At 43.4% G+C, this 71,730-nt stretch overlaps 2 protein-coding genes and 6 long non-coding RNA genes across 14 annotated transcripts; 2 read left to right on the forward strand and 6 right to left on the reverse strand.

The window, feature by feature from the left end:
• The first annotated feature begins 14,303 nt into the window (after window positions 1-14,303).
• On the forward strand, window positions 14,304-17,767 carry LOC124675227. Its single transcript, XM_047211295.1, has 7 exons — window positions 14,304-14,543; window positions 14,792-14,833; window positions 14,944-15,066; window positions 15,406-15,635; window positions 16,097-16,133; window positions 17,262-17,319; window positions 17,423-17,767. Exons 1-7 carry the CDS (start codon window positions 14,403-14,405, stop codon window positions 17,500-17,502), a joined length of 711 nt encoding a protein of 236 aa, XP_047067251.1. The 5' UTR covers window positions 14,304-14,402; the 3' UTR covers window positions 17,503-17,767.
• A 5,494-nt stretch (window positions 17,768-23,261) lies between these two features.
• On the reverse strand, window positions 23,262-23,730 carry LOC124674053. The gene is made up of 3 exons (XR_006992930.1): window positions 23,695-23,730; window positions 23,435-23,518; window positions 23,262-23,339 (listed from the first exon to the last, which is right to left on the reverse strand). It is a non-coding gene; the product is annotated as an uncharacterized LOC124674053 (long non-coding RNA).
• A 453-nt stretch (window positions 23,731-24,183) lies between these two features.
• LOC124670508 lies at window positions 24,184-25,657 on the reverse strand. 2 transcript variants are annotated; one of them, XR_006992542.1, is made up of 3 exons: window positions 25,621-25,644; window positions 25,449-25,512; window positions 24,184-24,268 (listed from the first exon to the last, which is right to left on the reverse strand). It is a non-coding gene; the product is annotated as an uncharacterized LOC124670508 (long non-coding RNA). The 2 variants fall into 2 exon arrangements; XR_006992541.1 differs by lacking the exon at window positions 24,184-24,268 and adding an exon at window positions 25,282-25,347 and having other exon boundaries at window positions 25,621-25,657.
• A 994-nt stretch (window positions 25,658-26,651) lies between these two features.
• On the reverse strand, window positions 26,652-28,061 carry LOC124669507. The gene is made up of 3 exons (XR_006992211.1): window positions 27,432-28,061; window positions 26,945-27,022; window positions 26,652-26,788 (listed from the first exon to the last, which is right to left on the reverse strand). It is a non-coding gene; the product is annotated as an uncharacterized LOC124669507 (long non-coding RNA).
• Window positions 28,062-35,207: 7,146 nt separating this feature from the next.
• Window positions 35,208-37,289, reverse strand: LOC124677012. Its single transcript, XR_006993914.1, has 4 exons — window positions 37,251-37,289; window positions 36,292-36,453; window positions 35,787-36,008; window positions 35,208-35,588 (listed from the first exon to the last, which is right to left on the reverse strand). It is a non-coding gene; the product is annotated as an uncharacterized LOC124677012 (long non-coding RNA).
• Window positions 37,290-38,600: 1,311 nt separating this feature from the next.
• On the reverse strand, window positions 38,601-39,682 carry LOC124677011. The gene is made up of 3 exons (XR_006993913.1): window positions 39,418-39,682; window positions 38,914-39,000; window positions 38,601-38,737 (listed from the first exon to the last, which is right to left on the reverse strand). It is a non-coding gene; the product is annotated as an uncharacterized LOC124677011 (long non-coding RNA).
• Window positions 39,683-41,179: 1,497 nt separating this feature from the next.
• On the reverse strand, window positions 41,180-44,107 carry LOC124677010. Of its 6 annotated transcripts, none has more exons than XR_006993912.1 (8): window positions 44,055-44,107; window positions 43,673-43,883; window positions 43,368-43,451; window positions 42,797-42,879; window positions 42,590-42,653; window positions 42,397-42,482; window positions 42,054-42,122; window positions 41,400-41,672 (listed from the first exon to the last, which is right to left on the reverse strand). It is a non-coding gene; the product is annotated as an uncharacterized LOC124677010 (long non-coding RNA). The 6 variants fall into 6 exon arrangements; XR_006993909.1 differs by having other exon boundaries at window positions 43,628-43,883; XR_006993911.1 differs by having other exon boundaries at window positions 43,709-43,883; window positions 44,055-44,100.
• Window positions 44,108-45,545: 1,438 nt separating this feature from the next.
• LOC124676809 (putative xyloglucan glycosyltransferase 10) lies at window positions 45,546-48,340 on the forward strand. The gene is made up of 5 exons (XM_047212837.1): window positions 45,546-46,268; window positions 46,390-46,698; window positions 46,797-47,087; window positions 47,189-47,302; window positions 47,650-48,340. Exons 1-5 carry the CDS (start codon window positions 45,546-45,548, stop codon window positions 48,265-48,267), a joined length of 2,055 nt encoding a protein of 684 aa, XP_047068793.1. The 3' UTR covers window positions 48,268-48,340.
• Window positions 48,341-71,730: the final 23,390 nt, after the last annotated feature.

Genomic DNA, 71,730 nt, shown 5'->3' on the forward strand with positions numbered 1-71,730 from the left:
TGTGGTTACTGAACTGTGCTTACTTTATAATCTACTGCAGAAATTAGCAATGGAAGTAGGAAAAGGCAGGTTTGAAAATCTTGAAGAGTCTGAAAAAGTGGGTTATAGTGGCCAATCTATTTTCCTACTACTATGTTGTAATGGCCAATCTATTATCGGATAGTATTTCGGCCAGAAATTATTTGAGCTCTCTTTGCCATCTTCTCATGAGTTCCAACTCACTGAATAAAAAAAAGACATCGAAGGTAAAGAAATATCCAAATGCACCATGCACTGTGTACTGCTTTTCTGCAAATATATTATTTTGCCATTTTTTAATTAATAAGCCCAATATTTGGTACATTCATTAGATATGACATTGTTAGATTTTCTTGGAATTTTTCTCCAATAAATGAGGGGCTTACATAACAAAAAAGTTATATCATAGTACAAGGAAGACAATTCTTGTGTTAATTCTACTTGAATAATGTGAAACATCGTAATATCCAGTGTTTGCACTGTGGAAGTTATATAGCTTCATACAAGTAGAACCAACTGAATTAGTTAAAGCTAAGGATTACTACCTATTAATGAACCATATTTTATGAAGTCAGCTTTAGTATAAACTGGTCCGTTATTTCTGAATAAACCTGGGCTATTTGTTCAGGTATTCCTTGAGTTGGACGAGACTTTAATTTCAGTGTAGGATTCATTTGGTCTTCCTCCTATTGTACGCACCCAAGATGTTGAAGGACTGCATTACTTTGACATGGATTGCATGTCCAGTTATAAGGTGCCAAACTTCTCTTTCTATTTTAGTCGTGTAATCATTTTCATCACTTTCGATGAAGATTTTTTTTGTGTGAGCTGTAAAGGACGCTGTAGGAAAACAAACGGTGAATCATGTTACTGTCCTTGAGCATCCTGTTCTACACGAGTTCTTGGAGAAAAGTAGTGAATTTGTGGATTTTATTCTCTTCACAGAAGGTTTTGGAAGGTATATTCAGTGCTTCTCCTTTTCTTCATTCATCTGGTCACATGAGAACCCGTAAGTTTTACTTCACGCCCTCACCACGCATGTCCAAATTTCACATCAGGTTATGCAATATTTTTTAGTTGACACAACAGATTCCCGCAATAGATTTAAACTCTGTCTCTATCGTCCATCAACTTTCACTATGAAAGTCATACAGCCATCCCTACGGGATACAAATGGTTCTGTAACAATGTGCTTCTAATGTAATATGAATGACGCTCATGAAAGTCCTCATTCATAGCCGGCATAACCTTTTGAGGTACATGAATAGTGACCATTTAAATGAACAACTACTTTTTAAGTGTCATCAGAAATGAAGGTGTAGATACGTCACACACAGGAGTGCAGTGCAGAAAATACTAGCAGAAAATATTTAGTATTGTGTTTGACATCCTCTCTCTGATTATCCTACACAATGGTAATCAAGTGACCTTACCTAAATTGATACATACTCTCCTTGATGGCCACATAATTTTATTTTAATGATAGCTCTTTGAGGCGTAAGATGAAGGAATCTGGCTGCTCCTGCAGGTTCTATGTTTTTTAATTGACCTTTACGCACTTAAATGTTCTGTCCTCCACAATCTGACATATATGCTTCTTCCTGAATGGATTTTTTATGTGGCCTTGAAAAAATTTAAGAGTATTTCTGCTGAACTTTTAACACTAACTCAAAGGATCACACATTAGATTTATATTTCCATTTGAGGTTCTTTGAAACCATGTTGTCCTCAAATATTGATGTCTCCAGTTGAACATATAACATATATTCGAAGTCAATCTTAGAAGACTAACTTTTTCTTCATTGATGTCTTCTGTGGATAAATATATTTCCGCAGAGGGTCATTCATTCAAAACACAAATCATTGATTTCATAAACAAATAGTAGCAGTAGCTGCGACAATTAGCATATTTTGAGACAACGGCTGCTATATTGTCTTGCATATTGTTTTCAAATTCTAGGGAACATGGTAACTATTGATTTTTTTTCCCTTCATGTAGGCTATAAATCTGCAATAATTAATTATGTTCCATACCTATTGGCATCCATTTTCAAAAAATGCATATCACTGGCATGTAATTCATATATTCCTACAGTAGAAATCCCGATGCTTCTCCCTCCTGATCTCATTCTTGCAGGTTTTTGTATAAAATTAAAATTATGAGACATTGATCTATATGAGATCTTATTCTTAGGCTTATCAACGATGAGTAAAGAAAAAAACGTATTCCCTCCTTATTGTCTATATGAGATCTATAAGTCTGACTACTATTTTCTTGTCGGCAAGAACGCAAGCTTAGGTCCTGCTTCTAGGATAGTTGACATGCTGCCAAATCTAGCATGGTTAGTAAGTGTGTTCCCTATTGTCTATTAATTGATAATTTAGGGAGTAGTGACATCAACCATAACCAATATATATTTCATTAGCAAAAGAACGCTTTCCATGTTCTAATTTACCTCAGGTGTGGATCATGCACTAAATAACCTTTTGTACTAAAGTGTATTTTCCATTTATTCCAAATATTTCCAAAACTTCTAAGATATATTAAGGAAAACTTAGCAACTAATAGATATTATTGTACCATGGTCCTGAGTATAGTTTAGCGAATACATATATGAAATGTGTACTATATTAAAGGGTAAGTCACTTCTATTTTCTCAGAATTTTGGATTTTTTTTGTTGGATTAACGTTGAGCTGACCCGTATCTGTTTTAAGTGTTTTGCTTCCCGCTGGTTATTCTTTGTGTGTCGTTTCGGTGTTGCTTAACACTTTCAGGGAATCTCATTTATTTGATGCGGGTGGATTGGAGGCATCAAATGAAGAGTCTATTATCATCTTATGTGTTGGCATGACAGTTTAGTCATTGCTCAGGTGATGCACTTTCTTTTTCTAATCATGTTTTCTCTGTACAAATTTTTTGATGATAAATTACTTCACTTTTTTACCAATGTTAATTGTTTGTTAGGAGAAGTGCCTAATTTCAAGTCCAATAATTAATAATTTGAATACAAAAGAGTAATGTGTGTACGGGTTAAATTGTGCCAAGTTATCATATTGGCACTTATGGGGTTGGCATCTGATATTTCTTTTTAGTTATCACACTAGCTCTTGGGGCATTCGAGCATTACATATGGTGGTACTGCCTGAAGTCAAATTATGAAATCCCATGTTGTTTGTGCCAGACTTATTTTCTGAAGGTATGATGATATATACATGTCAGAATATCAATACATATCATTTTATCCTCAGTAAGGTGCATTTGTTTTTTTATGACATGATAAGGCCAGGAAAAGAGTTATACATTTACCTTGGCTTTTAGACATTCCTAGATTGGCTAATATGGCTTTTCACTGGGTTGTTTTCCACTAGCGCTTATACTTCTCTATCTCAGAAATTTGTTACACATGAGGAGACAAATTATTGGTCGATAGAGCCATAATGTGACCTGACCATTTTCCTGTTAGGTTGCTCCTAATACCAGCTCCTGAGTGGATTTTGCCAAATATTTTATAATTCAGTACTTTATTTGAAAGACACAACTATAAGCTCATATTACAAGCACCGTGATTAGTTACACACATAAAAAATATTGCATGAAAGTCTTGCCAGATCCTGATATTTATAAGTTAAAAGTATACCGTGAAAATCATTTGAATTTTCAGAACATATGTTCCATTTGTGGTGCATTGGTTTGTTCCATGAAGTAACAGATTTTGTGTCGTTTCTTCTCTCAACTCAAGTTGTTAAATTCTACGAGGTTTGAGGCTCTCGAGCCATGGTATCATCCAAGGAGGACACACAAACATGTTCAAGACGGCTGGTCTCATTCTCTACATAGGTTCTATTGGTATGCCTTTCTGTTCTAATTTCAAACTGTTGATATTTCTATGAATATTTAAGAAGTGTGCTTCTATTTAGTGTATTGCCTGTGCTCATGTTCCTTTTTTAAGTGAGTAATTTCAAGGATGAAAAGAGTGCTAAACCACCAAGTTAGAAGCCGGTTGAACCAGATCTCAATACGAGAATTGTTCTCTTTAGTTTTGCTACTACTCTCTGAAGTTTTGCTATTGTTCTGCACACATGATTCTTTGCTTTAGGCTACAAGTCAAACTGTGTGCTTCTAAGATACTCCCTATGATTCGATTTAATTGACTCAACTTTGTCTAGATACACATGTACCTAGAGCTAATGCTGTATCTAGACAAAGTCGAATCAATTAACTTGGATCGGAGGGAGTACCATAGTTATAGAAAGTTGCGACATTCACCTTTTTTTAAATACCTTTCATAACAGTTGTTGTACTGTTGTTATCTCTTACCAGTGGAATCATGTAACTTCACCAGACTATATTTCTGTGCCTCTCTGATGTTGATGCCTGCTAATTTACTTGGTCTTCAGATCAGTATTTTATGCAAATAATTTTAGTTGATGTTGTATCAGATTTTTTTTTTCAACCATCTTAAAGCCCGTTGTTCAAACAAAAAAACAGATGCATTACTTCTATGAGTTGAGGTGTGATCTTAAAATTATTACAACCATCAAATTACACAGTCGGCGCGGCGTGCCGCCGCGCCCATCCATGCTAGTTATTTAAAGGTAGCACTCAAGCAATTTACTTTGGAATGGCGGAGAAATACCATGTAGTAGGTAGGTATGGTGGACACAAATGACATAGTGGTTGGCTCAAGGATTTTGGATGCATGAGAAGTATTCCCTCTCGATACAAGGCTTAGGCTAGCAAGGTTATTTGAAACAAACACAAGGATGAACCGGTGCAGCAAAACTCACATAAAAGACATATTGTAAACATTATAAGACTCTACACCGTCTTCCTTGTTGTTCAAAACTCAATACTAGAAATTATCTAGACTTTAGAGAGACCAGTTATGCAAACCAAATTTTAGCAAGCTCTATGTATTTCTTCATTAATAGGTGCAAAGTATATGATGCAAGAGCTTAAAAATGAGCACAACAATTGCCAAGTATCAAATTATCCAAGACATTTTAGAGTTACTACATGTAGCATTTTCCAATTCCAACCATATAACAATTTAGCGAAGAAGAAACTTCGCCATGAATACTATGAGTAGAGCCTAAGGACATATTTGTCCATATGCTACAGCGGAGCGTGTCTCTCTCCCACAAAGTGAATGCTAGGATCTATTTTATTCAAACAAAACAAAAAAACAAAAACAAACCGACGCTCCAAGCAAAGTGCATAAGATGTGACGGAATAAAAATATAGTTTCGTGGGAGGAACCCGATAATGTTGTCGATGAAGAAGGGGATGCCTTGGGCATCCCCAAGCTTAGACGCTTGAGTCTTCTTAATATATGCAGGGGTGAACCACCGGGGCATCCCCAAGCTTAGAGCTTTCACTCTCCTTGATCATATTGCATCATACTCCTCTCTTGATGCTTGAAAACTTCCTCCACACCAAACTTGAAACAACTCATTAGAGGGTTAGTGCATAATAAAAATTCACATGTTCAGAGGTGACACAATCATTCTTAACACTTCTGGACATTGCATAAAGCTACTGGACATTAATGTATCAAATAAATTCATCCAACATAGCAAAAGAGGCAATGCGAAATAAAAGGCAGAATCTGTCAAAACAGAACAGTCCGTAAAGATGGATTTTATTAGGCCACCAGACTTGCTCAAATGAAAATTCTCAAATTGAATGAAAGTTGCGTACATATCTGAGGATCATGCACGTAAATTGGCTTAATTTTCTGAGCTACCTACAGGGAGGTAGACCCAGATTCGTGACAGCAAAGAAATCTGTAACTGCGCAGTAATCCAAATCTAGTACTTACTTTACTATCAAAGACTTTACTTGGCACAACAAAACTCAAAACTAAGATAAGGAGAGGTTGCTACAGTAGTAAACAACTTCCAAGACACAAATATAAAACAAAGTACTGTAACAAAATAACACATGGGTTATCTCCCAAGAAGTTCTTTCTTTTTAGCCATTAAGATGGGCTCAGCAGTTTTAATGATGCACTCGCAAGAAATAGTATGTGAAGCAAAAGAGAGCATCAAGAGGCAAATTCAAAACACATTTAAGTCTAACATGCTTCCTATGCATAGGAATCTTGTAAATAAACAAGTTCATGAAGAGCAAAGTAACAAGCATAGGAAGATAAAACAAGTGTAGCTTCAAAAATTTCAGCACATAGAGAGGTGTTTTAGTAACATGAAAATTTCTACAACCATATTTTCCTCTCTCATAATAACTTTCAGTAGCAACATGAGCAAACTCAACAATATAACTATCACATAAAGCATTCTTATCATGAGTCTCATGCATAAAATTATTACTCTCCACATAAGCATGATCAATTTTATTAGTAATAGCGGGAGCAATTTCAACAAAGTAGCTATCATTATTATTCTCATCAAGTGTAGGAGGCATAGTATAATCACAATAAAATTTACTCTCCATAGTAGGTGGCACCAAAAGACAACTATCATTATAATCATAAATAGGAGGCAAAGTATCATCAAAGTAAATTTTCTCCTCAATGCTTGGGGGACTAAAAATATTATGCTCATCAAAGCCAGCTTCCCCAAGCTTAGAATTTTCCATATCATTAGCAACAATGGTGTTCAAAGCGTTCATACTAATATTACTACCAAGCATGCAAATAAGATTCCATAGGTTTTTTAATTTTCGCATCAAACAATCCATGTTTTAAATCAGGAAATAGAATAAGAAGCTCATTGTTGTCCATTATGCCAAACTAGTGTAAACAAGAAACAAAAAGATGCAATTGCAGGATCTAAAGGAAATATCTTCGAGCACAAACACAATGACGCCAGAAAAGTAATGTTACCTGGAACCGGAGTATGAGTGCCTTTTTACCTTTCCTCCCCGAGCAACGGCGCCTGTAAAAGTGCTTGATGTCTACGGGAGCTTCTATTCTTGTAGACAGTGTTGGGCCTCCAAGAGCAGAGGTTTGTAGAACGAGCAACAAGTTTCCCTTAAGTGGATCACCCAAGGTTTATCGAACTCGTGGAGGAAGAGGTCAAAGATATCCCTCTCATGCAACCCCGCAACCACAAAGCAAGAAGTCTCTTGTGTCCCCAACACACCTAATAGGTGCACTAGTTCGGCGAAGAGATAGTGAAATACAGGTGGTATGAATAAGTAGTAGCAACGACACCAGAAAAGTGCTTTGCCCAGGACAGGAAACAAGCAAGTAGTAACGCAGCGAAGTAGTAACGCAAAGAAACAAGAAACAAGCAACGATAGCGTATTTAGGAACAAGGCCTAGGGATTAGACTTTCACTAGTGGACACTCTCAACATTGATCACATAACAGAATAGATAAATGCATACTCTACACTCTTGTTGGATGATGAACACATTGCGTAGGATTACACGAACCCTCAATGCCGGAGTTAACAAGCTCCACAATTCAATGTTCATATTTAAATAACCTTAGAGTGCAAGAAAGATCAACACGACTAAACCAAGTACTAACATAGCATGCACACTCTCACCTTCACGCCACGTAGGAGGAATAGATCATATCAATACTATCATAGCAATAGTTAACTTCACAATCTACAAGAGATCATGATCATAGCATACGCCAAGTACTAACACGGATGCACACACTGTCACCATTACACCGTGCGGAGGAATAAAACTACTTTAATAACACATCACTAGAGTAGCACATAGATAAATTGTGATACAAAACACATTGCAATCATAAAGAGATATAAATAAGCACTTCACTACGCCATTCATAACAAGTGAGTAAGTATTCTGTGAAATATAGCCTAAGAGACCCACACGGTGCACACACTCGTCACCTTTACACACGTGGGACAAGGAGTCTCCGGAGATCACATAAGTAAAACTCACCCGACTAGCATAATGACATCTAGATTACAAGCATCATCATATGAATCTCAATCATGTAAGGCAGCTCATGAGATTATTGTATTGAAGCACATAGGAGAGAGATGAACCACATAGCTACCGGTACAGCCCCGAGCCTCGATGGAGAACTACTCCCCCCTCATGGGAGCAAGCAGCGGTGATGAAGATGGCGGTGGAGATGGCAGCGGTGTCGATGGAGAAGCCTTCCGGGGCACTTCCCCGCTCCGGCAGGGTGCCGGAACGGAGACTCCTGTCCCCCGGATCTTGGCTTCGCGATGGCGGCGGCTCGGAAGGTTTTCCGTATCGTGGTTTTTCGCATCGTGGTTTTCGCGACGGAGGCTTTATATAGGCGAAGAGGCGGCGCAGGAGGGTCGAAGGGGTGGCCACACCATAGGCCGGCGCGGCCGGGGCCCGGGCCGCGCCACCCTATCATCCGGGGGCCCGGTGCCCCCCTCCGGTCCTTCCCGGTGTTCTGGATGCTTCCGGTGAAAATAGGAACCCGGGTCTTGATTTCGTCCGATTCCGAGAATATTTCGTTACTAGGATTTCTGAAACCAAAAACAGCAGAAAACAAAGAATCGGCACTTCGGCATCTTGTTAATAGGTTAGTTCCAGAAAATGCACGAATATGACATAAAGTGTGCATAAAACATGTAGGTATCATCAATAATATGGCATAGAACATAAGAAATTATCGATACGTCGGAGACGTATCACTTGCCAAGATCAATGACAATGCGTACTCGATAGATCTTCCAACTGATGAGTTTGATGTCAGTAATTCTTTCAATGTTGCTGATTTGACACCATATGACGAAGAAGACCTTGGAGCGTCGAGGTCGACGCCTTTTGATGGGGGGGGAGATGATGAGGACATCCCTACTATACTACTACCTCCATCATTGCAAGATGAAGACGATGCTGCTGTAAAGCTCAAGTCCAATGAAGTCATGATTGGACCAATGACACGAGCTCGTGCGAAGCTACTTAAACAACAGGTGAATTTGTTCCTAAGTGATACTTTGATCGATGAGAACTTTATACTGCCTAAGTCCTATTACTTATGTATGATCAGGTATGAGGAGGGATCAAGCATCACACGAGGAGGAGAGGAGCAGCTGGACAAGAAGCTGGACGTGAAGCTGGCCATGAAGCTGGACATGAAGACATTTCATGGAAGCGCGAGGGAGGAGAGGGAGGCGTGCGCGAGGGAAGAAGATCAAGTTCAGGTCGGCGCCAGATCCGGTCTGACCTGCCGCCACGCCGGCGCACCCGGTCCCAGGCCCGGTCAACCGGGTGCCACGCCGGACCAGCCCGGTGCCGACCGGATTTCCCACTTGTGCCAACCGGGCACTATCCAGTAAGCCTGGACGCTCCGCCCGGTTGCCACCCGGTCCCTAGCCCGGTCGACCGGCCCCCAGGCCGGCCGAGTCCGAGTCTGTCTCGACCATATCTATTCTGGGTCGGTTATTTTTTGTATCTTTTCGACCTGAGGTCGTCTTGAACGCCTATATAAGTGCCCAGGAGGCCCCCATAATAGTTTTAGACCACGCTTTAAGATAAACCCTAGTTAATAGTTGTTTTCTACGCAAATTTATTGATACACCACTCTCCAATTCGTTTCGATCTGGAGTTTTATGCTATTAAAAGTTTGTGTGATCTGCTGTTCCATTGGGGATTAGAAGATTGCAATTTACCGCTTCGTGGTCGGCGGCTACGTGCGCAAGTGTGTGGAGTTGCGAATATCTTGCAGGGTTGAGAGTTGTTGCATTGGCGATAGGAATCAATCGAGAGACTTCGTCGGCGTCATACAAGTTATCTTCCACATATCATCGATTCCATCCGCTGTGTTCATCGCGTGTTCATCAGATCAGGAATTGCCGATTAGGAGCAAGCCTAGCGCCAACGAGAGGAGGAGGGCTATGACTATGAGAAGGAGGAACTTCACAAGGATTTTTGATGGCGGAGAAAGCTCGACGGAAGGATAAGTGAGCGGCAAAGTGGGAGGTCCCCAAGGTTGTGAAGTATCGTTCTATCGAGATCAGTGCAGTCAAGGAGTACAAGTGACCTCAATACAAGCTTGATTCGACAATGATGAGCTGGATGCAGTGGAGCTAGAGGCCACTCACGAGGAGCCAAATGACACGATCGATCCATTACCACCTCTTCTATCTGAGAATCGGGTAACTTGTGGCACCAGATGGAGGTACATTCTAGAAATCATCTCTCACTATGACACACTTTTGAAGTGGGAGAAGTAGAGTTAGTCGGGTCATCATGCTTGAGTTTTAATTTATTTTTTTAGTACAAACTTGTTGTTTTAGTTAAATTATCTCTTGTAATGTTTGAATATTTTCTTAAGCTATGTAATAATGTTTAAACTATGTATTCATAATGTTTATGTTTGATTATGCATAGACATGCCATAAATAGGGCTGAACACAATGTTTAAGAGATATTTTTTTTTGATTATTTGTTATGGCAGAACACTTTCCATACTCGAAAAACGTTCATAATTATACTAAAATTAGATTTTGAGTACATGGTTTTTGAGTATCTACTGTAGATTCTATGACAACCGAACATGGAGTCCTACCTCGAGGTAAAGAGAACATCTAGACATATTAGAGCTCGTTTGACTCCCATCATTTGGAGTTGGAATCAATGAATTCATTTGTGATTCCAAGAACCCACTTGTTTGGTTGCCACATAATCGTTATGAAATTCAGTTGACAATTCAATGTATTCCATCCCATGTCTAACCTTAATTCTTTTTGATATCTCTGTCATTTCCATGGATTCAATAAATGAAAAGATATCAAAATGACAAGTGCCAAACGAGATCTTATGGGTTTCTATATTAGATTCTCTTCTCTCATGGATAGGTGCCGAACATGGGTTTCTATAAGATTGTGCTATAGTGGTAGCTGATCTTCATTTATCCCATTTATTTTATCTTTTTTTTGGGGGGGAGGGGGGGGGGGGGGGGGTAAATTACTTTTTTGTGGAATTCACACATATTTTTTTTACCATCAATAGGAAAATGGCACATGCGCTTGCAATGGGAATAAAAGCCAAGAGTTTCCTTCGGACATACCGAGTCCAACTAGGACTCCTCGTGCATTGGTAATGGTTGCAAGAAACGAGGAACTTGTAAATTAATTATTTTCCCCCATATTCTGTTCCTCTTGCGATATAACAACAACAATGGCCATAGAGGGCCGCATCGAAGAGTGAATCCATTTGAGTAGCCCACATTCCAGGTGGTGTTGCACGCCGGTGATGTTGTAACATCCCAAATTTTTGAAGAGAAATAAAAGACTTTGATTATGAGCATGTCATTCAACAAATTAGAATTTGAGAAAAAAAATGCATAAATAAAGAGTAAAACACTAAAATTGCCTAAATTCTCCATGTGTTAAAATCTCTCAATTGTTTCAACAATTTGTTTTAAAATAGGTTGAGATTCCCTAGTTGATTTAGAAGTTCAATAAAAGTTTTAAATTATTTTTAAAGCTTGTTTAAGCTGCTCAGGAATCTTACACTTCAGTTGTAATCTCTACTACTATTAAAAGAGGGAGAGTGGCAGATTCAGACGATCTTGACCATCTGATCATCAGAACCAGCGGCTCAGATTTACCTTAAAACAATTGTTAGACGCCCACCTCTCCCACGTCTAATCAAATTAAACCGCATGCACATAGTGAGACGCACGTCGAAACGCATCCAATTTCGTATCCCCTCCCCAGTATTTTCCCCAGCAATCTGTGGCCGATGCAAGCAAACCGCCGCCCTGCCCGACGCGAGCCTGCCGCCGCCCTGCCAACGTGCGAGCACGGCGCCTCCATGCTCACGCCGCCGCCCTGGCCATGCCACCCAGCCCGACACGAGCCTGCCGCCGCCCTGCCCGCGTGCGAGCACGGCGCCGTCCTGCTATTGCCGCCGTCCAGCCCACGCCTACCTTCCCGACTCGAGCACGTCGCCGCCCTGCAGACCACCCCATTTTATCAGCCCCCTCTGAAGCAAGAAAATCGTGCCCTACCGGCGCCCTCGAGGCTGCCTGCGACACCGCGTTCCCTGCCACCGCCTGCGACGCTGCCGCATCCCGCTACGCCACAGATCTCTACTGCTGCCTGTGATGCCGCAGCTCTCTACACAACCTGCAACATGACGGCGTCGCCGGCCGTGAAAGCCATTGTTCCCAGAGAACGCTGCGGCAGTTTCTTCAGGTTTGCACATGCAGTTTTTGGTTTGCTTCTGTAATCTGTACTTCGGTAGGGTTCAGTTATTACCCGAATTTAGCTCTCATATCTCTTGCAACCTTTGTAATCCCAAGTGTATAGTAATTGCTTGAACTATCTGATTAATTGGATTGGAGTTCATATATGGTCTTTCAACAGTAGTATTAGTTGTGAAAAAACTATAGTGAATATTTCATATGGTACAAAAGATAGTTAATATTTCTAATGTTCTCAGTGTATTATGTTCGAGTGTTTGAGATGAGATTTTTAATTTTTGTCTGATAATTAACGTAACGCAGATAACCGCCATTTATTTCAGGAGATGGAGCTTTACTTTGCTATGGTTCATGGAAATCGTATTTTGTCCATCTGTGGCCTAATTGATATTTTCCATTTGATAGTATTATTTTGTTTTGGCACATGTGGATAAGTGTTATATCGCATTACTGAATAGCAATGTTTTTTGATTCATGATATTGTAGCTCAACTATCCCCATCTTTTAATTTAATTTAAGATTTTCCTTTCATTCATGCACTACACTGAGTTGGAATGTTCTTAAACTATTACTCGCTTACGGAGATGAGTTGGCTGCACCTTCATTTTTTGCGGAAGTTTATTTGCCTGCCAATGCGTATCAGTTGCTCGATAGCGTTCCATTTCCTTTCAAGTAGCTTACAGGGAATGCTGGGATAAGTTGGGAAGAAAGTGTATGTGGAAGTTGCTGGAACATATGATACCTCTGTACCATGGGGTAAAGCAAAGCAGTACAGCTCTTTCAGTTTGCAGGTATGAACTCGATCGTTTACTGATCTATTTGTCGGTTTCATACATATGTCATTTCACATAGTTTCTCCACTTAGCTATTAATCTGATATGCATTTCTGATATAAAACGATCCTTGTAAGTAGTTTACTGTCAACTGCATAACAGGCTGGGAGCTTCATCCAATGATGTTAATTTGTCAGTAGTGTCACATGAAAATTTGAGTGATATATCTTTAGAGCCATCTATCTCTACTACTATTAAAAGAGACAGAGAGGCAGATCCAAAACATCTGGACCGTCTAACCATCTAATCTGCCGGCTCAGATTAGCCCTAAAACAAGTGTTAGACGCTCACGGCCCACGTCTAAATCAACCGCTAGCTTATACAATAAGTCAACAGCTGAACAAAACGCAACACCACAGCCACCTCCGCGCACGCCGCCGCCAAACCGCCGCTCCGCCCGACGCTGTGCACGCCGTGCACGCCGTCGCGCACACCGCCACCGCCGTCTCCAACGCGACCCATCGCCTCCGCTACCAGTGCGAACCGCCGCCTCCAGCTGGACCCGTCACCTCCGCTACCAGCGCCAACCGTCGCCGCCTACCAACGCGGACCCTCGCCGCCTGGCCGTCCCTGCCGCCACCGGCGCGGGCCATCGCCTCCGCCACCGGCGCGTACCCTCTCTGCCCGGCCGTCTACGACGCCTTGCCCTTCGCAAGGACGCCGCCACCACCTGCCAAAGTCTAACTGCTCCTCGAGGCTGCAGTTCTACACCAAATTTGATGGTACCTGAATTGCAAGTTCTGAACCGATCTAATATTGCTACCTGAATTTCATATGGAATAGATTGTAGTACAATCCATTTGGTTTATTACTGTCTTGCTACGTGAGAATCTGGCGAAATGAGTACTGGTTAAGGTTCGGTGTTGAGGATTCATTGAATATTTTCAGTGAAACCATGTTTTTAATTAACGAGGACCTTGAATATTTTCTAACCTGTTCCATGATTTGCTAATATATGCCTTGTATTACACGTGCTTGGCACGTGCACTTTTACTAGTTACAATGGTGAGGAGGAACTGCAAAGATTATTGGATGTGTGTACAATTTTGGAATGCTTACATGCCCATTGGACCCGACATAATTTTGGGCCTCATCTGGTAGAAAATACGACAGCAAAGGCTAAGATGTCTTCGCTATCTTCCCTCCTTCCAGCTTACCGACTACCGAGGCCCAACTACCTCCCTCCACCAGCCCGTAGGCCCTGATCCGCCTCAGCCGGGCACGTCCCCTTCCTCCACCGCGCCTCCCCCTCTCTTCAATCGAGCTGCCGGCCATCGGCAGCCACATCGCCCACCACCGCCACCTCACCGTCGCGCCACACCGCGCGGCGAACTTGTGGTCCGATATCAGAGGAGCCGTCGCCCAACTTTGTGACACAGATCCCCAATTCGCCGCACCCGATTCCATTCCATGGACGGCCGCCGCGAGGGCGAGCTGGAGGCGCACCGGTGGCCCACGTGTCCCAAGGAGGCGCGGGAGAGGGACCCCGCCTCCACACCAGCTGCAATCCTCATCCTCGCCCTCATCGGCGCCACCGTCACCACCGCCGCCGTACGTCTCTCTAACCTGTAACCTCTACCCCTCTCCTTTGCTGCGTGTTTCTTTTAGCTCTAATCCGAGATGCGTCGGTAGTTTGCAGGGTCCGCGGCGATGCTTTACCGTAGACTGTATAGCTAGTTGGGCAGCCTTGAACTGAACTAAATTCATTGAAATGATCATTCACTTGAACTGTTACTCAGTCTGTGTGTTATTTATACCTTTGGGAGTCTAATTGTGTATCTGTGTCTGGGAGGCTGCAGGTTGGTCAACTGCGCCGGACGGCTAGCTGGTTCTACACCCAGGTATATGGAAATGCCCATCTTGTGATTCTGAAATGTTACCATTTTTAATCAAATGATTGTTGTAAGCAGCATTTGGGAGAGATTGTTAAAACCGTTTCCTTTCACTGAAGTCTAGCAGGTCTCAACAACACGTCTACTGGGAAGACGCACCCCGTGGCTCGAACCGGTATGGTGATGCCTGGCGCTATTACCGGAGGACGCGTGAGACAAACGAGGATCAGAGGGAGAGAGTGGTTGGTTCCCTGTTTGCACACATGAGATTAAGAACATGTTTATGGAAACTTACATTTAAACAGAATGTGCTAAAAGTTTAGTTTTTCCAATGTCTCAATGCTTGTTCCTAAGTTTTCTAGATTAGTTTCATACGATCATCATTCGCTTTAGAGATTAATATAATGATTTTATGAACTTGCTCAAGCATTTACTCCATGGAGTTGAGATTGTTGATCTTAAAGAAATATTGGTGAATCAACAACACCATTTACTTGTGTTTAGAGCTACTATGTAAGTCGCTGTATTTATCTACTGATATGTTTCAACTAATCATCAGCCAATGCTAGTGCTTTCTGTAGGAACGCATCAAGCGCATGCAAGATATGTTCAAAAAGGAGAGAAGTAAATGTCGGGATTACAGAACTCGAGATGGCTATAATCCAAGCTATAATCAGCATACTCGAAGGGATGACTGGTATGGGGACACAGAATCATCTTATGCTAATCAAAGAGCAAATTTTAGATCGAGACCCAGAGAAGCTGTGAGTTGCAGCATGTCACATCATTATTCTGTCTTGGGCCTAAGCAGGTATATCACACAAATACTTCATATACTTTCTAGTTGTCCTTGTTGACATCCAAGCTTGTTATGAGCACTTTGATGCATTGGTCCTTTGACATACATATCGTGTGACCAGTAGAAGTCGAACATCGATGTTACATGTAACTATTCACCCTTGTCCTTAGTTTTAGCTTACCAGCTGTTTTGTGATAGTTCTATTTAAATTTGCATTTTATCCATACCAACATGATTGGTGCATGATTATTCTACTCCCTCCGATCCATATTACTTGATGTTAAAATAGATGCATCTACAACTAAAATGTGTCTAGATACATTTATATTAGCATCAAGTAATATGAATCACAGGGAGTATTTAAATTTGCCTTTTTATCCATACCAACATGATTGGTGCATAAAGCTTGTTGCCTGGAATCTAGTTTCTTCATAAGCTGTCCATGACCAAGTTTCTTACCTTTGATTGCACAGGGCAAGATCAGAGCCATTTTCAGATGCTGAAATTAAGGTGTGTCTTCTTGTACCTGGTCATTTATTTGACTTTTGAAATTCTCAGCCAAAATATCATCATGGTGTTCTTATATGTTCTGTAGCTCCAGCCTTGCGTTAATACATGTGAAGACATGAAATATACTAAGGGGGTGTTTGGTTCTCAACCATATTTTGCCAAGCCAAAGTTTGACATGTGTGGCAGCCACAAAGTGTGGCTAAAAAATTGGACGCCACAAAGTGTGGCAAAAGTTGGCAAAAAAATAACTTTATGACATATGGGTCCATGTATAGCAAAGTGTGGCAAAAACCAAACACATCTAAATTACCAAACTTTGGCGTGGCAAAGTTTGGCTAGAAACCAAACATCCCCTAAAATGTTTGCCGTTCTTAAGATTTTTTACCACTTTTCTTCTGCTGCCACAAATTCTGCAACACCTATGCACCAGCCTGTGTTAATATAGGTGAAGACATGAAAGTAACTAAAATGCTTGCCGTTCTTAAGAATTTTTACCACACTTTTAATTATTATCCGCAATTGTGAAGTGATAGAAGTTGGATGAGGGAGCAGGAATGTTGTGAAGTTCAAAAACTGACATTCGCTTGAGTTCATACTCTTATTCGCATCATGGGTCTAATTTAATAGAACAATCATCCATTGCTTAGCAAGGATAGCCCTGTGTAAATATAGGTGAAGACATGAAAGTAACTAAAATGCTTGCCGTTCTTAAGAATTTTTACCACACTTTTAATTATTATCCGCAATTGTGAAGTGATAGAAGTTGGATGAGGGAGCAGGAATGTTGTGAAGTTCAAAAACTGACATTCGCTTGAGTTCATACTCTTATTCGCATCATGGGTCTAAATTAATAGAACAATCATCCATTGCTTAGCAAGGATAGCCAAGCTAGATGATTGAGGCATGACTGTAAAATATGTTTTTGTGTCACTCCTTCCGTTGTGCAACTCTGGAACACCGGCACACCTTTTGTTGCGAAACTCTGGAACATTTAAATTTCAGTGTTCAAAAGTCAACTGAAAATTAAACTCATGCCTGTTTTGCATTGTTCTATGTCCTGCAAGACGGGTAAAGCTTTGAAGGATCCATATATCTGCTTGCTAACTTCCTTCGTGATGTGCATTCCAGAATGCTTTTAGGAGAAAAGCCATGGAGTACCATCCAGACCAAAACCAAAACAACAAAGGTAATACGGTTCCTTCTTTTTGTTCTCTCCTCTCATGGAAAGCTACCATATGTGCACTATGTGTATATATGTGCTCATAATCTGCCCCGTTTGCTTGTGGCAGAGGTTGCTGAGGCAAAATTCAAAGAGGTGATGATTTCTTATGAAGCAATAAAATTAGAAAGGCAAAATGGAAGTTGCTAGCACACTCATGATGTGGAACTGTTGTGTATATTGGTGTTTGACACAAGATAAAGTATGTCCAGAAACCCTCATTTTACCTTCTCAATGGAAGATGTAGCATCAGATTAGCCGTTAGTTACGGATTCTGATCATCTAGCCGCCCAGCTAATTACTGGCCCAAGACATGCGGATGGAACATGTTGATATCGCGATGTCCTTGATAAACCTGGTTGAGAAGTTTTGCTCTCACTGGCTGAAGATAGAATTCCAGTGGTGCGTTACATAATGAGCCAGTTCACTAACTTTTCAGCTGTTAGAGATTTGATTTGTTATAAATAAATATGTTTACACGACCTGTTCTGCTCCTGTTTTAAGCATTTAGAACACGAGCCTCTTTTAAACAAAAGCATGGAAACGCCTGCCTTTCAACCTGGTTTAGTGGAGCCTTCCATGCTCGATCAAACATGAAATCAGAAGAAATGTGGAAGATATATGTTTTCCGCAATTTAGAACAGAACTCATATCCCTCTTCTCTCTCGCCTTTAACTCAATCCAAATCTTACATGATTCACATGACCATTGTAGACTATCTGATGAGTAAATTAGCAATGTCTTTATGTTCCTTATATTTTCTCTAGCCCCTTTGAAGTCCTATGTAACACTGGCAAGCAAAAAAGCGACAACATACCCTCTTGGATGCTCTTGCACCTACCGTAGACACGGCCACTTCATATTTTTGTTCTAAATTTGATCATTAAGTTTACCAACAAAATGTGAAATATATACCACACAAAATATATCACATTGAGTAAATACTTTTCTTGACATAACTTATAGTTTGTTCGTTAAATTATTAGCCAAAGTTAGGCACATCATATGAAGCTTCTGAGTACCATAAAACAACCCTATGCACTGGCATAATTTTGGATATCAAAAAAATAATATAAAAAATAAAACATACTCCCTCAATCCTACGGAAATGAGTAGGCAACAGAACGAATACATGACACATGAATCCCTCAATCCTACGGAAACGAGTTCCAAAAAGGTGTTAGAATGATTGTTGAAATTCCTATGGAATTGAGCTGTAGGAATCAATCCATAGGAAGTTTGGAGGTGCCACTCATTTGATTCTAAGCGCTTCCTTAGAAAAGATGAGTCCCCATTCAAAAAGAAAAGATGAATCGTACGGATTAGAGTGGTCCAAACTTTTTTTTATGAAAATCCCAAATTACAGTAGAAACTACTATGTTCGTAGATCAAGATTTTTCAAGTGAAATTGTAGTTAAAACAAACAGTTCGGCTAGCAGATTTTAGAATTCGCCCTCAGATTTGTGGCTGTTTGATAGTCCAATCCAACGTGAACCATGACGCCCCGCGTGACATGCCAGTATTTTTTTTTTTCTCTAGTAGGTTGGGTTTCATTTGGACATATAATTGTTCACGTCGGTAGAACGAATATTGCAAAATGTTGCGGTGAATGTAGATCTAATGTAGTGTTTTTTTTTTTGCACAGAATTGGGGTCAAAAGACCCCGGTGGAGCATTTGTATTAACACACGTGGCAGGTATATCTTACAGAAAAGCCCCTTAGCATCTACTGCCGTGAAAAACCTAGAATTTGAAGAAGAGGCCTTCCACTTTGCAAAAAGCACCCTGACTAAAATGAAGAAAAATCAATCAAGTCCAAGTGCTCCTCTGCCACCTATCGCCGGCGGACTCAAGGCGTCGCCGCCGAGTCCCGAGCACAGGACACTCGAATACTCTTGTCCGGCGCGAAGATCAGGCCCCTGGTTACCACTTGAGAGTCGGGGATGCACCACTTGACTCCCCCGCGACGTCGAGCTCCAGCAGCCGACCATGAGGGCCTCCGTCATGGAGGTTGCAGATAGGCCACCACTACGGCCAAGTATCACAACGACGGCCGTCGCTGTGTGTTGCGCCCAAGTAGATGCTCTGAAGCAGCAAGAATCTCCCCGCCAGCAAGCAAGCGGAGCTCAGCTACCTCCTCCGCCACCATGACGACGAGAGTAACATCAAAGCTGATGAAAACCTTGACGTAGAAACTTTCTGCGGCGATTATTGGAGAAGATCTCGCCAGATCTGCAGCTCCCACCACGCCTCCACCTTGGAGAGTCGTCGGAGCGCCTCACCGGAGAGCAGCCGTTGCCTCGCCAGGGCATCGACTCCTTCAAAAATGAAGGACAAGGGGGAAAAGGAGCAAAGATAGCCGAAGCTACTCTTTGCCATGGATCCAACCTGGAGGAGTCAGCCAAGGAGCAAATCGCCACCTCATCCCCACCAAGAATGGCAAAAGGAGGAAGAAGATAGGCTCCAGATCTGACCTCGAATTTATTCGCCGGGGAGGAAGCTAACACTAAGAACCCTACAACTACTTGGACCCAGACCCCTCCCCCACCCAGCGCCGGCCACCATGGCCGCCGGCGGCGAGGGGGAGAGAGGCCGGCGGTGGTTTCACAGGCCGAGGTCAAGGGCGAGAGAGATCCACATGGGTATTCTCCACCATGGGTACTGTAGAAGGCTGAGAGGGGAAAAAGGGGGTGAATGCCTAGTGTAGTGGAAAAGTTCCTATAGTTACAAGCTTATCAATCAAGCGACTCTTGAGAAAAAATACTTCCAAAATATTTTTAAATAAGATCAACTAGATAACAATTAGACATTCACTATTTGTAATTAATAGATCGGTCGATTTGAGAATCAACCTATAGTTGGATGGTTAGGAAGGTAGTGGCATCCCAGCTCATCAAAGTTGGCTTGACACTTTGGTGTCTCGTAAAAGCGAAATATTCTTTATAGAGGTGGGGTGTGTTTGCGTTTATAGCATTCTGTGTACTTTGATGTCTCGTAAAAGCGAAATATTCTTCATAGAGGTAGGGTGTGCGTTTTATAGCATTCTGTGTGTACGTATTTGTGAGCATAGGTTTATACTTTGTTCTGCAGAAAAAGATTGTTGGATTTTTCGGAAAAAAAACATAACGCGAAACAAGACCACTACGTCACCTGTCTTCGTTTTCCTCTCGTACAGTACTTCACAAGTTTATGCCGAACTAGCTAAATGCCCGTGCGTTGCTACGAAACAAAATTTAGGTTTTAGTCACTTGTCGTTGTAATGCTTCCTCCCTCTTGGCCACCATTATGCACTATTTCCAATTAGCCACAAACAGCAAACTTTCATTCCTTCAGCCACCTCCTCATTAGATTTAGCGTAAAGCTGGAAACGAACATTGCCTCTCCTCTCTCCTCTTGTTAGACATTCTGATGTCTCCTTGTCGGTGTGTACAGGGAAGTCAAAGTTACCAATCTAAAAACTTGTGCCAAATAACCCAATAATGTAATAATGATAAAAAACTATCTACAAGGGACATATATATATAAATATATATACAATAATGATTGTGCTCTTAACAAAGTAACAGTCGTTTTTAATCTAATTTTATTTAGTAGTCTCGTAGTCAAAAATCATAGTGGCCATGTTTCTTACCTGATAAACCTTGTGCACGCCTAAACAACTAAATCAACTCGTGACAGTTTACAGCCGCTGCATACAGAAAATTTATTCGAAAGAAATACTTTGTACCTAAAGCCATGATTTCTTACTTGTATATGATGGAAAATATATACAAAATAGCCAAGCAGTATACCAACGGTGCAATATCTGTATATTCAGAACTGAAATTTCTTAACCAAGCCTGAATTAGTTATAAGCCAATAACAATTAACAAGGTAGTGACTACCCCTTTCGTGCCTTGTCATTTTAGGATCTTATCTGAATATATCCAATGAGATGGCTTAGGTTCTCTGCAACACCATCGATGTCTTCACGAGTCACGCCTCTTATTGCTACCATATTCAGATCTCCTCACCATTTATGTTTTGCGAAGACATGCATGTATTGTCTAGACATACGATCAAATGTGCAAAAATAACATTATGACAGCATTACAGCGCTGTGGACGGCAGACTCACACGAACGGCAAACAGACTCTCCTTCTTGAAGATCGCCAGTGAGATACCGTTTATGTTACATCGCTACTCCCTCCGTCCACAAATAAGTGGATATCTAGCTTTTTCAAAAATCCACAAATAAGTGTACATTTAGATTTTTTGGTATGTTTTTTACGTTTATGCCCTTAGTGCATGCCTTGATCTCAGCTCTCATTAATCATTTTTGGTTTCTCAATATTGTTTTATTGGTTACTAGCATGCACAACATTTATTAACGCCTAAATCAAAGAATTTTCTTGATTAATGAGAAGATTTATTGAAGGAATGAGGAATTTTTTACAAAAAGTTTAAGGTCTCTTGAAAACCGCGTGTGTCCACTTATTTGTGAACGGAGGGAGTATGTTTGAGATTTCAGACCGGGACGCCATCCGTGAGCTCTCTACCGTCAGTCCATCAACGTGATCAAGGCTCTATTGTTGATGAACTTGGTACACACAGGGCCACAGGGGACTTCATGCAGCGGTGGTTGTTCCGTCGTGAGATCATGGAGAAGCTGGTCGTGAGGATGTCGAACATGGGCGCCGAGCTCCCCTCACCTGTCCGTGGTGCTAATACTTGCTCGTTGCCAAGGCCAGTAAGAACTAAGAAGAGACTCATGTGTGAAGCTACTTGCTCCGTACCCACCGAAACTTCCGGCGCCGGCATGTAGGCGATTGTGGTGACGAACACTTGCGTGGCTCTGCCGCGAGAATTGGGGTATGTTCATATCTTGGCATACAGCTCGTGTTCCCCTTGTCCACAATTCGCCGACCATGTCGCCCTGTACCGACAGGCCGTTCCGTTGTTCTCCTCCACATAGAACGACATCAACGCCGGAGCTGCTCCTCAGAGTCCGGCCACCGCCACCGTAGCCGCGTCTTGCAGTTGGTACGTGTGGCGACGGAAGGATGCGGCTGTTTCTGGGGATCGTAGGGGAGGCAGGAGTCACATGATTGGAGGAATAATAAACTTGCACTTTGTATACGGGGCCAAGAGACATAATGGATCAATCGTATCTCGATCGGATTATAACGCGATTAGCAACGTATTCGAGTAGGACACAGTCACCTTGGCTTGGACAGATGAAACAATTGGGCTTCGGTTTTTTTGTTCGGCACAAAACGAAGTGCCAGTTTTTTCTTACGTATGCTCCGATCGAACACCGACTTTTTTTTTACCTAGCAAACACGGGTCTTTTCATAGCGGGAAGGAGGGATGAAAGCAGCTGGAAACCGCGGAAACTCTGGCGGCTCGGACCGGTTTATTTGACGGACGAAAATTTGTTCGGTTTTTTTACCTACCAACACCATCTATCCGTAACTTATTAGTAGAGATAATTTTTTTTGAAGTTATTTATGCCAGTTAATTCCGCAATCAACCGGATATCGCTCGAGATCGACAAAAATTCCAAAAGCCATGCACGCACAACCACCATTAATAAATAACTAGATTTAGATGTGCGCCTTGGCGCACGACCCCGTAGATTTCACATCTTGTATAATAACAGTAAAAATCAGGTGGAAAAATGATAATATATGTAAATTTGATACCCAGTTGAAAGTCATTATCTTGTGAAGTGAAAAATATAAGAAAACGTGGAGTGCAAAAGAACAGACACATGAATAAGGCATGGCGTTCCAGAACGAAGTACAGATGAGGACCACCATAGTGTGCATCCAGGCAAATTAGCTAACAACGTGAAGATAAAATAGAAGTAAGCAATAGACAGAGCAGAACAAAAACACAATAGAAGATAGAGGAAACGAACTGACACTTGAGTATCACAACAAAATCCCCAGACAACGACAACTCAATTTATCATAGGTCGATGGCAACACACCGCTGAGCGCCGACCTAAAAAAGAGAACCAAAATGATTAGAACAACAAAAAGGGGAGGGGGGTGAAACATATAAGGAAACAGAAAAAAACTAAATAATACCTCACTTACCAGAAGCAAGGTGCTGATCCATCAATTTCCGCGTCCGACGATATTCGGTAGCCTTTTCAGCAGGAACAAAAGGAGTAGAGATCTCTGCAAAGCAAACAGTGCAAACACATATGAGATAACCATTAAAAAAATATAATAATAGATAGGAGGACACGGTCCTCTGAAATGGACTGTAGCTGTAATCCTAGTTTGCCATTGATTTTTCTAAGGATTCGATATAATAGTTTCCGGTGTAATTTATTTGTGTGAAATAATCATACTTTATTAGTTGTGGCTGGAAGAATTGTATCTTAGGTATTAATTGATCTGGCAATCTTCTATGTATCAAAAGCTGGCAGCCAAATGGTATTATAGTGGTGATGGGACAGCTCCTCTCAACCTTGAGCCTGCAGGCATCAGCAGCAATTTGACTCAGCCAGTACATAGTCCAATTTGTAGAAGCGCATGTTTATTTGTAAGGGAGTAAGCATCACATGTACTGATAGCTCCATGGTTGGACCTGCAATTGGGGATTAATTCAGCCACGGTAGCCTCTCAACTATATATTATACTAAAAAAAAAATGAAAGGTTGTTTGAAGCTTCAGTAAGAAATATGTCACATGATCACAGTGGCACATAATTTCAGTCTACTACTCACATTGAAAAGACTAAACAAACTTGATTGCACATGTAAGGATAGATCATGTGATGCCTAATTTAGATGGTAACTATCTCTTGGACATAACCATGAAAGGACCATCAACTGATTACCTTTTCGATAATAGCAGATGTGCATGCCATACCTCAGAAGCTTGAATCGTAGAAATTCTGCAGTTGCAAATTGAATCCTACACCTAAGGAGAACATCAGGTAGCAGATTTCAGTTTCTTTACTACCTGATTACATCATAGTTATCTTTCCATGCTTAAAATTTAATAAAGATGGTGCACTATTTAATTATATAAAATCTGGTAGGATCTCTCCTTAAAAAATAAGAATGTTTCCTTGGCATCATCCATGAAAAATCTTCTGTATGACCTGATAAATGGTTGCTGTACCAAGCTTATTTTTATACGATGTTAGGGGTTGTTGGTGATACAAAAAAATTATCAAAAACAGTGAACTTCTCAAAAGCACGGTTCTCTTGTCAAAGCTATAAAAAAACTATTCTTCAAAAATGCACTTCAAAAATGATATACAACACGCCACATGAAGAATGTGAAGCTTCCTTTTCACAATAAGGGAATGGGTACAGTATTAAGGGAATATATAAGGACATCATAAAAAAAAATGCCCCCCACAAAAAAAGATGGTCTCGTTTTCAGACTATACTTGAACCAGCTTAGAGATATAAGTACTCAGCATAGAGTTGTATAACGTTCCCAGGTGGCACAACATTAGTGGAATATGTAGAAGTAAAAAAATGTGTATTGGCAATAATGTAGGCTTAATAAATGGCACACCTTGGCCCAAGGTCCTTGAATTTGACTGAAAAGACCAGATAGAAAAAACAACTGGAAATCATTCGACAAAAGCTACAAAATGTAGATGGATGATATCTGAAAAGGGAAACATGTATTCTTGTACTGCATGAAAGATATTTATTTTTCCCAGAGATATCTATCTGGGGTACATTGAAGTTCAAATGAAAGTGAACCTGTAGGTTTCTGGTAGTGTTGTTAAGCAATAGCAAGGCAATAGTGGTAACATGTAATTAGACATTGCAAAGCTAATGGGATTGCCTTAAAGAAGTAGTCAAGATGAAAGTAATTCCATCTGTTCGAAGGAGTTGGTTGGAGTAAATGTTTTAATTGAATGAAGCAGTAGTGCAGTACAACTAAAGGGATAGCTACTTCACCATACCTTAGGAAATTCTATATAGGTGTTGCTATGATTGTTGTCTCTGCCGGTAGCATCACCAACATAGAAATATCTGAAAAAGCATGGCAAGTCTCATAGGAGGAGCCTGTACTATAATCAAATCAAGGGTGAAAAGGTGAGGTATGAGTTCTTCCACCAACATGCTGAACGGACCTAAACCTTTAAGAGGCACGGTGAAATAACCTCAGCCTTCCACGTGTGTAGATCTCCAAGCTAGCTGTGAACAGAGTAAAAGATTTCTACTTATATTCATCAATTCAAAAGGAAAACTTATACAATAGGAAGCTCATGGAGGGCTGATATGTTCTCTAGAAAAAAGTATTACCGTATGCCTAGTCCAGAAAGAAAAAATATAGCACGCTTGTAGCTTAATGTGTTTCTACATGCCCTACATTGAAGAAGAATTAGCAATCCATCTTAATTGGCAGAAAGGGTTTCACTTCCAATGATCCGCAACCGTTGGCCCTTACCACACCGCTCCGCATACTTCCTGATTTATGTCTTCTCGTGGGCACTGCAAGGAAACAAAATTAGAGTGCAAAGTTTGAAATAATCACGGCCCGTAGCCCAAAAGCCCCAGACAATTTCAACAAAACGAAATGTTGCTGACCCCATATGCAAATCAATGACAGAAAGAGAGGATAATAAATATAAAAGGAGAAGCAAAGAAATTTAAAGAAGCTCACCTACGTCATTACGATCTGCGCTGTTATGTGCCATCCTCCATTGGCTAGTAGAGAATAAGCGGAGGAGGCCAGCAAGTTGCAGAACTGAGGCACGCTCCATGCAAATTAGCATCTGCATCAACCAGAAGGTCTCACACTCCTATAGTGAAGGGAAAAAATACTATCGGGAACTACCAGGTAGGAAAAATCAAATATACACACTGATTCAGCTTCCAATCTATCACATCTCAAACGTTCATTTGGAGCTAAAGTCAGAGAAAAACTAATATACAGAGTAATTTAATGCAAGACAGAATCACAAAACAGCTGGATTAGCTACCGTGCAAAGTGCACTAACCTCAGATAATACTGCATATATTTTCAGAGGATAAAAACATAGCACATGAAGCTGCAGCATAACCTTCTTGGCACAAAAAAAACCCGACTCTGGTACCTCTTCAATTGCTGACAGTTACATTTGCTTGTATAGACAAATTCTCAACCACCTCAAAAGACAATGGGTGTTAGGAGCTAAATTCAGAGAAAAACTAATATAGAGTAATTCAATGCAAGACAGAATCATAAAACAGTTGGATTAGCTACCAATTTAGATATTATGATATACATTCAGAAAACCAATCCTGTCTTATCTCTACACTGAAGTAGTGCAATATGCGCTCACCTATGATAATATTGCATATACTTTCAGAGGATAAAAAAATAGCACATGAAGCTGCAAGATAACCTTCCTAATTTACTTCAGCAATAATTTCAGGCGCTTATACTCTGGAGACTTCAATGTTCAAATGCTTCACCTCCTATATCAATCTGTGTTCAAGTAAAACACCTGTTAAAGCAGTAGTTCAGTCATGTAAAAAAGGGTAAGGTACTACTTCAAAATAAATCATATTTTTGGGCAGTGTCCACAAAATAAGTATAGAAAAAATTGAGTAAAACAGAATTCAACAAATTATGATAGCATACCAGAACAACCTACTTTAGCTTGCTTCGAAATGATCTCAAAGTGTGTATCACTGAGCATCAGTCTCTGCAGTGGGTTTCCTAATAGAGAATCGTAACAAGGAAATTAGCATTCCAGAATGATCGCAATGCTTACTGAGACACAGACTGTGACGAGAATAATCCGCTTATTTTTTATGAAAATAAAGTCTTGCTCTACCACCAAAAATTCCAATAGCAAATCTTCAACTAACTTGCATGTCCAGGCTATTATAAGATCACATTTCTTATTCGCCACAAAATTATTATGCATAGTAAATGTGTAGTACTCTAAAAGTAATAATTAGCTACCTTATAAAAGAGGAAAACTCAAGGAAAGATAAACGAACCCCACAATTAATTAATTTTGACCTTGAGTCTTTTGCAACCAAATGAGAGTAGCTAGTGTGCTCAAATGAACAGACATCAAACAAATAGAAATGGGGCCAGGAACTGACACCAAGTATGTCACCTGATAATAATCTGGCGCACAATTTCACACCAGACAAGCCTTTATCAGTTGCAGCAATACACACATTCTTTTGCTCAACCTTTTCTGGCCTTTATATCTTAGCTGAAATTTCTGGAAACAAAAACTAAAGAACAAATCAACTAAATCCTTGTTAACGAAAAGGTACAGAATGTGCACATCTGAAATCTCTCTGTGTGTATGTATGTGAGGACAGATCCTAATAGATTAAATGTAACACCAGGGTAATAATACATACGCCAACGGGACTTCACTATATATACTGAGCAGCGGAACATGTACATATATGCATTTATCATAACTTACCTTGTTGCAATAACCGATCACATATTTTACACCATGATTGAAAGAAAGGAGGGCATGTTCATGGATCCGTAGATGCTTCTGATCTATAAAAGGAGGCATGATTTTTTCTAATATAAAGCCAAAGATTAATGATACTGTAATTGGAAACAAAATGAGGAAAAAAATAACAGATCAAGTATGTTGGATGTGGTCTAGGACGTATGCAATAATGCATACCAGGTAACTCTTATAGACAAAAAACAAATCTCATTGATAAATCCAACCGCAACTCGTAGATAAGCTAGAGTAAATGAGTAGTACTCTCAAGGTTATTCTAGCGCTTTAAGTGGCAATATTTTTAGAGCTCACCAATGGAAGCAGATACGAAAAATCTTCATGGAAATGAGACCAAAATAAGCGATTCAAGCACATAATATCTGCATAACCGCTCCATCTCTAATGCATGAACTGCTAGTGCTGCAGCCATCTTCACAGAGCAGTTTTGCCCTTGGGCATTTACTCAAACACCTTTCGTGCACACCTCCAACATCAAAATAGGCGAGTAAATAAGGAGATGTTGATGGAAGGGGATTTGAAGGCAAGCTAAGAATGGCGATGCACCTGGGGATTGTGCGAGGACGGCGACGAAATCCACCCCGGCACGCTACTTGGACACCCTGTACAGCGAATCCATGGCAGCCTCTGCCATGTTCGTCATCTTCCTCACGTGGTCCTCCAGGTCGAGCTTCACCTCCACAGCCATGGCGTCGAGCTCCACCTCCTCAGCCATGGAGCCCTCCCTTCATCTCTCTCTGGCTTCGCTGCTCCATCCAAGAAGGTGACCAGCAAATGGGGTGGTGTAGAAGGGACGGGATCTGAGGGGATTTGGGAGAGGGGGTGTGGGGATTAGGTGAGAGGAGCAGCGACGGCACGGAAAACGGCGGACGACGGTGGATCTGCAGCGGAGCGACGAGGCAGAGGAGATGAAGATGAGAGGACGCGAGGACGAAGTGGAAGAGATGAGGAGAAAGTGAGGACCATGGCCTCTCTGAGGCGACGGCGCGCGTGGGTAGGAGCAGGCGGCCGAGGGGCCTTGCCGACACCGCGCTGTAGCGAGCGCGTACGGCGTCGCCTCCCATCCGCCACGCGCGTACGGCGGTGGAGGAGAAGGACGAAATGAGGATGCGAAATGGCAAAAATGCCCCTGACGGACAAGCAAAACCACAAACTCAGCCACCGCGCATTACTGTTTGCCTGTACACCCACAGAGGCTCACGTACACTCGGTCGCTGACGTTCGGGGCCCGCGGAAAGTAGGCCCACAAATCAGTGGTTGGGCGGGTGTACCACGCACGGTGAAAAGGGAGGCTTCGCCTGCTGGTTGTCTCACCCTCTAGTCGTGCTTGACCCAACCAACACTTACCCCATGCGAATGACGAGTGGACCCGGACGAACATGGGTCCCGAGCGCAGCTGCATGCGGGTAGACCATGGCCGTTGCATGGCTTGATCAAGGGAGTGCTGCTGTCCAGAATGGATGGCCAAGATCCCCTGTCTAAGAGCTGTTGGCAAGATCCAATGGCTCAGAATCGAGGATCGCTGTGAAGCCCCCTATGGGGGGCATCGTTTATACCTTTAGATACAAAAGCGCAGTCCTCCTGCGTCGTTTCAAAAAAAAAATAATTCAGCATATATGAAGATTGATTTGGTGTATGGAACACTCTTATGACTTCGTGATATACCATCCAACATGAATTCAAGACCATAGTTCTTCCGATCACCAAATTTCGGATGACATGCAGTACATTAGGTTACCGTTATTTGACATCATTTGCTAAAACACATCATCCTGGCAAAGATACAATCGGACTTAGTAAACCCCATAAAATAACTGTGTCATGTAGCAAATTTTTCCATAGACAATCATTTTATACAAATTAGTGACATGCTGCTCTACCCTGGCGTTGACATGAAAACTTTCGAGAAAAAATTAGTCCTTGCATGCCGTGCGCATTCTGTACATACGCTGTCATGGATGAAAAAAAGAATCAACACTATAGAGCACGAAGATGAAACTACCAACAGTACATCTGTACATGCAAACACAGAAAGGTGACCAGCAACTGAGGGATTAAGTGAAGCAGTATCATCATTGATATGAACCCACTGGTTCTGTTAATGCTGTTAATTACATCTTCAGTGGCCTCTAGCCGTTGGCATGCTCAATGATATAGAATTAAACGAAATTAAACAAAACAAAAAAAGGACAGCCACCAGATTATTCCTGCCCCTTCCATTTGGAATTCAGACCAACTACTGCATCCAAAAGGAAAAGAACAGACATTTTGAAGGACAGATGTGTGTTTGCCTAAAGAGTATCTTCAAGCAGATGACTTGGTAGCAGCTTGTTGAACTGTGGCAGCACGCGGGCCAGAAGCAGTTGCTGCAGGTGGCGGAACGTACATCTTAGCTCTGCGAAGAACCTCAGCAACAATCCAATGCTTATTTTTGCTCAGGGGCCTGCAGGGATCCAGCTTAACCTGAAAAGATATCATCCGGCCATTATTTTAGAAAAAAGTTATCTTTGGAGAGGGAAAGTGCTGTAGTCTATATTGCACGTTTAGTGAATCATAGTACAAAACAAACACTAGTCTCCAGTAGTACAATATATCACAGCACAAAACATCGCAAACTCATTATAGATTACATAGAGGAACTGTATGTCAGCCATTTCAGTAACCTTTTATAGACAGTCACACAGGCTTCTTTATAAAAAACCATGCTTCTTGGTGATGTGGGTCTCTGGGTGCTTAAAGAAAAAATAGTTTAGCAGAAACCATATTGTAAGCATATTGCAGTCACCACTTTTACAGATGTGAGATGCACAAAACACCAGGTCTAAGCAATATTTTCAAATAAGACCATGTTAGTTTATTAGAGTTCACTCTGTAGCTGCCAAAACTCCTCGTCCAGTCAGACATGCTTGGATACAGCTCGGCCCATTTCTGTATTTGTTTCCAGCAAACAATTGGCACAGGGATTTAGGGGCTCTATTTGGACCACCAATATGACTGGATGGCTTCAAACCGTGCACTACACATGTGGAGATACAACACACATCAAATGAATAGAGATGGCCAGCAGGTTAACCGCGTCGACAGTGACCAGGGGCCGCTTGCGAGCAAGTTAGATCTGAGCAGGCCAGATTGTCCGGGTTGTGCAGTATGAGATGAGATTGCAAAATAGATGTTCTGCATAAGCTCTGCTTAGAGATGGTATCCTGTATAATTATTTTGATATAGGTTGTGTACTGCCTGCCTGATTACATTGTTATTCACTTTTGCATAAAGCAATAATTGGACAAATCACATGCAAACATTTGGAAATATCCTTCACATAGGATTGTCTATCAGACATTCCTTCACAAACATAGAAGTTTGAGTGCCAAAACGTATGGTATCCTAGAGACCACGATGGAGAAAAAAATATCATTCTAGAACATCCACCATCATTACACATATGTTCAGGAGGCAATATTGTTTACTTTAAAGATCACAAAGCCTAGACTGGCTAGCTTTGTCCAATAAGCTAGCTAGTGCTTACTGTAACTTCAGTTTACAAGCTGAAAAAGTAAACCAGATTTGTCTTATTTGGACTTGGAGCTCCGGAAAGTTTTACCTTTTAATTTAGTGATGAATCTGAGAAGAAATAAACTGCTCAATCTAGCTTGCTTGAGCTGATAATAAGACAATATCACAGATTGAAGTGCAGAAATATGAGACAGTACTGCAATCACGTGACATGTCAAAAAACCTTGTATTGATTAATGTGTAGAAGCAAAAGGCTAGTAATGTGATGGTAATAAAGCAGCCATGTTCCTTCGATGGGCCTCAAAATTCCAAAGATACAAGAGAATATGTTGCTGGACTATCCAACAGTTAAACTGAAAGATTACCAACTATAGTACTCTGGAATATTTTTTTTTGAAGCGAGTACTCTGGAATCTAGTTGTATTGACATCACAACTACATAGTTCGAAAAATGAGTTCTAGTAATACACTTCACAAAGTTCGCATAATAACTGATTTCTACCATCTGGAACTTGTTCAGCAAACATGCAGGGAGAAGGATGGATATTAACTCTACGTACGTGTCGATCAGCACCAACCCCAATCTGCGCGGCAGAATTGCTCCACTACCACTAGCAGACTAGCTAGCCAGCCAGAGCGCGCACGCACGGCGTCGCCCAGCCGGCCGCCGCCACCGGTCCAAACCGCACTAACCCGCCGCGCTACCGTGTCGCTCCCCTGGACCCTATAAATGCCGCCACGGCGTCCCGTCATCTTCGCATCGATCGATCAGATCATCATCCCAGAGTGTTGGAGGCAGCATATATCGATCATCCAATCAAAGTGCAGTACCGGCTAGCTCGCGAGCTAGCTTCACGACATATACATAGACAGCGTGGTTCGGTCTGGTAGCGGCTTGCTCCGTTGCGCGTGGGGTAGCTGCATCCTGCGCGGCGCCATGGCTTGATTCATGAAGGCCGTTGTGTTTGGCGCCGCCGTGCTGGCTGCATTTGCTCTTGCGGCGGAGGGCCGCGCCGCCCGGAAGGACCTGGGACTGGGCCTCAACCTCGGCGGGGGTGGCGGTGGAGGCCTCGGAGTTGGCACCGGCGGCGGCTTGGGGGTCGGGACCGGTGGCGGCGTGGGGATCGGCTCGGGGATCGGTGTCGGCGTCGGAGGTGGCGGCTCTGGCGCTGGCTCCGGGTCAGGGTCAGGATCAGGGTCTTACTCAGGCTCCGGGTCAGGTTCCGGCTCATCGTCGGCAGGGTCAAGTGCAGGATCCTACGCGGAGTCAGGCGCCGGCTCGAACGCAGGCTCCGGCGGCGCAGGGTCGCACGCCGGTTCCAGCGCCGGCTCATACGCGGGCTCCAACGCCGGGAACGGAGGATCCGGCGCGGGCTCGTACGCCGGCTCCGAAGCAGGCTCGTATGCGGGGTCCGGCGCTGGTCCGCATGGAGGGTCCGGGGCCGGCTCGTACGCGGGGTCCAGGGCTGGCTCCTACGCTGGCGGCGGCCATGGCAAGTGAGCTCGCTGACGGCTAACAGCGCCGATATGCTATATTGTGTAACAAGAAATGGTGTGCTATGGTGATTACTAGCCTGTGCTCCACCATGCAGGATCACCTCCATGCACAGTGTTGTATAAATAAGTGTAGCTCTGGCGGCCGGGGGGCAAACCTAGCCGCCGCCGCCTTAGCCCCCCCACCTCCTCCCTTCCTTGCCTCGCCGCCGCCGGAGGGGGGCCGGCAAAGCCGCGCTCTACCCGAGGAAGGTGGCGGCGGGGAGTTTCTTCCCCTCCCGCGTCCCTGGCGGGGAGGAGCTCGCTCGGGCGCGGCTAGGGCGGCGGGCGCGGCGTCGTGCGGTGGCTTCGGCGGCGTGCTGCGGGCGTGGCTGCTGACGGGAGCGGCGGCTCTCCTGGCCGCTAGTGGCGTGTGGGGATCCGGCGGTCGTGGCGGCCGGGCCAGATCTGGGCCGGGCGGGCCGGCTGGGGGCGCGGCTGGCCGTGGCGGCGCGGCGGTTGGCCGGCGCGGGCCCCCTGGCCGTCGAGGTGCTGCTGCAGCTGGGTGGTGAAGTGCCGGGGCGGTGGCCCCGGGCAGCGGCGGCGGCCGCGGCGAGGTGCTCCTGGCGGCTGCGGAGTTTCTGACGTGGTGCCGGGCGGCGGCCCCGCGTCGCGCCGGCGTGATGGTGGGCCTGTGCGGTGGCTGCGGTGGCCGCTTGGGCGGAGGAGCCTGCCGGAGGTCTTGGCGGCGGTGCTGCTTCGGGAGGCTGCGGCGATGGGCGGGCCCCGATCTGGGCTTGTCGGGCCATGCGAACCGCGGCCGTTGTTGGCGTTGGCGGCGTCTCCGTCATGGCGTTGGGGTGGCGCGGTGCTGGCCGGTCATGGGCCGGGTTGGCTGTGTGGTGGCGGCTTTCGGGTGGTGCGGGGAGTTCATGTCTGCGGACTTCGGCGTTTGTCATCGAGCCCCGTGTCGGAGTTGGTCGGCGTCCCCTCTATGTGGCGTTCCGGCGGCGCCCACGGTGTTCTTCGGCGGTACTCCGTTGGCTTCGGGCTGGGCTGCCCTCTGCGCGTCGGCGGCTACAGGTTGGCTTGGAGGTTGCTCAGCGGTTGGAGGTGGTGGTTTGTGTCGGTCCTTGTTGGCGGGCGCGAGGTCTTGGAACTCTTCGCTGGGCGAATGCTCTGTCTTGGCGGCCGGCCAGGACCGACGACGGCGACGCCTGTGGGCGCCGCATCCTTCTTGAAGGCGTCGTCGAAGCGGGTGTTTCTTGTTCTCCGTTCGGGCTCTCCGGGGGAAACCCTAGATCCCTCACGGGATCGGGCGTGGGCGGCGCTCTTGCGTCGCTTTGCCTCTTGAGGCCTCGCTTTGGATGTCCACCGGACAAAGGGACTTGTGGAGTGTTTTGGTGGTTTAGGCGGAGGCGGGTTCATCTTCGGCCAGGCGGGACGCGGCCTCGGGGCCGGTGTGGTAGTTGGAGTGGTAGCTCCGGTCTTTCGCCTCCGCCTGTTGCGTTGAGGTGTGGTGTCGACCTGGTTGGTCGTCGACCCGTGTGGAGCGCAGCCTCGGGGCTGGCGTGTGGTGTCGTGTTGTAACGGTTTTTCGGCCAGTTTTCCTCATAAACGGGCCAACTCTTTTCTCCTTTATCAATGAAAGGCAAAGCTTTTGCCTCGTTTCAAAAAAAAAATATAAATAAGTGTAGGTGGTGAACGATCGATGAATAAGGTGGTATACGTATACATTGGTCCGGATGAAAATATATGAAGATTGATTTGACATATGGAATACTCTTTTATGAGGAAAATTGTGATATATGAAGGTAGCACACCAGAGACGTTAAACAGGAAACCGTTGGGAGTGCTCGATCAAGAACACCACAGGACAACAATCCTACACTTACAGGCTGGTTTTACGGGATCTTTAGTTACGGGCATAGGCGGCCGGAAGATCGTGGGGGATTTCACTTCCTAAAAGCATGGGAGGAAATTTTTCCTCCAAATCATCCCGTAAAACTTTTTCCGAAGGATAGTTTCCGTAAGTCTAGCATTTTTGTCCCTAGGAGGTAAAAACCTGCTAACACTACCCCCTCTAACATAACTAGATTTAGATGTGCGCCTTGGCGCACGATCCCGTAAAATTCGTTCTGATTTACACTTATATATCAAAGATAAAAAAAATTAGACAAAAATGATAACATATTCGGTAGGGCATATATAGCCAATTTACACATGTACACGGAACACAGTCCTTTCAACTATACTTCTTTATGTATTATCTACTTGCAATAGAAATATATAAAAAATGGAACACACACTCGAATGCGACCGTGTTTGCTAATTCTCTAGTGCAGAAGGTGCGGTCTAACCCAACACCTGCCACGCACACATCCTCAGCAACACATGTCCATCTCCCTCTACCTATCATCTTTTGTCTTGCGAACCCTCTGGTACTGCTTCGTCCTTATCTCCTTTCTCCTATCTTTGAGCTCCGACCTGGAGAGGAATGGTGGTGTTGAAGAGGAGAGGCGAGTAGACGGGACTCAGCGTCGCCGAGGCTGGGCACCTGCTCCCAGGCTGCGTTGTGCGCTCCTTTGTGATGGGGAGCGGGCTATCATGGGCTCATGGCGCTGGCGTCCGTGGCGAGCATGCTTTGGTGGCTGAAGGCGTGCACACACGTGCGAGTGTCGCGCCGCCGTAGCCAATTGTCGCTGGATGCAAGGGCCATCGCATCTCGCATGCCCAGCCGGCGGGGAGACGTGCGACAACGCCATTCCAAGCAATAGCAAGACAACATTTTGTCTGCAGGGCAAGAACGACATCAGAATTGCCTGTTTGAGCTAAGAATTTCAACAACTTTCTTCTCTTTCGTGCGGGTAAAAGATAGTTGCAGGATCCTAGGCTTGGGTCAAGATAAAGAGCGATCCAGGGTGATCTCTCTTAAGATAAAGAGCGGGTAAATTCTATGTATGGCTGTTTGTAGTACAGTACACAACTTACTGTAAATTGTTGCAGTGATGCAGGTCCGGCTGGAACGGCGGCATCCATTTCTAGGAGGGCCGTAGAGGAGAGGGGGTAGAGATTTTATAGCAGGTTGCCGGTATTCAGGCCACGCCCAAACACGCCAAGCCTATGGTCTTTGGCGAACTCATGGATGCTACTGTCATCATTGGCTCGTCTCGTCTTCCTCTCGAAGGTACATCGAAAATAAAACAAATGCACCTGCAAGCATAAGGTGTTATATGAAGTCAAATAAATTACCCAAGCCTTCGAAATATCCTATGAAAATAAAGCAAAATGCACCTGCAAATCTTATTCATGTAAATATGAGGTTCTCTGCGTAAACCAGGTAAACTATATTAGTATATAAGAATAAGCGAAATAGAACATAATACATGTCTAGACTGGTCATTCGAGTAATGTCTAACAAGAGCATATGAAATCACAGCAAGTAAAACATCAGTGTATGTTGTCTTTAGATTAAATCTTGTGGGTTCTCTCTTACTGTGGGTTATCGATAGATCACTGTATGTAATTCGGAGACGGCTGGATTTAGGAAAATAAGACCAATTAAGCAAAGAAAGAACTTGCATTATACTATCATCCTCTGAGGAATCACTGCCATAAGCACAAGTAAGCCCATCCATATAAAAAGACGAATTAGAACCTGCACCACAAATGAAAAGAAAATTAAGCTTTCATTGACAATCTCATAAGGAATAAGACTACTATTTTGAAAGCTATGTAACTGAATTTTATCATACTTAGATGAAAGGCAATAGGATTTCACTACTCATTGCTACCTCTATAGGCGTACTTATCCATGAGCATTGCTTACAAATAGTGCCCACTTCTCCACTCCCTTAAACTCTATGTAACTGAATTTATCATACCTAGGTGAAAACTAATCAGATTTCCTTACTCATTGCCACTTCTTGTAGCCCCTTTTAATTTCTTAATTACTTATATAGGCTCCTTCCGTCTGGTTCATATCATGTCCAACTTTTTCAGGTAACACACGTTTGGAAGATTTTATAAAGTCATCTTCGGCTACAGTAGTTGGGCCTGCTTACTACTCTACTTCCAAGTGCTCTTCTTTTATGACTACTTCAGGTAACCTTGTTTTGATTTTCATGTGGTTCTTTTTCGGGGCTAATTACATAAGAAAATTTAGAAATGCCCAAACACTACTATATATATATATATAGAAAATTTAGAACTATGCCAAGAGGTGCATACATAATAAACATCACCGAAAGATAACATAAACAAAATAATAGGGGATTTACACCTTATCGATCCCATGTGACTGAATGTACGATGCATGTAAATTATCAGCAGTATTTTTACATCACCACAAGTTGAAAAGTGTGATAAAAGGGAACAACAAATGGAAACTGTAGGATAAGACCTTGTTCATGGAATGGGATAAAACAATGTTCGGTGACCTTATTCTTTCTATACCTGAATACCGTGAAGGCATATATTTACTCCAGGCCTCCTCGATCCTCGTAGGTCAGCATGTCCTGAGATGTTTGTATCTTTAGCCTAGCAAGGTCGTAAAAATGATGGCCCTGACTCGTTTTTTAAAATAGAGGTATGCAAGAAACATGACGGAGAAAAAGAAAGATGAAAGTAGCGGTGATACCGAGTATGGAGGTCTGGCCCAGGGAATTTTGCTCACACACATGAGATCAAATTGTAGAAGCGTAAACTCAAAATTAAATCATATATCTCAGCGGCTGCCAAAAAAGCATATATCTCAGAGCAGAGTCAAAACATAAACAATCCTTGCTAGGCTAACATGAGTGACCGACTATAGAAACATCAACAATAGAAAGAAGGCTGATGCACCCTTAGTCAAAGCCAATGAGGGAAATACAGAAAATGGCACAAAATGAATGGTGAAACTTAGTGATAGATCATATAACAAAATGCAGTGAGTAAAACATCTAAACAGGGACAAGTTCTTACCAAACTCCAACTGAAAAAGCAATGAACCTTGACGGCGATACGGCTGAACAATTTTTTAGCTTATCTCCATCCCATTTGAAATGAACACATTCACACTGTTTTTTTATCTAACACGGAATGGAACAAAGGAGCGTCAGAATCAACTTCCAGCTGATATTCAAAAATATAATTCCAAGAAAGGACTTCACTTGTCCTTCTAAACCCAATAAAATATAATGTTTTTTTTTATCTAACACTGTCAATATACTGAGTGTAAAGACAACCATAATCAAGAAGTAATTTACAATGTAGAATCCAAAAATGAAGATGGGACAAATGCACATAAGGGAGAGCACCTGTGCCGGTAGAAAAACCATTTTCATTACCCCTCTACCCATAAGGAAACACACGCTTTCAGCTTCAGCATGTAAAACAAGCATATATATACCTGGAAGAAAATGCGCAGCGGGCAAGTTGGTGATGCCAAAAGAACAATGATAGAAAAATGATATACAAAGAAAAACTGACACTTGTGCATACACATACACCTAAATTTCAGAAAACAACATATGTATGTTATATTCGTGTGAGATATACTACTTTGTCTTTATTAGAGCAATTAATCTACTGCACCACATCAACTCTAGACAAAGAAAAATCTACCATATTTCATTATACAGTCTGACCCATCATCTGATTAAAATAATAGTATGTTCAAGCCGATCACCACAATGTGAAATAACTGAATTTGACAATATTAAATTAGGATAATGATACAAACAGATCAATGCAGACTTTAAAAGCAAGCACGGACAAAAGCGCAGAGACATGCCTACCCGCATAATTAGGTACTATATACCATGAATAAGAATTACTTTTGTCGGCTTTTAGACCATCATCCCATGACCGCCGCTAGTGTGTGTGTGTTTCGCAACCATTGCGAGGGAATCCAGCACTTGCTCTTAGCTTGGATTAGATGGCCGTAGATACTGCCCATCCTGCTTACTTAGAAAAGATAAGGCTTTAATAGTTTGCAATATTTTCTCTGGTAACATATATAACTTGCTAGGGTAAGATGACCATGCAAGTGAAGCAAATAACCAGGATCATATCTTTTTGGGTTACCATATAGTTGAATAGTACAAAACGACAAATAAGTTAATAATAAACTTACCATATAATATCTCAGCCAAAACTCTTAGTTCAGACCGAGCCAATCTACTGCTGCCCATTGCAGCCATTAATCTATTCTCAGTGCAAGCTGCCAAGAATACACCGGGCTCTTGATGAAACCAATAACAAACTAAGGTATCAAAAAAATATAGAAGGCTGACGGTTATCTACTGAAAAAGGAATCTATATGAGAAGTGACATCTTTATAGTGAAAATGGCTGTTGCATAACAAATAATCACAGAAAATTGTGTTTCTTGCAAAAATGATACCCCCATACAGAAAAGGCAACGGACCATTTTCTTGCGGCTGTTCTTTTATGTCAAAAAGCAAGCTAAGCTTTTCTTATCCTATGAAACTCCGCAACTAAAATTAAAGCTTGTGGCATTCACATTTATCACACCACTGAATCCAATACGCTAGTTACAGTCATATAACAAAGCCATACAAACCCAAAACTACCAGCCAAGTTCATCGAGCAATTAGTGTGTGCAAAGAAAAGTGTACCTAATTTCTGTTGGGGGATGTGGCAGCCAGCATGTAGGGCTCCAAGTATCCCAGTTTATCGGTTCCAGTGTAGAGATCTGTAGCGCCTTGGAGTTGAGCAAGGACTCCACACAACTGAGGTACTGCCTACTGTTCAGGGTCGCCATACAGTACAAAACAAAGAGAAATTTGGATTAAAAGCTTAGAAACATGGAAGGACTGCAAGATTTTTTTTGAACAAAGAGAATAGTACCAGAGTTCTACTTTTGGCATTCAGATGGTAGTTATAACTTATATACCTCAAGGTACTTAAATGTAGTTGCAAGATAATGTGGGATGCAGTGTGGAAATTGATGTTTTCACTCTCCTATGACAATTTCTCTTGAATCATGACCATCACTTGTCCTATTACAATTTTGCTTAATGAATCAAAGAGAGGAAAAAATGTTTTTTGCACGTTCTTCCTATAAAAAATGCTAGAACCTCTTAGCCATCACGACACTGAAACATACCCCAGAGCTGAAACTAAAGCCACGACATGACTAACCTTGGTTTAGAGAAATCCAACAGCTGCATCTTAAATTCTAGAAGCCATCTAGATCTTCCTTGATTTAAAGAAATCCAAGTCACCTAGAGCTGTAATTGGACAATCATCCTCTCGTGTAGTGTTTCTGCGGCTCCATTTGAACCGAAAAGGAAGATGTTTGCGTATTTTTATTCCCTATCAATAACCTGAGTGGGCTGCCTTTAAATGTTTATCATAATTAAGAAAGAACACTGATTAGAGCCCTAGAAACCTGAGCTGACTACCTACACAAATAGAAAATAAAATCACTGCTTGTGAATTCGTGTAACTGTGAATAATAAGATACAAAAATCTTACACAAAGCTAAAACATTATTCCGGAGGATGAAAATAAGCATATGCTAAGTAATTTAGCTGGGAAGAACGCCAACCAAAAGTAAGAATGAGTGAACTATTTCTCTCTTTTCCACAGCATGCGCATACAACCAAAAACTTATGGTATTATAGGTAGAAGAGAACACAGTTATCTGAAACACAACATAATGGGCAGTATGAGACTTTAACGTACATCATAGCAAGATGAAGATGTGCATGTTTCTGTTGCTCCCTTTAAATATAAAAAATGGTTTAATAGCACCACATACGTTGACAAAACATCATAATAGATGAGGTAAAATCAAACAAAACAATCATCTCGCTTGCTATGAAGGTTTCACAACACTAAATAGTATATATCAGTAAACCAGCCACTCGAAATGGATACAATGAAATTAACTATAGCACAAAGCAGAACAGTTGGTATAGCTTCAAACAAATCACTTTAGAGCTGTGGCATGAAAACTAAGCTACGTAAATGGACGGGCGTATATATTTCTTATGATTTTATTTACCTAAGTCAGAATAAAACATGTAGAGAAGTTGATCCCATTTTCTTTACCTTCTTTTCACCTCTTTGGCACTTCAAACGTGAGCTATCAAGAAAAGCCATCAGCTAAGCTCCATCCATGGAGTTCAGGAAAGCAACCTGGAAATCTAGACCCATGAAGTCACATTACGCAAGTCCATCAGATAAGATGTAAACTGAAAGTGCACAAGTCAGAGGGAAAGGTTGAGAATAAAATTAAATTATGTTTTCGAATCGCTCACGATTTTGCAATGCCTTTTTCTTATATATTTGTGTCAAAAGTACGAGGTGGAGATAAAATGCAACACATAGCCATCGACATAATATTATGACCGTGGTAAACAGGGGTAGATAAAACTAATAAGCACGTGGTTACATAGTAGAAGCTTGTGCTTATCAACACAAACAAGCATGTAAGATGCAAAACAGGGAAGGGCAAAATTCATAAATAGGCTGTATGAGCATATTAGCAATTACCTGCTCATAAGAAGAGGATGAAATCAAAGTGCTGGATCTTTCAATTGCCAGTACCAACACGGTAGTTCCATCTCAGCTATTAGTTTTCAAGCTGAATGTTTGAATCAAATATAACATAAACCAACATCTCTAATCTACCATAGCACAAACTAACACATGTAAAAGACAAAAGAGCATACACATTAAATCTAATAAATCGTATCTCTCCAATGGCAAGAAAGGCATCCAGTCCACCGCAGCAAACAACCACTACAACTTGATAGAACAGGTTACCTGTGGGCAAAACGTTTGTCACCACAAAAACTTCGAAAACAGCATCGAAACCTTGTTGTGTGGAGCAAATCCCACACCTTCATATACACGAAGAGATCTGGAGTTCCATGTCATCCATAAGCAAATATTTGACCATTTGAATCACAAATAATATAGTTTCAGTTAGGAACAAGTCATGAGTAATTTGCAAATTTTCAGTTGAAGAACTGAACCAGTACCTTCATTTATCTCATATTCATAGTTGCTTATGCTCATACAAATATACCAAGCAGAGAATGTATGCGTCGTGTAAATTAACCTGCAGGTTTACTATGCAAAACTTTATGTTTGCATTCCTGTGTTTTATGCTAATTAAACATTTTTCTTTCTTAACACTGATCATTCTATTGTAAATTAGAACAAGTTATAGTAGAGTAGATAAGAGAGACATAGCAAAGAGAATTAATTTAGTAGTAATGCCATAAGTTCAGAGCATTACCTGTAGCATGTAAAGCAGATCAAGTATGATTAATTAAATTATTATTCATGTAGAAAAAGAAACCTGCATCTGCATGAACAAGAAAAATAAAATTCAGAACACTGCACAAAGTTCTTCCAAATTCTCACATTCAGAAATACACGGATGCATTCACTTGTCAACCAAGCAAACTGTAATATATCAATTTTTACTCATAGATAACGAAACAGGGGAACAACCTTGCAAATGTATTCTGACACCCAAATATGTATGAGTGCTCAGTAAGGTTCCTACTAATACACAAGCAAATGCAACAATACAAAAGCCCTAACTGTGAGTAAATGCAAAACACATCCCATGGTACCTGGGAATCACATTGATTGTAAAATTTAGAAAACTTCCCAAAGTTGCTTCGCATTCTCACATTCAGAAATACACGGATGCATTTATCTGTCGACCAAGCAAAACGCAATATATCAATTTCACTCATAGATAATGAAATCATTCATTATAGCTTTCGCAATGCCAAAGTCAATTAGTTTCAGAGATCTCCTCACAAGCACAAAATTGGCAGGCTTCAGATCGGAGTGTACTATCCATTTCCTCTATGTATCGTATTGCCTGCTTCAAGCATTTATAAAAACAAAAAAAAAGGGAAAGTTGAGAATGTGCTCGAATGTTTGAAATTCAGAATACAAATATTGTGTTTCAGCATATTAATAATGCAAGTGCCGATCTTGCAAATAATAAATAAATGCACATACCTTTAGTGCACAATATAAGTTGTTAGATCAAAATTACTGAGCATACATGATACATGCATCTTGAAAAGAACATTGTTCCCTGTCTGAAAACCACATGCAACAGAAACATCATTTTCTTTTTTTCTTCTTCTTTAGAAACGTAATAATTTATAGACACAAATAAATAACAGTGGGGAATCTAAAAAACATTAATATTGTTTGATTATGCTCATCTCATTCTTCAAGGTAAAATTAAGAACCTACACAGAGATAAATCATATGCCTGGGATAACTCGACCAATTATAACAGAGAGTGCTAAACTTTACAATACAAATTGATCAACAATATAACTATGACAAAGTGAGGTTTGACTCCCAATTTATGTCATTTGAGAGCTCAGATCTTGTATTGGTTCAGGATACCTTACACACAAAAAAAAAAAACAGATGGTATTATAGATCAGATCTGCATGGCAAAGTTGTACCATCATGAGTAGAAGTTGTAGCTAGAAAAGCCAGTCACATCTGCATTAAAATCATCCTAAATTTATATTGATATATATATCTAGTAAATTTATCAAAGAACACTCACACAGAAAACAGAAACCTCTTCGAGTGCTTCATGATACTCATACAGAGTTGACTGCCAAAAAGCAATTTTAGATTTCGCCTGCAACTGCAGAGAACACTAATTTGAGTTAATTTGGTAGGGTATATAGAATAAAATACGAATGCAAGAATTCAGTTCTGGACATCAAAAAATGCACAAGAGATTGTTGTGTGCAGCAAGAATTCAGTTCTAGACACTACTAAAGCTGAACAGATGAGGCAAAATCACCGAGCCAATCTCACACTTAGATACTCCATGGAAAGCCTAGGACATATTATACCATTTACATTTAGAGAATAATTCCAACTCGTGGAAATAATAACCATTTGCTGCACGCCTAATATGTTCTTGGCTGAAGAATTGTAGCCCATTTTCCTCAAACGAAGTGTCCGTATTTGTTGGTCATTTGTGTAGACCTATGGGCATACCACCGACGCTCCGCAACAATCAGTCCTCGCCACATCAATCTGCATCCTCACTCGACTGGTGTTCTCAACACTACAACAAAACAAGAGTGCAAAGGCTTGCAGTAATCACATCTCATAGCTCAAAACAGCCCCTGGAAATTCCAACCAAACAATCCATTGCTGACCCATTTGGAAACCAATGTCTGAAAGTACAAGTAAAAGAGAAGGAAAAGAAGAAGAGAATAAATGTAAAGAAGCTCACATGCACAAAAGCTTTCTTTGCAGATCCGTGATACCTCTGGTAAACAACCCCTAAAAATTTCAACCAAACAATCCATTGCTGAACCATTTGGAAGCAAATGTCTGAAAATACAAATAAAAGAGAGGAAAAGAAAGAAGAGAATAAATGTAAAGAAACTCACCTGCACAAAAGCTTTCTTTGCAGATCCGTGATACCTCCGGTGGCTGCAGGAACATGGAGATCATGTGGGAGAGAAAAAGACAAGAGGAAATAGAGACGAGAGGAGGAGGAGGAGGAGGAGGAGGAACCTGCAGGCCCTCTTCAAAGAAGAGGCAGAGGAGGACAGACCAAGGTGGAGGAGGCCAGCAGTCCAGCACGACCCGTCCAGATCTGGGCACGAATCGGCTGTGTACCTCGGCAGGTCGTCTTCATCTCCATCCCACCCGGCGACCGACGTTCCTTGAGGTGCTCTTGGTAGTCCATCCGCCGTCCGTGCGGCGACCACCGGGAGCTCAAGCGAGGTGCTGGGGGCGCCGCGAGCGCACGTCGACGGCCTGGTGGCGCCCTTCCCGCGAGCCTCGTCGTCGTGCTCGGCGGCCCCTCGTCTCGCGCCGTCCTCCCTGCTTCCTCCTCCCAACCGCGCGACCAGCGCCGCTGCTCGCACGCCTCCGAGAGACCGCATCCATCTCGTGGCCGCCGCCCCTCTGTCGATTGGGGAGAAGAGGAGATTGGCCAGGGATTGGCGGAGGTGGGCGGCGGCTCATGGGGATAGGCTAGGGTTCCTACAGGCATGAGGGATTGGGGGAGGAGACAGCGACGGGATTGGGAGAGATGACGCTCGGGAGGGGATTGGCAGGCCACCGAAGGAAAGGACCAAACTACCCCGCGCGGACAAGATATTTTGCCTGGCCGGTGAGACGAGCGCGACCCAGAAACGACCCACAGAGACTGACGCGTGGACCCAACCGACCGTAGGACCCAAACGCAGCCAGATGCGGGTAGATAACGGCCATCGCATGGCTTTCGCTAGCGGGAGGCGCTGCAGAAACCGACGGCTGAGATTGATTTTCGGCCAGCCTCTGTAAAAATCGGACGGTTCACGTGCTTAGATCGCTGTGAGAGCCCCATGGGGGTGCAACAATCATACCTTTAGATCTCTCCTTCCTCTGATACTCTGCAGCTCTCCCTCCATCTGAGACGTGTTGAGCTGTTCTCCTCTCACACACTCTCTCTCTCTCATTCACTTGTCAGTTCTCACTCATCGTCATCTCTTCTCGACTTCTCCCCATTCTGGAGCTCCGCACTGCCATTTGCGTCGCACAGACTGGAGTGGGGGTTGTGGGCGAGATCGAGCGGCATTGGAGCTGGAGGTAGAGCTTTGGTGCTCAAAAGGTGGAGAGCCCCAGGAATAGTGTGTGTGTGCAGTGAGCAGAGAGACCAGGGTTTGCTATTTTGGGAAGAGGAAAGGTGTGAGCTCCGCCTGGTGGTGTGGGGGGAGTTGGCTGGCCGTTGATGGCGCCGTGGAGCGGCTTGTGGGCCGGCCTTGCCGGCGGCGACGCCTACCGCGGCACGCCGGTCATCGTCAAGATGGAGAATCCCAACTGGTCCATTTCCGAGGTCGACGGTGGCGAGGATTTCTTGCCCGGAGCAGGCGGGCGGCGGCGGAGGGGGAAGAACGCGAAGCAGATCACGTGGGTGCTGCTCCTGAAGGCCCACCGCGCCGCCGGTTGCCTGGCGTGGCTTGCCTCCGCCGCAGTCACGCTCGGCTGCGCCGCGCGGCGCCGCGTCGCCGCTGGGCGGACGGACTCCGATGCCAACCAGGGGGAATGCGAGGGCGAGGAGGAGGAGGCGGCCCACGCGGTGCGGCGGTCCCGGTTCTACGCGTTCATCAAAGCCTGTCTCCTGATGTCCGTTTTCCTCCTCGCCGTCGAGGTCGCCGCCCACTCCAACGGCCGGGGGGCCCTCGCCGTCTTCGCTGCCTCGTTCTACGCGTCGTGGGTACGCGTCCGCGCCGCCTACTTGGCCCCGCCGCTCCAGCTCCTCGCCGACGCCTGCGTCGTGCTCTTCCTTGTCCAGAGCGCCGACCGGCTCGTCCAGAGCCTTGGCTGCTTCTACATCCTGCTCAAGCGCATCAAGCCCAAGCCCATCTCTCCAGCATTGCCCGATGCGGAGGACCCCGACGCCGGCTATTACCCAATGGTGCTCGTCCAGATACCAATGTGCAACGAGAAAGAGGTTCGCACCATTGCATTGCCACCATGCCACCACCTACAATCGTCAATTGCCCCCACAGTTTCAATCTTTTCACAGAAGATTCAGATGTTTGATCATGATAGCCATCTTCTGTTCCGTTCAGGTGTATCAGCAGTCGATTGCGGCGGTCTGCAACTTAGATTGGCCAAGGTCCAGCCTCCTTGTACAGGTGCTGGACGACTCCGATGACCCGACAACGCAGGCGTTGATCAAAGAGGAGGTGGAGAAGTGGCGGCAGAACGGGGCGCGCATTGTGTACCGCCACCGTGTGCTTAGGGAGGGCTACAAGGCCGGCAACCTCAAGTCGGCAATGACCTGCAGCTATGTCAAGGACTATGAGTATGTCGCCATCTTTGATGCCGATTTCCAGCCGTACCCTGACTTCCTGAAGCGAACCGTGCCACATTTTAAGGTAGCATATATAGGCTGGAATTCAGTTGTTGAATCATGTGATTGTGTGGGTTTGAGTGATTTTAAATTCTCAACTCTTGCATTGGGTGGTGGCTTCAGGACAATGAGGATCTGGGCCTTGTTCAAGCCAGATGGTCATTTGTGAACAAGGACGAGAACCTATTGACACGCTTGCAGAACATTAACTTGTGCTTCCACTTTGAGGTGGAGCAGCAGGTGAACGGTGTGTTCATCAACTTCTTCGGGTTCAATGGCACAGCTGGGGTGTGGAGGATCAAGGCCCTGGAGGACTCAGGAGGGTGGATGGAGCGAACAACGGTGGAGGACATGGACATTGCTGTCCGTGCACACCTGAAGGGCTGGAAGTTTGTCTTTCTGAACGATGTCGAGGTGCATCTCGTGTCCACTTGCTTATAGATTATTTTGCTACATTGTTGGTAGTGAGTAGAATTAAATATCTTATGCTATTTTTTGTGTCAATCTTTGTGCAGTGCCAATGTGAATTACCAGAGTCATACGAGGCTTACCGGAAGCAACAGCACCGGTGGCATTCGGGGCCAATGCAGCTGTTTAGGTTATGCTTGCTGGACATCATTCGATGCAAGGTATTGCTAAGTGCTCTATAACTAGTGCATAATTATAGAGATAGCTGTTCTGCGATTAGAAATGTTACCAAGAACTTAAATATCTACTATCGTGTTTAACTCTTGCAGATACTTTTTCTAGATTTTTTGTGTCTGCATACGTGTAATATTATGTGCATCTGTCTGTTACTAAGGTTTTCTTATAGAACAAGAACCTAAATGCATGCCATTGTGTATGTTGCCCGCTCAAGGTTCTTGTTTTCGATTCCGCTGGCTATCCCTTAATTCTTAGATAATATTATCCTTTGCCAAAGATAACAATGTACTTCCTTACCGTGTCTAACGGCAACTAAATTTTGTTATGGCAGATTGCATTCTGGAAGAAGGCCAACCTGATATTTCTTTTCTTCCTGCTCCGCAAGCTCATCTTGCCTTTCTATTCGTTCACGCTCTTCTGTATCATCCTCCCAATGACAATGTTTGTGCCTGAAGCTGAGCTTCCCAATTGGGTCGTGTGCTACATCCCTGCGCTGATGTCCTTCTTAAACATCGTCCCCGCACCGAAATCGTTCCCATTTATCATCCCATACCTTCTCTTCGAGAACACCATGTCTGTAACCAAGTTCAATGCCATGATCTCCGGGCTGTTCCAGCTGGGAAGCGCATACGAGTGGGTCGTGACCAAGAAATCAGGTCGATCGTCAGAGGGTGATCTCACTGCCTCGGCGCCAAAGGGGCTGAAGCAACTAAAGGCTGGCTCCATGCCAGTCATTGACGCAGTAATCAAGGAGAAATCCAATCCCAAAGAGAAGCCCAAGAAGTACAACCGAATATACAAGAAGGAGCTTGCCCTCTCACTGCTTCTCCTTACCGCTGCCGCTCGGAGCTTGCTGTCGAAACAAGGGATCCACTTCTACTTCCTGCTGTTCCAGGGCATCTCGTTCTTGCTGGTCGGACTCGACCTCATTGGCGAGGACATCAAATAAACAGACTGTAGCGTAGACATAGAGGGTAAATTGTTTTCTAACCAACAACCTACGGACCGTGTATGTGCTTACACCTTCTGTCATCGAGGAGCGTAGGAGCTAGGAACTGGAAGGTCCGGAAGCGAAAATGTGTGGCTCTGTGCAGTTAGCGGGTTCTTAGAACAGTGTATGTAGATTGTGTGTAGATCCTTTTCGAAAAAGGTTATGTGTAGATATATGTTGTAGCAATCACCTTCTTGGCCTGTGAATCTTCCTAACTGTTGCAGGCCATTCATATTCTTTTGTAACATGTATGTCGTTAATGTTCAGGCTGGAATTTACATCCGAATTTTAGACCCCTTCCAGATTCCCAACCTTGTTTCAGGTGTGCTGATATATGCATCTGTTTGTACCTGGCCTGCTTGACTGGGCAAACACTGATGACATTCTGACCAGAACGGCCACATGGATAGGCAGAAACCATGCTACATTTCTGCGTCGTCTCAAATTTCCACTCTACAGGGTAACTGGTACAACTACTTTGTTGTTGCAACGCTCGCAGCGCCTCTAACCTCCCGCCTGGCAGCACACCTCCCTCCCCTTGGAAGCACCTCATTCACACCGCTTCCCATGGCAGCACGGTCGCCGTTTGCAGCACCTCCACTGGCCGCTAGGAGCATTGGAGGATGCCGCTGGCAGCAACGCCGCCGCCCGCTGGGTGAAGTGCAATCTGCCGCTGGCAGCAACACCATCCACCGCTGGGAGCTAGGCTGGCCAGGTTTGGTAGTGTTGGATCACGTCAGAGCCTACGGTGAAGAACAAAACTTTTTCATTCCTACTCGAAGGAAACAACATGAACACCTAAGATCCGGTTCTGCCGAAGTAAGCAATGAGATCTTACCACTAGACGCGCAGTTGTGGAATTAATGGCGCTTTGTGGGGGCAGTGTCGTCCTTGTACCGTGTCTGCATGTCTGCTCCGGTTCCTAGTCTCCTCCTTGTTTCGGTGGTAAAAAGATATTTTACCCTTAACCGTTATTTTGGTTGATGATGACGCCGAAACTTAAATGTGCAACCTAATGGTACCTACTGGTTTGAGTTCACAAGTATTGATGGAAGATGGCGGGAGACACCCCCCCCCCCCCCCCCTATTCGATAAAGAAGAGGTGCTTTGTCTTATTCCTTTTGTATTATGTTTGAGTCAAATAGGAAACACCACACTATTAAGAAGGGTGGTCTTGATGAGCTTGATGGGGATGTAACCAAAGCCATATACACATCCTACCACCATATATAGCTATCACACAAGTAAGGAGAGTGTAGTTCATATGAGCAAAATCATTTTGAGAGGTTTCTGTGAAACCGGCGTATATTTGGGTCACACCGGGTTCACTGCTGATCAAACCGGCTACAAAGGGTTGTGGCGCCGACCTTTTTCGGAACGCTACCAAAAAGCTATATCGTAGCGTTCCCGTAAGCTTCAGCGTCTGGCTTAGCCGCGACCAGAACGACCGACACCAACACCGGCTTGCTTCGGTTCACCGACTTGGTCGTTACACCATCTGTGCAAACCGGTGTATGTGTGAACCGGTTGACCGTTCGGTACGCCGTAACTTCCTATGTTAAAATCGGCTGTGCTAACTTACCACCAGAACTGCTTGACCAGAATCTCTCAAACGGCTACTTTACTTCCTTGAGCTATAAAAAACCTTTATTCCTCCTTGAGGGTTTAGGTCAACCATTCACTCTATTCATTTGATCTCTTTCTCTCTCTTTCACTCCATTTCTGAAATACCAAAGCTAGAGGATCTCCCATTCTACCCAACCAATTTCAAATCCTTTGGTAGGAAGCAAGAAGAGATCCCGATCTACGATTCCACCAAGCCATATTATATTCCCCACCGAGTGTGAGTTTGCTTCTTACTCTTGGGTTCGTGGGAAACCCTAGGCGGCTAGGGCAGCATGAAGGCTTTCTGCTTGTGGTTTTCCCCGTGGAAAGTTTCTGAGGGTTTGGAGGCTACCTTAACATCTGCCACTAGTGAGTGAGTTGTTCATTCAATTTCTGGGATAGGCTCTGGAGAACAAGATGAGGCTTCGTGGCATTGGGAACCCTTCATGGGATTTCACACCTGTCCTATGTTACATACCTTCCCAAGGTTCAAAAAAGCGCTGAGCGTAAAGCGAGTGGTGAGACACTGCTTAGAGCAACTGCTGCTTAAGCGAGCTTAAGCGTGCAGGGCAAAAACGTACGGCCGGGAGCACGAAAGCCAAATTGGGCCTACACAAGACTATAATCAGCCCTAAGCCTAAGAATATAACTCAGCCCAGCAACAACAGCCATAAATATCTAACTCAGCCCAGCAGCAAGAGCGCAGCATGCCAGCGTGTAGAAAATAGCAACCAACACACACGAGTAGCCCAACAGCAACACACACGACTAGCCCAGCGTGAAAGGGGATATCTGATGTGCGGCAGCGGCTGGCATCGACTAGGTCGATCTCGATCCGGGGCCCTGGGCGCTCGGCGGAGAGGGAATGAAGGGGACACGGAGGCTGCTTGGGGAACATAGTCCCAGCGGCCTGGAAGAAGATGTGGAGGGCAGTAGAGGAGAGGATTCACCAGCGGTGAAGGAGGAACATCACCGGCGAAATCGGGGTGCCTCGCCGCCTCTCTCCCATCTCTCTCTCTCTCTCTCTCTCACTCTATCTCTCTCTCTCTCTCTCTCTCTCTCTCTCTCGGGGGTGGGGGAGTGGTCAATTGGGGTGCCAGGGAATCATATCTAGTCGTTTTCCCCTCCTATCTAGCACCTCAAAATTTTAATTTCTGCCTCCGATCATGGACGCGCAGCGATGCGCTTTTCTCCGCTTTGCCTCGCTTCCACGCGCCTAATCATCACTCAGCGTTTAATCTCACCACCTAATCACGCTTACCGCTTAACCTCACGCTCAGGCCTGAAACAAAGCGGTAGGGCAACGCTTCGCTCGCTTTTGCGCTTAAGCGCGACTAAGCATATGCTGTTTTGAACGTTGCACCTTCCTCCCAAGGAAGGGAACATATGGATACATCTTTATCTCCATCGTTCCTCGGTAATTTCTATCCGAGCTTTTAGCTCTTTACTTGCATATTTATATATGTCATATCCTTCGTGCTTTGAAGTAATTTGTATCATCATCTAGGTTGGCTCACCTAGCTTTTACTAGGCTCACTTACATTTCCGCATAGCCTAAAACCGTTAGAGAATTTAAAGAAAATTCGTAGAACATATGCAACCTCTCTCTAGGTTACGATCTCTATTCTTTCATGCGGGTTCCCGCGAACTCCAGCTTAGGCTAGATAGCGACCCAACTCTCTCTCTCTCACTCAACAGGTCACGCAAACTATATCTACTGGTATCCACACATATGGGTGGGAGCAACGCCACGAGGTGCTAGTCTCATCCCGATGCCTTGGGGACTAAGGGAGATGCGATAGGATCCAGTGAAACCCTCGCGGTCACTTGCATTTGTTTGTCCACCGCCAGTCCCCTCCTTATATAGGGAGACAGAGTGGGTATGGTCTTACCTTCCATGGTCCAACTCCCTAAACCCTAGTCAATGTAGTTCTCCATCTACTCCCCTTACATGCTCGGAATATTCCATTTCTGCCAGTTGGCACAACCAGGTCCAACCCAATTAGCCCCTTGCCTTTAAGTGTGACCCCGCAGGCTTCCAACGAACTAGACACAATTTGAGACTTACTTGTACGTACTGCCCACTCGTTGTGAGTCGCAACCAAACCGATAGTCGGTAGTGGTCTCTAGCAAGACGCGTCGGCTCCCACACGTTGTGAAGTCGTTAAGACTTCCCTCTTCAACGTGTCGATATGGCCAATTCCCTTTGGCCTCACTAGTGCTGAGCTACCGGTGAGCCGGTGTCAGACCGTGTGTAGCAAAGCTGTCTCTTCTCGTCCCATTGATATATAGTTCATGGGTGACTAACACTTAGTCGCACCGACTCGGTTAAGAGTTAAACGATTTGCGCACGACCATGCTTTTGAACCATATCACCACGTGAGGGAACATCTTGGTAATCCACATCATGCAGCTTGGTTCCGAGTCAACCCGACCTTCACTTTTATAGCAGCCAGTTACAGACAGTATTTGGCGGGATAAAATCTGGCTAGTCCACAACTCGAATCATGCAACTTACTAGGTCTAGGAATTCCATTGTTAGAGTCGGTACACCTAACAACTAACCCGTGAAAATTCCACCTTGCGTCAGTACGATGATGACCCACAAGTATAGGGGATCGCAACAATCTTCGAGGGAAGTAAAACCCAAATTTATTGATTCGACACAAGGGGAGACGAAGAATACTTATAAGCCTTAACAGCGGAGTTGTCAATTCAGCTGCACCTGGAAAAGCACTAGTAACAGGGGTGATGTGAAAGCAACAATAATATGAGAGAAATGGCAATAGTAACACAACAGCAGTAGCAGTAACACAGAGGAGATGGCACCAGAAAGTATTCCAGTGCGGAGTTGACTGTAGAGAAATGATGATGGAAGAAGGACCGAGGTTCCCAGCTATCTACACTAGTGGTAACTCTCCAAATAACATGTGTTGGATGAACACATTACAGTTGGGCAATTAATAATTGTGAGGGCATGACAATGCATGATATGATAAGATAAAGCTTACTTAGTATTTAATTTGGCATTACAACATAATACATAGACCGTAATCCAACTGCGTCCATGACTAATAATCCACCTTCATGTTATCATCTGAACCCCTTCCAGTATTAAGTTGCAAGCAACAGACTATCACATTAAGCAATGTGTGTAAAGTAAACAATAGAATTATCCTTAGAAAAAACATTGTTGTTTTGTCCCTAGTAGCAACAACACGTCTACAATCTTAGAAGTTATTGTCACTCTTCCAGAAAACTAGAGGCATGAACCTACTATCGAGCATAAATACCCCCTCTTGGAGATACAGGCAACTACTTGATCAGGGTAACTACAAGTACCGGAGAGCATGAAAGATCTTAAATAACAGTATTATGATAATATGATGAACAATCTGATCACAATTCCACAATTTATCAGATCCCAAAAAACACAACACCGATTACATCATATGGATCTCAATCATGTAAGGCAACTCATGAGATCATTGTATTGAAGTACATGGGAGAGAGTACCAACTAGCTACAGCCGAGAACCCGTACTCTAGGGGAACTACTCACGAACCATCATGGAGTCGAAGAGGAGGCGGTGGAGTCGATGGAGATGGCTCCGGGGTTCAATCCCCATCCCGGCAGGGTGCCGGAACAGGAACTTCTGACCCCCGAAACTTGTCTGGACGATGGCGGCGGCGACGGAACTTTTCATGGACGGAGGCTGGTTGTTTTAGGGTTTTTGCATCGAAGGGAATTTATAGGCGGAAGGGCGAGGTCGGTGGCCGCCTGGGTGGCCCACACCATGCCATGGCGCGGGCCCATCCTTGGCCGCGCCATGGGGTGGTGTGGCCGCCCAGTGGCGCCCCTATGTTTCTCCTCCGGGCTTCGTCTTCGTTACGGAATAATAAGATCTTCGGCTTTTGTTTCGTCCAATCCCGAGAATATTTCCTGTACAACTTTTCTGAAATACAAAAACAACAAAAACATGAACTAGCACTGTGACATCTTGTCAATAGGTTAGTCCCAGAAAATGCATAAAAGTGCCACGAAGTGTAGACAAAACATATAGAAATTGGTGTAAAACAAGCATGCAGCATCAAAAATTATAGATACGTTTGCAACGTAACAGCATCCCAAGCTTAACTCCTGCTCGTCCTCGAGTAGGTAAGTGATAACAAAAATAATTTTTGAGATGACATGCAGCCAACACAATCTTGATCAAGTTATTGTAAAGCATTGCGAGCTAGGATCAAAGTACTCTAAACATAGGCATGATAGATATAATTCAATAGAACTTAGCAACTATGTTATAACACGAGAAGTAACTCAAACAAAAGATCATGAATAATAATGCACTGAAAGCAACTGTTTGCTTATGGGCATAGCGAAAACATAGAAAGTGGTATTCAGCTTGTCCTTTATGAAGTAGCAAAACATAAATACCATGACACCTTTAAAGTGTAGAGGGTGACTAGATACCAATAATTTGAGAACAAGCAATAATCACAATCATGAATCAATCAATAATAAATTTTGGGACTATGCATGTCAACACCCGGATTTTTAATTCCAGATGCCTATTATGCCGTACATCGCAATCCCAGGAAGATTGTTTTTGCGAGACATAATAAGTTAATATCACAGAACATCATTCATTACAAACCATAATAGTCTTACAACAAAGGATCTCATGATCCAAGTCTTAAAACAACAGTTGATCTAAGGATCAATTACAAAACACATAGCGGAAGAAACGTAGTAGCGGCCCATCTGTTCCACGAGCAACGCTTGACGTCGGGAGGTAGTCCTAGTTATCGTAGACATCCTGCTGTCCACCTTCCGAGTACTTGGTTCTCCTCTTCATAGTCTGGCCATTGGAATAGCCAGAGACAAAGCCATGAGTACTTTTAAAGTACTCGCAAACTCACACTAATAGAAGTACTAATAGCTCTAATGGATTTTCTAAGCTTCTAGGTTTATTTGCACAAAGCCAGTTTTATTTCATAAACTCTTTATAGCAAAGACTCTTTATTGACCTAAAAATACTTAAGTGGGAACATTAGTGTCATTCCCACAACTCTGTTGTGATCAAGTCAAATTCACCTTTCAAGTCACCATTCATTTTTAGAAAACATCTGACAACAGAACAATATGGCCATCCAACTGTCCATGACCGCGGACGCGGCTATTCGAATAGTTTAACACTCTGCAGAGGTTGTATTCTTGTGCCACAACTTTTGATTACATCCGTCAGGGATAGCCCTGAATCATCATACTCAGTATGCGGATCATCAACCATTAATCTTTCACTTACATACCCTAGTATAGGCACCTCCCCTATGAGCTTGGCCTCCTAGTGATGGCAATCTTCCCTCATAGGAACTGCACAGGGCTTGGGTAGGACATTCATCTCCTTTTCACGTCATTTTACTTTCAATGGAGGTAGCCTCAGCATAACCTCTATGACGCTTGTTCAGAGGGAACCCATACTAAAATACATAAATTTTCAGCTAAGCCTTACCCATTATCAGGTATTGTGGGGGTACTCTAAAGTTGGAATGGTATCGCATCCGAACCCAACCATCAGTTTTTGTCAAGTTCACCTTGTCACTTCAAAGTCATATTCACATTCAAAACTTTCAATAGAATGACTCATCATTCTAAGATTTTCAAAGTCATTTGATTCACATGTTCCCACCTAGAGTAGTCCATTTTATTTTTAGCACTAGCAACTAGTCATGAGGGGTGTTAACTAAATTTTAGCTCTCTAGGCTAAGTTTGAAGCTCTTGTGGTACTCTATATTTAGACCAAAGTTAACTATAAAAATAAGCCTTGATAAACAAAGTAAAAGATTGCAAGATAAAAACTTGGGCTTGGACAAATCCTTAAACACAAGAGTATGGCAAGGGTATCTTGCACTAGTATAGCTTGTATTAGTAGAGCTTGCCTTGGTTGGTACAGTGATCAAAATGTTCCTCCTCGTCTTCGTAGAAGACCTCCTCCTCCTCGTAGCCTTCGGTACTAGCGTCTATAAACGGATACGAGGTATACAATCACCAAACAATACTTAGGTAGACTATTTATCACACAAGATGATCTAGCATCATCACAATCATCACCCAACATAATACTAGGGTTTTCTCTATTTAGTTTTGGGAAAAATAATTTCTTCTCATTGAAAATTACTAAGATTTAATATCCTCAAATAATATAATATGAACTCATGGGGACCAAAGTCACCACTTCATATTTATTCATTTGGGAAAGTGATTTAAATGAGATACTACATCTCATACAATTTACATACTACTTTGGAAATGATTTAATATTCTCAAGTAATAACATATGAGTTCATGAAGACTAATGTCATCACCTCACATTGAATTACTTGGGAAAGTTATTTAAATGGGAGGCTATACCTCATAGGTTTTAAATACCATTTTTGAAATAATTTAAATGGGCTAGAAATAGCCACATAGCCATTATTTGAATCTAGCCCCTGATCATATGAAACAACCATGTAATATTTTTACATATTCAATTAGAGTATTTGAAATGTGAATTATGAGAGGTGGAATCACCTCAAAATCATTATGGTTGATTTTATAAAAAAGTTTGAAGTTTGAAAAGGTACTACCTTGTTATTTTTATTGCAAGTGTTCTGTAATGAATCAAGGGTTGAGACCAGTGGGGTTGGCTAGATAATTTCATCTAATTTCACACAAAATTTGGATCAACTCAATTGGCTTGGTAGATTTGTTTCTATTCAAATTTGAACAGAGCAACCAGTATTTGAATTTGGGTTAAACAGATTAAACGAAATTTGAACGGGTGGGCTTCGGCGGGAAAACGAAACGGGCCAGGGACAGAGCGAATGGGCCGGCCCAGCAGTGCGTCTCATGCACGCGGGCGGCCTGACAACGGACCCCACGCGTCAGTGGGTCTTGACCACACCGAGACGGTATGCGAACGGTGGCCGTGGGATTAGAAACCAGATCAACGGCTGAGGCTCGTCGTCGTCGACGACGAGCGCAAACCCTACTGGCGGCGAACCTAGGGGGTCGGAGGCTCACCGGAGGTCCGGCAAGGGTTGGCGAGGTGGGCAACTAGCGTGGAAGACGACGGCGAGTCCAGCGAGGGTCGAGGGAGCGGCAGAGGTGGTCGGAATCGTCGCCTCCTTCTGGCTACTGCCGCGACGACCTCCGGCCAAATTGGGGTGGCTCCGGCGACAATGTGGACGAGGAAGTGGTCGAGGAGAGCGAGAGGAAGGAGGGGAGCAAGGTCGTGTGAGGAATGGAGGTCGGGAAGGGCTTCTTTTATAGCGAGCGAGAGGGGCGGAGGTCACCGGTAGGTCGTTGGTGTCGACGATGCTAGAGCGGCGGAGAGACGTGGGCGAGGAGCGAGGACGATGCTGCGTCGTCTGGCGGTCCTTGTGAGCGTCATTGCGCAACAGGAGGTGGACGGGATGGCTCGGGCGACGTCGGTGTCTGTGCGGTACCGTGGCGTAGGACGTCGACGGTGACGATGGCTACAGGGCGCCGACGTCCACTTGGAGGTGTCTGGGAGCTTCCTAGTACTGGGGCGATGCGTCAGGCAGAAGCTAAGGTCACGGGGAGGTCTGAGGCGATGGGTCGAGGCTGCGCTCTGGCGTGCACGCGTCGGCGTCTATGCGCGTCCTGGCGCGTCATGGCGTCCCTGGGCACGTCGCGTTCCGGACGCTACAAGGCTTCTCTTCGACCAGGGCGAGCACAGACAGAGTCAGGGGAGTGAGAGGGGGCTGGTGGCGCACGGAGACGTGCTGGCTCGCAGCGTGCACGCGGGGCCGTGGTCGTGTCCGCGGGTGGTGCACGGGCATGGACTTGGCAAGGTCGAGGTGGCCGTTTTCCTTGGCGCCTTGTCATTGGGCTTGCATGGTTGGACGAGGGGGAGTACAGGGCACCTCCAGGACATGATGTAATGGATTGGTATGGGCTGTGCAAGTCTAGGGCTAGAGGTGGCCAATGTCAATGGTTGGCATGCTTGCCATGCCACACTTTTGTACTAGCAAGTACTGGGTTTGGGCAGGGGATATGGTGGAGGGTACAAAGCCCTGCTAAGCCAAGGTCAGCTCTAGGGTTTAGGCTATGATCCAATGGATCATTTTCTCACTTTTACCAACTAGTGAATAATGCACATAAGGTGTTCGTGTTAATGGCCGCAAGAAATTAAAATTTTAATTTTGCCAAAATACTTTATGGGTGTGATTCAAATAAAGTTTGGCACCTCTTGATGGCCTTGGTTTGAAAATTGGAGTTGGTTTGGTGAGATTCAAATTTGAGGTGATCTAGAATCTGTTTCAAAGTTGCCACTTTGGATGCTTTTTAAAATCATTTGAATTTGAATCAAGCAAGGTTGGTCAACACCAAATTGTTCACTTTTATGTGTACTATAGATCTGGACAAAAAGATGATGAGGTTTGGTGTAGAAAAGAATAACCAAAGGGGCTCAAAGTAGGCATCATGCTAAAATTTTCACAAGTGACCATTATCACATGTGCCTTTTCTTTTTCATTTTTCTCTTTATTTGTTTTGATTTTCACTTTTGTTTTGGTTTGGTGAGTACTAGGTTGGGTTTATTAAGGTTTTCAAACCATTTAAGCAAGGTAGAACATGGCATAGGCCAATATTTGCCAATATGGCCATATGCTCATATATGCCTCTACTTCTATTTTATTTTATTTTCTTTGTTTCTCTTTGATTCAAAAGGGGCAACGTTTAGGGTTTAGAAACATGTTCAACACTTCAAGCAAACAATCATGGCAAAAGCAATCATTCGCTCATTCACCTAGTAGAAAAGATTTTGAAACAGGCAAGTTTTTGTTGACTCTAAACTTTTGATGAATGGAAATTGATTCTTCTTTGTTTTGAAATTTTGGGGTGTTACAAACCTTCCCCCCTTAAACAAAATCTCGTCCCGAGATTTAAGAAAAGTTAGGATCCTAAGAGATATTGGGCAAATGGGTTAACAGGAAAACATACCCTGCATGACATTGGGTGCTTCCTGGGCTTCTGTTGCACTCATGCGGTAGAAACAACCGTTGCGCTTGTTCGGGTTCCTTCCAGTTGAGACACGGCGCTGTTGCTGGGCAGGTGCAGCGGTATTTGGGGCTGTCTTCATCAGTTTCTTGGGGCACTCATTGGAGTAATGACCAGTAACTCCACATTCATAACAGGTTACAGTTGACTTGTCCTTTGGGCAATGGGGACAACATTGCTTCCAGTCCTTGGGGCAGGCAAATCCTCCACTTGAGTTGGGGCGATACCTTGAGGTATTGCTGGTTCCACTCTGGTTCATAATTCTGCGCTTGCGGTTCTCATTGGCCTGGTTGAGCTTTCCTTCCATCTGAATGGCCGAGTCAACTAGGGCTTCCAGGTCAGTAAACTGGATATTCACTAGCACTGTCTGCATCTCATCATGCAGTCCATTCAGAAATCTTTCCTTCTTCTTTTCATTGGTGTTTGTCTCATCCGGGGCCTACCTAGACAGAGTAAGGAACCTGTCACGGTATTCCACCATAGACATCCTTCCTTGCTTGAGCTCTCTGAACTCATCTCTCACCATCTTGATCAAACCCGGTGGCACATGGTATCTGCTGAACGTGAGCTTGAAGTCCTCCCAAGTCATCATCTGTCCGGCATTCATTGCACGGGCACTGTTCCACCAGGCTCTAGCAGGTCCTGACAGATAGTGGGTGGCAAACAACACCTTCTCAGCAGCTTCGACTCATGCAACTTCCAGGTTGTTCTCCATTGATTGGAGCCAGTCATATGCATCTAATGGCTCTTCAGTCTTGCTAAACATTGGAGGGTTAGTATTCTGGAAATTATTCAACTTAGATCCAGGATGATCATGAGGTCCATGTCCTTGGTTGTTCTGGGCTATCTGCTGCAGTACGACAAGGTTGGCTTGCCGCTCAGCTCTTTCGACTTCTCTATCTGCCATCATCATTTGTAGCATCTGCAGCATTGCATCTTGGTTGTTGCTGCGGGTTGAAGGGGCCATCTGAACATTGAGGTAGATCATAAGATAAGAGGGAATTTTCTATGGTTTGTTTGGTTTAAGTTTGAAAAGTTTAAAACTTGAGTAGTGCTGAGGTGGTAAAAACCAACAACACTTTTTCTTTCATTCCAAACAACAAACATTACAAACTAACACACCAATGGTTTTAAGAACCATTTCCTCGTTCTACGATACAAAGGGGACGGATACAAACTCACACCTACGCAAGTGTTCTAGTGATACGACTCTTCATCCGGAATGGTGGGTTCTCCGTCTTCATGGGTAATGTGCTTGGTGAAAGGCGCGGGCGTTGTCCAACTCCTTGCGGGTCTTGTACAGCATGAAGTCCAGGTATGCAACATAGTGGTTCATCTCCGGGTGCGGTGGCATGGTTATTGGCCTTCCCATGGGGTCATGTCTTGGGTAGTAAAAAAACCGAGTGTTCTTGATCTTGTTCATATTCTGTCCACACAGACGGGCAAGTGCTTCTTGCATGGCTTTGGCTATTCCATCCCTCCAATTGTTCCCCCTCACAGAAAACCATATGGTTTCCAAATTGGGGCTCCCAGCTTTCCTCTCAGATCTGCAGTAACTTCCCACTGAGGTTGTCTTCCCGACTGATTATTGAGTGGCACTCCAAAGAACTCGGGATACGGGCGTTCTAGATATTCAGCTAGCTGCTCCAAATCCTTCTCGAACATTAGGTCTCCTCCGTGGCCAAGCTGATAGAACTCATAGTGGTACTCCATCTGTGAGCAATTAGGATGAGTAAGGTAATTAAGTGATCGAGTGTGCAAAATTTTATGTAGAATTACAAGGAAAAGTAGAGCATGGATTTCTCATTTGAAAAGATCTCAAGGATAAGAGTGAGAATAAGTTTTCATAAATATTCACTTCCTTTGTTTTGAAACTAAGTTTTTCAGACGTCCATTCTAACTAGGGCCTCCTAAGGTCAAACAATGGCTCTGATACCAACTTGTCAACACCCGTATTTTTAATTCCAGATGCCTATTATGCCGTACATCGCAATCCCAGGAAGATTGTTTTTGTGAGACATAATAAGTTAATATCACAGAACATCATTATACAAACCATAATAGCACTACAACAAAGGATCTCATGATCCAAGTCTTAAAACAACAGTTGATCTAAGGATCAATTACAAAACACATAGCGGAAGAAACGTAGTAGCGGTCCATCTGTTCCACAGGCAACGCTTGACGTCGGGAGGTAGTCCTAGTTATCGTAGACATCCTGCTGTCCACCTTCCGGGTACTGGTTCTCCTCTTCATAGTCTAGCCATTGGAATAGCCAGAGACAAAGCCATGAGTACTTTTAAAGTACTCGCAAACTCACACTAATAGAAGTACTAATAGCTCTAATAGATTTTCTAAGCTTCTAGGTTTATTTGCACAAAGCCAGTTTTATTTCATAAACTCTTTATAGCAAAGACTCTTTATTGACCTAAAAATACTTAAGTGGGAACATTAGTGTCACTCCCACAACTCTGTTGTGATCAAGTCAAATTCACCTTTCAAGTCACCATTCATTTTTAGAAAACATCTGACAACGGAACAGTATGGCCATCCAACTGTCCATGACCGCGGACGCGGCTATTCGAATAGTTTAACACTCTGCAGAGGTTGTACTCTTGTGCCACAACTTTTGATTACATCCGTCGGGATAGCCCCGAATCATCATACTCAGTATGCGGATCATCAACCATTAACCTTTCACTTACATACCCTAGTATAGGCACCTCCCCTATGAGCTTGGCCTCCTAGTGATGGCAATCTGCCCTCCTAGGAACTGCACAGGGCTTGGGTAGGACATTCATCTCCTTTTCACGTCATTTCACTTTCAACGGAGGCAGCCTCAGCATAACCTCTATGACGCTTGTTTAGAGGGAACCCATACTAAAATACATAAATTTCCAGCTAAGCCTTACCCATTATCAGGTATTGTGGGGGTACTCTAAAGTTGGAATGGTATCGCATACGAACCCAACCATCAGTTTTTGTCAAGTTCACCTTGTCACTTCAAAGTCATATTCACCTTCAAAACTTTCAATAGAATGACTCATCATTCTAAGGTTTTCAAAGTCATTTGATTCACAAGTTCCCACCTAGAGTAGTCCATTTTAGTTTTAGCACTAGCAACTAGTCATGAGGGATGCTAACTAAATTTTAGCTCTCTAGGCTAAGTTTGAAGCTCTTGTGGTACTCTACATTTAGACCAAAGTTAACTATAAAAATAAGCCTTGATAAACAAAGTAAAAGATTGCAAGATAAAAACTTGGGCTTGGACAATTCCTTAAACACAAGAGTATGGCAAGGGTATCTTGCACTAGTATAGCTTGTATTAGTAGAGCTTTCCTTGGTTGGTACAGTGATGAAAGTGCTCTCCTCGTCTTCGTAGAAGACCTCCTCCTCCTCGTAGCCTTCGGTACTAGCGTCTATAAACGGATACGAGGTATACAATCACCAAACAATACTTAGGTAGACTATTTATCACACAAGATGATCTAGCATCATCACAATCATCACCCAACATAATACTAGGGTTTTCTCTATTTAGTTTTGGGAAAAATAATTTCTTCTCATTGAAAATTACTAAGATTTAATATCCTCAAATAATAGAATATGAACTCATGGGGACCAAAGTCACCACTTCATATTTATTCATTTGGGAAAGTGATTTAAATGAGATACTACATCTCATACAATTTACATACTACTTTGGAACTGATTTAATATTCTCAAGTAATAACATATGAGGTCATGAAGACTAATGTCATCACCTCACATTGAATTACTTGGGAAAGTGATTTAAAAGGGAGGCTATACCTCATAGGTTTTAAATACCATTTTTGAAATAATTCAAATGGGCTAGAAATAGCCACATAGCCATTATTTGCATCTAGCCCATGATCATATGAAACAACCATGTCATATTTTTACATATTCAATTAGAGTATTTGAAATGTGAATTATGAGATGTGGAATCACCTCAAAATTCATTATGGTTGATTTTATAAAAAAAGTTTGAAGTTTGAAAAGGTACTGCCTTTTTTATTTTTATTGCAAGTGTTCTGTAATGAATCAAGGGTTGATACCAGTGGGGTTGGCTAGATAATTTCATCTACTTTCACAAAAAATTTGAACCAACTCAATTGGCTTGGTAGATTTGTTTGTATTCAAATTTGAACAGAGCAACCAATATTTGAATTTGGGTTAAACAGATTAAACAAAATTTGAACGGGTGGGCTTCGGCGGGAAAACGAAACGGACCAGGGACAGAGCGAATGGGCCGGCCCAGCAGTGCGTCTCGCGCACACGGGCGGCCTGACAACGGGTCCCACGCGTCAGTGGGTCTTAACCACACCGAAACGGTATGTGAACGGTGGCCGTGGGATTAGAAACCAGATCAACGGCCGAGGCTCGTCGTCGTCGACGACGAGCGCAAACCCTACTGGCGGCGAACCTAGGGGGTCGGAGGCTCACCGGAGGTCCGGCGAGGGTTGGCGAGGTGGGCAACTGGCGTGGAAGACGACGGCGAGTCTAGCGAGGGTCGACGGAGCGGCGGAGGTGGTCGGAATTGTCGCCTCCTTCTGGCTACTGCCGCAGCAAGCTCCGGCCAAATTGGGGCGGCTCCGGCGACAATGTGGACGAGGAAGTGGTCGAGAAGAGCGAGAGGAAGGAGGGGAGCAAGGTGGTGTGAGGAATGGAGGCCGGGAAGGGCTCCTTTTATAGCGAGCGAGAGGGGCGGAGGTCACCGGCAGGTTGTCGGTGTCGACGATGCTACAACGGCGGAGAGACGTGGGCGAGGATCGAGGACGGTGCTGCGTCGTCTGGCGGTCCTTGTGAGCGTCATTGCGCAGCAGGAGGTGGACGGGATGGCTCGGGCGACGTCGGTGTCCGTGCGGTACCGTGGCGGAGGACGTCGACGGTGATGACGGCTACAGGGCGACGGCGTCCACTTGGAGGTGTCTGGGAGCTTCCTGGTACTGAGGCGATGCGTCGGGCAGAAGCTGAGGTCAGGGGGAGGTCTTAGGCGATGGGTCGAGGCTGCGCTCTGGCGTGCACGCGTCAGCTTCTATGCGCGTCCTGGCGCGTCATGGCGTCCCTAGGCACGTCGCGTTCCGGATGCTAAAAGGCTTCTCTTCGACCAGGGCGAGCACATGCATAGTCAGGGGAGTGAGAGGGGGCTGGTGGCGCACAGAGACGTGCTGGCTCGCAGCGTGCACGCGGGGATGTGGTCGTGTCCGCGGGTGGTGCACAGACATGGACTTGGCAAGGTCGAGGTGGCCGTTTTCCTTGGCGCATTGTCATTGGTCTTGCATGGTTGGACGAGGGGGAGTACATGGCACCTCCAGGACATGATGTAATGGATTGGTATGGGCTGTGCAAGTCTAGGGCTAGAGGTGGCCAATGTCAATGGTTGGCATGCTTGCCATGCCACACTTTTGTACTAGCAAGTACTGGGTTTGGGCAGGGGATATGGTGGAGGGTACAAAGCCCTGCTAAGCCGAGGTCAGCTCTAGGGTTTAGGCTATGATCCAATGGATCATTTTCTCACTTTTACCAAGTAGTGAATAATGCACACAAGGTGTTTGTGTTAATGGCCACAAGAAATTCAAATTTGAAATTTGCCAAAATACTTTATGGGTGTGATTCAAATAAATTTTGGCACCTCTTGATGGCCTTGGTTTGAAACTTGGAGTTGGTTTGGTGAGATTCAAATTTGAGGTGATCTAGAATCTGTTTCAAAGTTGCCACTTTGGCTGCTTTTTAAAATCATTTGAATTTGAATCAAGCAAGGTTGGTCAACACCAAATTGTTCACTTTTATGTGTACTATAGATCTGGACAAAAATATGATGAGGTTTGGTGTAGAAAAGAATAACCAAAGGGGCTCAAAGTAGGCATCATGCTAAAATTGTCACAAGTGACCATTATCACATGTGCCTTGTCTTTTTCATTTTTCTCTTTATTTTTTTTGCTTTTCACTTTTGTTTTGGTTTGGTGAGTACTAGGTTGGGTTTATTAAGGTTTTCAAACCATTTAAGCAAGGTAGAACATGGCATAGGCCAATATTTGCAAATATGGCCATATGCTCATATATGCCTCTACTTCTATTTTATTTTCTTTTCTTTGTTTCTCTTTGATTCAAAAGGGGCAAGGTTTAGGGTTTAGAAACATGTTCAACACTTCAAGCAAACAATAATGGCAAAAGCAATCATTCCCTCATTCACCTAGTAGAAAAGATTTTGAAATAGGCAAGTTTTTGTTGACTCTAAATTTTTGATAAATGGAAATTGATTCTTCTTTGTTTTGAAATTTTGGGGTGTTACAATGCACATTATACTTAGAATGACAACTATGCTCTCTTAGCGGTGCATAAAGCAAGAAGATGAAGACTCAACTAAAAGTAAAAGAAAGGCTCTGCACAGAGGGAAGCAAGATTACTCTAGAGCTTTTTTATTCTGAAAGCAATAGGAGTGTTGAAAATATGTATTTTGAGAGGTATGCATGTCTATGTCAACGAATGGCATCAAACAATCTATCATCCTTCCATATAGTGACCTCAAGTGCGGTCCCATGTAGTTCTCCAATGCACACAATTATTTAGGATCTCTCCAGTACATAATGTGCGGAGCATTATTTGTTTATTTTATATTTTATTTGGGATTGGCACTCGGTTGCCTTGCTATTTTTGAAATATTAAGGACTTTAGCACATTATGCATGCTAGTTAAGGTGTGAAGTCATGAAAATACAATAAACCATTCAATACTTCCTCATGAGCTAAAACAAAACACAAAACAGGTAATACTTTTGAAGGTTTAAAGGTAGCACACAAGAAATTCACTTTGGAGTGGCGGTGAAATACCACATATAGGTATGTATGGTGGACACAATTGGAAACTTTTGTTTTCGGTGTTGGATGCACGAGTAGAGCTCATACTTAGTACATGCGAAGGCTAGCAAAAGACTGGGAGCGACCAACGAAGAGAGCAATAATGGTCATAATCATGCATAGCGACAAAATATTATTAATCGAAGCACAAAGTGATATTACAAGTAAAAAACTAAATGATCATAGAGGCTTTAGGTGATTGGTTTGTAGTCATAACATGGTGTAAGCATGTGCCAAGTCAACCCAATAACAACATCAAAGAAGAATACCACAATATTATGATTTTGTATGATGGAAACAACACATGATTCTTTCAATGGCGCATTAAGAACTCTCAGATATTTGAGACAAGTCATGCTACAACAATAATTACTAAGCATATGATTAAAATAACATCTAACATGACATGCCAAAGTCTACGCCACAATCTAAACAAGCTCCCATTTTCATTACTATAGGCATGAAACATTTTCTCGTCTCCAACACCAATCAACTTATTTGAAATAACTCCCATAGATAATAATCACTAAAGACTAGAGAGCTAATCATACCCAACTAAAGAAAACCAATAAGCTCTGAACAAAATACGAGTGGAAAACCAGAGCTAAACGCAGTACTAGCAAAAGAGAACACTCGCATAACAATAAGAGTGAAAACTAGAGTGTTCTATGCAATGAAAACGGAGTGTGTCTCTCTCCAAAACAAATATGTTAGAGTCCAACCATATACTACAGCAAACAAAAGAAAATAAAACTAAAACACAAACAAATACGCTTCAAGAACAAATGCAATCAAAATAACAAATCCACTTGGTTCAGTTCTAACATAAGTCAAACATCCATTAATTTTTTTAGCTATTGTAGAAACTGAAGGAGATATGCCCTAGAGGCAATAATAAAGTGGTTATTATTTATATCTTTATGTTTATGATAAATGTTTATATATCATGCTATAATTGTATTAACCGAAAGATTAATACATGTGTGATATATAGACAACAAAGAAGTCCCTAGTATGCCTCTTAAACTAGCTTGTTGATTAATGGATGATTAGTTTCATAATCATGAACATTGGATGTTATTAATAACAAGGTTATATCATTATATGAATGATGTAATGGACACACCCAATTAAGCGTAGCATAAGATCTCGTCATTAAGTTATTTGCTATAAGCTTTCGATACATAGTTACCTAGTCCTTATGACCATGAGATCATGTAAATCACTTATACCGGAAAGGTACTTTGATTACATCAAACGCCACTGCATAAATGGGTGGTTATAAAGGTGGGATTAAGTATCCGGAAAGTATGAGTTGAGGCATATGGATCAACAGTGGGATTTGTCCATCCCGATGACGGATAGATATACTCCGGGCCCTCTCGGTGGAATGTCGTCTAATGTCTTGCAAGCATATGAATAAGTTCATAAAAGACCACATACCACGGTACGAGTAAAGAGTACTTGTCGTGAGACAAGGTTGAACAAGGTATAGAGTGATAGCCACGTAAACGTCGCCATGTACAGCTGCATGCGAATTCTGATTAAAGCCATAGTAATAGTTTTCAGGCGCACTTGTTCTTAGTGTTTACTTAGTAAGTTTTTCACGCATCATTTTATGCGCCTACTTAATTTGCTTGTATTATACACGATTTTGTGCCGCCCGTGCTACATATACGCTTATACACAGCAATACGTATACACAATACGTATACACAAGCTATATACAGCAACATTCGTATATAATATAAATATCATGTACATTTAAAATATATAAATATAGAAATCATCAATATTTACTAGAGCCCATCAGGATACATACATATAGTAAGTGTCAAATGTTGCATACAACTCTTAATTCATACAAAATTCACAATTTCGAGATACAAAGTAGTCTTCATCCCAGTTCCTCCTTTGTTCCGTCATCTCTACCCACCAGGCTCGCTTTGCATCTGGGTCCTTCCATCCAAGCCTCCTAACAGTGATGAAAAATGGAAGAAAGTGAGACTCAATGCCATCCCATACAAGAGAAGGGAATAAATGTGCTCAAGGTCATGAATACACATAACATTCAGCATTCTGCAAGTGATTCAAGTCCATGCACATGAGATTATTTAGCATCTTACCAAAGCCTCACTGGCGCGCCCTGAAAAGCGGCACCAAACATTTTAATCACTCCGCATTTTGAAAATCTCAAAAGCAAATGAATGACACAAATGGAATAAGCAAGGCTCATACATTGTTGGTCAACACAAATATTAACATTCAGTGGATGGCGCAGTGAGACCAAGTCCGATGCACAAGCGATTGATATTTGTGCTATCTTACTGTGCTCACTTACTGCCACCCCCAAGTGTACTGTGCGACCAAAACATTTTAATCATCGGCATTTTGAAAACTCTCAAAGCAAATGGAATGACAAAATGGAATAAGTGCCTCATACATTGTTGGTCAGCAAGATATTAACATTTAGGGATGGGGTGTTTGCATGCACAAGAGATTGATATTTGTGCTATCTTACCAGCTCACTTACGCCACCCCCCAAGTGTACTAGACTAAACATTTTAACATCACTTAAAATCTCAAAGCAAATGGAATGACAAATAGAATATAGTCTTCATAAGAAAATGTCAATAAATATTTTAGAGGTTCTCTTTCTCTCATTGCCTGGTTTAATGAAAGATCTACACACACTGATTTAGCATCTCCGCTTAGTAACCACGCAATTGCTGTCTGAAGGAACTAGGATTTAAAGACTGTCTGCCTGTCTGATTATGCTGCCGGGGAGGCTGCGCTCTGCCACGGTCAACGACTGCTGCTGCCCAAGTGGAACCACAGGCCGGATCGCTGAGTCCGATGACAGCCTTCTGGCTGCAACAAGACACTGCCTATAATTTACTGTCAATTCTGCCTTATTCCAATGAATAGTCTATTAGTTCACCGTGACAAGAAGGCTGAAGGAGTGAAGCATGGACTATTACTGCCCCAAGGCTACAAATATGGCCTCTGCACATGATAGGAGGCCGGCACCGTCTTGGCATTAAGGACTGTCAATGACTGATGTTGCAGAATAGAAAGTGGTGCTGCCACGAGAGGCATGTCGGCGTTGTTGTCTCATCATGACTGTCATTGTAACGGCGTGGGTTGCAGCAAATTTCGTCTACAAAGTATTGCGGCGTATAGGTGACTGAACATTCTTAATCATCGGCACATCCAAAATGGAAGAAAGGGCTACTGCAATTAAGAAGTGCAGTGCCGGTATGAACTAAACAATGGAATGCCTCATACCTTTGTTGGTCGAACAAATATGAACATCCCTGGATGCTGCAGTGATGGCTTGTGTAGATGCACAAGAGATTCTCTTTCGATGATGGTGTTTTCATCGCCATCTAGCGCTCAACCAGGCCACCACCCCCGGAAAGCGTAACAGCCGACCGAACACCCTAATCATCTGGAGACTTCCAAAATGGAAGATATTAGTAGCCATTCGCGCGTATCAACCAAATGGAATGTCATACTTCAGAATGGAGATCTAAACAAATACTAACATCCAGAGATGTGAGGTAAGAGACTGTAGAGATGCACAAGATATTGATATCTGTGCCACTACACCAGTTCACTCGCTCTGTTCACCCCTGAGTGTACGATGTGATCGACCTCTAACCCATCTAATCATCGTACAAGCAAATCACTTGGGGTAATGTTAAATGTTTGTTCCACATTTGGGACATTTTTAATATCGGAGTGTCTAGCTAATGCGAGAAAATCAAGAACTAGTCTTGACTCTCCAAACGGTGATTTAGAGGAATCTATTCAATCTTAAGCAACATTAGGGCACAAATGTGGGACTCACGGCAGATCAAGTCATCGGGATCATAAGGCATCACTCAGCGGAGGCAACCAGCGATGCAAAGGAAACATTCGATGGGCCCATATTATCATAGGCAACAGAGCAAAGAACTTTTTCCCTGCTTAATCGAAGCTAGAGTCGCTAAAAAGAAATCCATCATAAGCACAATGGTCAAATACACATATATAGCATGGGGCAGTATGCTCACAGCGTGATTATATGTCCATCACTGGTAAATTTGGAGACAAGCAGCAAAGAGCGCCATATCACTCAATCCAACAATATGAAGGAAATTCTGTGACCGTTAAGGCACCAATTAAGGAGGCACCCAGGGACGCGGAAGCATTTATGATCCATTATCGATAGGCAATACAGCAGCAAATCTTTTTCCTTCCAACCCAGCTTAGAGTCCTCAAAAGAGAATCCATCATAAGTATGACAACAAGGGACATATATAGCAATAAAGGAGTTCCAAAGGGATTACTGAATACTTGGTAATTTGGAGAGCAAACAAGCAAGATGCTGCTATCACTCAACTAATACGCAGGTACTGGATCATAAGGCATCAATTAAGGAGGCAACTGTAGGGACAAAGGGAAACATTTTATGATCCATTATCATAGGCACAAAGGCAACTTTTTCCCCTCTAATCTTAAGCAGAGTCCCTAAAAGAAATCCATCATAAGCATGGTCAAATACATATATAGCATGGGGCAAACATGCTCCAAAGACATTTTTAATATTGGAGTCAACCCAAGTCCCAAGCCAAAGGCACACACACACAAAATAAGAAACATACTACTGCAAGTGTATGCATGTCTAACAGCACACACAGCCATGAGTCACCACATGTTGTTTGTGCCAAATGGGTAGAATACCTGGGCTTTGTATCATCATCTGGCTACTAAGCCATTTGGTGGAAGCAACCGAAAGATCACCAAGGAACAATTAAGGAACATTGCAGGCTTGAGAAATATTATCTAATGAGAAATCCAACATGGATTAATCCCTAACTAGCCATCCAAACTCACCTAGCACCACAGCCGCCTAGTTATACCATCGTAATATAGACATTTTTAAATGTCTATTTTGTTTTCAGATTGAAGAAAAGCTAATGGGTAATCTAGTCATGGATCAACCGAGTAGCATGAGAGAGTCACAACAATGCCTACAAGAGAAGGGGGAGCCACCCTTGGACAAACATAGCACAATGTGGCTACCCCTAAACCCATAGGAACATTCACTAAGCCACTCATCATAACCCAATAGCTCAAGATGAGCTAGGTACCCAATCAATGATTTGCAAACCTCACTACATCCACCCATCCATGAGATCATTACTGCCAACATTCATCTCATTTATCTAATCAATCAAGTTAAACTAACCAGATAAATGAAAATGACAATTGCCTCAAAGGCATCGTACTATTGCAAATGATCCAGAGGGATTACGAACCGAATAGCAATTTGGAGAGCTAAACAAGCAAGAGCCATATCACTTGGTAATTTGAGAGCAAACAAGGCAGAGCCATATCACCAATCCGAATAGTAATTTCGTTTCGAGCACTTTTAGCCCGCACGGAGAGGAAGAGGCAGGGAGGGGAGAGGTGGAGCTCACCGACGATGTTGTTGGAGGAGCGGCCGGTGAGAAGAGGCAGGGGCCGGGGCAGGGGCGGGACAGAGGTCACCGATGATGGCAAGGGTGGCGGCTCCTCCTCCTGACGCGGAGCCCGCCCTCCTCCAGGCGCCGCCCTCCTCCTCCACGCCGCGTCGCCAGCCGCCGGGTGGCGGGGATGGGTGGAGCGGGACAAGATGCGGCCCTCGCGGAGGAAGGAGGCGGCGGCGACGACGATAGCCATGCCACCAGGAAGGGAGGCAGCGCGCGAGGAGAGGAAGAGGTGACGAGGGGAAGGCACGGCGGGCGGCGCGCGAGGGAGAGGAAGAGGGGTGAGGAGGAAGAAGGGACGGCGGCGGCGCGAGTGGCAGGAAGAGGGGTGTGGAGGAGGGAAGAAGCAC

Source organism: Lolium rigidum, chromosome 7, assembly GCF_022539505.1.
Source record: "Lolium rigidum isolate FL_2022 chromosome 7, APGP_CSIRO_Lrig_0.1, whole genome shotgun sequence".
Classification (NCBI taxonomy): domain Eukaryota; kingdom Viridiplantae; phylum Streptophyta; class Magnoliopsida; order Poales; family Poaceae; genus Lolium; species Lolium rigidum.

Coding starts and splice junctions, on each gene's coding strand:
- LOC124675227 (XM_047211295.1), top strand. CDS start 14,403: ATGGACGGCCGCCGCGAGGGCGAGCTGGAGGCGCACCGGTGGCCCACG. Junction 14,544..14,791: donor CCACCGTCACCACCGCCGCC/GTACGTCTCTCT, acceptor GGGAGGCTGCAG/GTTGGTCAACTGCGCCGGAC. Junction 17,320..17,422: donor CCAAAACCAAAACAACAAAG/GTAATACGGTTC, acceptor TGCTTGTGGCAG/AGGTTGCTGAGGCAAAATTC.
- LOC124676809 (XM_047212837.1), top strand. CDS start 45,546: ATGGCGCCGTGGAGCGGCTTGTGGGCCGGCCTTGCCGGCGGCGACGCC. Junction 47,088..47,188: donor TCTTTCTGAACGATGTCGAG/GTGCATCTCGTG, acceptor ATCTTTGTGCAG/TGCCAATGTGAATTACCAGA. Junction 47,303..47,649: donor TGGACATCATTCGATGCAAG/GTATTGCTAAGT, acceptor TTGTTATGGCAG/ATTGCATTCTGGAAGAAGGC.